The 60,948-nt window shown below is 38.5% G+C and overlaps 3 protein-coding genes and 1 long non-coding RNA gene across 5 annotated transcripts; 1 reads left to right on the top strand and 3 right to left on the bottom strand.

Moving 5' to 3' along the window:
- Positions 1–13,965: 13,965 nt before the first annotated feature.
- LOC107819271 (reticulon-like protein B17) lies at positions 13,966–16,285 on the bottom strand. Of its 2 annotated transcripts, none has more exons than XM_016645371.2 (8): positions 15,643–16,285; positions 15,394–15,550; positions 15,227–15,301; positions 14,995–15,136; positions 14,806–14,875; positions 14,635–14,700; positions 14,411–14,533; positions 13,966–14,260 (listed from the first exon to the last, which is right to left on the bottom strand). In XM_016645371.2, exons 1-8 carry the CDS (start codon positions 16,145–16,147, stop codon positions 14,106–14,108), a joined length of 1,293 nt encoding a protein of 430 aa, XP_016500857.1. In that variant the 5' UTR covers positions 16,148–16,285; the 3' UTR covers positions 13,966–14,105. The 2 variants fall into 2 exon arrangements, with proteins under 2 accessions (XP_016500857.1, XP_016500856.1); XM_016645370.2 differs by having other exon boundaries at positions 15,394–15,556.
- A 1,275-nt stretch (positions 16,286–17,560) lies between these two features.
- Positions 17,561–21,584, bottom strand: LOC107819272 (tyrosine aminotransferase). The gene is made up of 7 exons (XM_016645372.2): positions 21,185–21,584; positions 19,915–20,254; positions 19,601–19,819; positions 19,228–19,287; positions 18,454–18,606; positions 18,265–18,358; positions 17,561–18,168 (listed from the first exon to the last, which is right to left on the bottom strand). The coding sequence occupies exons 1-7, from the start codon at positions 21,454–21,456 to the stop codon at positions 18,050–18,052; spliced, it is 1,257 nt and encodes a 418-aa protein (XP_016500858.1). The 5' UTR covers positions 21,457–21,584; the 3' UTR covers positions 17,561–18,049.
- Positions 21,585–21,992: 408 nt separating this feature from the next.
- Positions 21,993–22,824, top strand: LOC107819273 (uncharacterized). Its single transcript, XR_001655681.2, has 2 exons — positions 21,993–22,127; positions 22,681–22,824. It is a non-coding gene; the product is annotated as an uncharacterized LOC107819273 (long non-coding RNA).
- Positions 22,825–31,982: 9,158 nt separating this feature from the next.
- LOC107819268 (tyrosine aminotransferase-like) lies at positions 31,983–60,431 on the bottom strand. The gene is made up of 7 exons (XM_075237019.1): positions 59,844–60,431; positions 34,327–34,666; positions 34,025–34,243; positions 33,424–33,483; positions 32,957–33,112; positions 32,779–32,872; positions 31,983–32,458 (listed from the first exon to the last, which is right to left on the bottom strand). Exons 1-7 carry the CDS (start codon positions 60,116–60,118, stop codon positions 32,340–32,342), a joined length of 1,263 nt encoding a protein of 420 aa, XP_075093120.1. The 5' UTR covers positions 60,119–60,431; the 3' UTR covers positions 31,983–32,339.
- Between the last annotated feature and the right edge of the window lie 517 nt (positions 60,432–60,948).

A 60,948-nucleotide genomic window follows, 5' to 3' on the forward strand; every position in this document is an offset into this window, starting at 1 on the left:
TGCATCTATATGGCACAACCAGTTGGTTTCATTAAAAGTGGCAATGAGCACATGTTGTGTAAATTAAATAAATCCATTTATGGATTGAAACAAGCTTCTAGAGCATGGAATACTTATTTTGACACATCGATTAAAACCTTCGGTTTTGATCAATGTGAAAATGAGTCTTGTGTCTATTGTAATGACCCGACCGGTCATTTTGAGCTTTAGCATGCCGTTCAGCAGTTTGAGGCCATGAGCAACTTCACTTCAAGTATTATGACTTGTACGCGTGGTCGGAGTTGAAATTTCGGAAGTTCAGAGTTGATTTGAAAAGAGAATTCTCATTTCGGAAGCTTTAAGTTAGAAGAATTGATTAAGGTTGGATTTTTGAGTAAACGATCTCGGAATTGGGATTTAAAGGTTCCAACAGGTCCATATGATGAATTCGAACTTGGGCGTATGTCCGGATCGGGTTTCGGATGACCCAAGAGCATTTCGGCGCCTATTGTGGAAGTTGGCATTTTGGAAGAATTTCATAAATTTGGGTTGAAGTGCATTTCAATGTTATAAATGTCCGTTTGGAATTCTGAGTCTGGGAATAGCTCCGTATAGTGATTCCGGTATTGGGAGCGCGCCCGGAAGTGAATTCGAAGGTCCGTAGGTCATTTTGGGGCTAGCTGGCGTAAGTTAGAAATTTGAAGGTTTTTAAAAAGTTTGACCGGAAGTGGACTTTTTGATATCGGGTTCGGAATCCAATTCTGGAATTTGGAGTAGGTCCTTAATGTCAAATGTGACTTATGTGCAAATTTTGAGGTCAATCGGACGTAATTTGATAGGTTTCGGCATCAATTATAGTAGTTGAAGTTTCAAAGTTCATTAAGTTTGAATTGAGGTACGATTCATTATTTCGATGTTGTTTGATGTGATTTGCAAGCTCGAGCAAGTTTGTAATGTGTTATGGGACTGGTTGGTATGATTGGTTGGGGTCCCGAGGGCCCCGGGTGGATTTCGGATGGTTAACGGATTGAAATTCGACTTGGGAGATTTGCTAAAGTTGCTGTCATGGCTGTTGCTGGTTTCCTTATACGCGATCACGTAGAGTTGTTTAGGGCGTCTGGTGTTGTGCATCGCGATCGCGGGTGGATGTACGTGATCGCGAAGAAGGAATTTATGGACCATGGATTTTTGCCTTATGCGAACAAGAAAGGTGAGACGCGAACGCGGTGAAGAACTTGAGGAACCTACGCGAACGCGAGGTTGGGTATGCGAACGCGAAGCAGTGAGGGCAGAAAGCTTCGTGAATGCGTCGTGAGGAACGCTAACGCGAAGCAGTGAGGGCGTAAAGCTTCGCGAACGCGTCGTGAGGAACGCGAACGTGAAGAGTAAATTTGGGGGGCAGTGTGTCTTTGGCCTTCGCGATCGTGATGATATTTTCGCGATCGCGAAGAAAAGCGAACCTCGGCAGTGAAGTTTTATATACGGGATTTGGCCATTTTCCTCCACATTTCATTTTGGTTGGGCAATTTTTGGAGCTTATGAAGAGGAGATTTCATCATCTATTATGGGGTAAGTAATTCGAATACACGGTATATATATAGATTTAGTTATGGAAATTTGTAAAAATTGTGGGATTTTGGTAGGAAAACCAAGAAATTTTTATTCTTGGATTTGATCACGTAATTGGGCATGAAATGGAGAATAAATTATATATTTGAGTTCGTGGGGTTATGAGTAAAGTTTATCTTCGAAAATTTTCGGAATTCGGGCACGTGGATGATTTTATCAACTTTTCGAACAGAGTTGGAAATTTTTATAAAATGATTAATTATGAGTATTAGAGTATATTTTGATTCGGTTGCGTCATATTTGACTAGTTTTGGAGCGACGGGCATCCGTTTGAATTGTCGGAGCGGCCTTGGAGCCGGCAATGGAATTTCGGATCAAGGTAAGTCTTCTTTCTAACCTTGTAAGGGGGAATTAACCCCATAGGTGAACTAAATTATTGTGTGCTCCTATTTGTGGGGGCTACGTACTCACGAGGTGACGAGAGCTCGTATGTTGCTACTAGCTATGCCTATGTCCGGGTAGTTTTAGGCTCACATTATGACTTGTTGATATTGTTATTAATTTATGTTTAGTGTTTGCTTTGAGAGGGAGCGAGATTGAGTCTGCTTATTAAATATTTTTGAAAGGAGTTAAAATTGAAGAACTTAAGATTTAAAAGGTTTCAATTGAACTTCGTAATTTCGAAAAGAATTGAGTAATGCTATAATAGCTTAAGAAATCTATGTGTAACCGCGTCGCATGTATGTTTCGTTAGCGGGGTAATTTCCTTAAAAAGATACAAGCTGAATTTCCCTTATTTTGAAAAGAATCAAGAAAGAGATATGATTTTAATGTTAAATTTATATTTGACCACGTCGCAAGTATGATCCGCGAGCGGGGAGATTCCTTAAATTTATATTTGACTGCGTTGCATGTATGATTCGCGAGTGGGGTATTTCCTTCTACCACTCTTATGGGATCGGGCCGTTCGCCTCGGCAGGAGTTATGTACCACACTCTCATGGGAGCGAGCCGTTCGCCTCTACAGGTTAATAGATGCATCTATGGTTCGCGCCGTTTCACTCTCATGGGAGGGTTAATAGATGCATCTATGGTTCGCGCCGTTCGACCCTCGGCAGTGCACAGTTTACTTTTATATTGGATCGGGCCGTACGCCTCGGCATTTCCTATATATATATCATCCTCATGGAATCGTGCGTAACGTTTGGCAAGAAGCCAGTGTATCTGAGGGGTTTTCCCTGATTTGGATTATGACAACCTCTTTGATGAAATCCACTATATCTATACATATGCTCCGGTTACAGAGGAAACTTGCTAGTTGAGAGCTTGAGTAAATTGTAAAGAGGAAAATGGTACTACGTATTTTATACCTGTTTGTTTCATATATTTACTTTGTCTCATATTCATTCACTTTACTGTACATGATATTATTGGACCACTAGTAAGTGTCGGAGTCGACCCCTCGTCACTACTTCTTCGGGGGCGGGATACTTACTAGGTATGCGTTGATTTACGTACTCATGCTATACTTGCTGCACATTTTTGTGCAGGTACATATATATTTAGCGGCTTTGTGGGCGCAGAGGCGCGATTATGGCGGGGACTTAGGTGGGCTGCATTCTATACGACGCACCGCAGCTAGCAGAGTCTCCTTCAGAGTATTGTATTTTTCTTTCATGTCCAAGTTGTATTCCGGATAGTTATTGTATTTTATTTTAAATTTCTAGAAAAGGCTCAAGCACTTGTGACACCGGGTTCTGGGATGATTATGGGATGTTCACTGTTGGAAATGGAAAACAAGGTTATTTATTCTGTAAATTCATCTTTTACTAGATAAATTGAAGTAAATTTACGATTTCAAAAATATTAAAATGAGGTTTTAATTAAGTATTTATTGTTGGCTTGCCTGACAGTGGAGTCCGGCACCATCACGATCTTTATGAATTTTGGGTCGTGACAACATGGTATCAGAGCACTAGGTTCACTTAGGTTTCACGAGTCATGAGCGAGTCTAGTAGAGTCTTGCGGATTGGTACAGAGACATCTGTACTTATCTTCGAGAGTCTATAGGGCTATTAGGAGCACTTCCTTTCTTGATTTCTCCTCATGTGATTTGATTTCTTTGAGGCTTATGCCTTCATTTCCTTCCCATTCAATCTTATGCAACGTGAAATGCTTGCTATCGATCGGGAATTGAGGAATTATAATGGTATTACAAATGTGGTGCGGGATGTTCCTCCCTGCGTAGTTGATTGAGCTATTGTCGTCGCTTTGTGGAAGGATATTCTATCATTTTAGCTCAGTAGCTGTCCTTCTGGGAGCTTTGGGACTATGCACAGGTTGCTATGATGCTCATGAGTTATAATCGCATGATATTAATGTGATGGTAGGATGCTTGCCTATGTGTCGGGGTAGTGAATGACTTGGAAGGAGGTTTACTCAGTGCATGGTTTCGAGATTTAAAATCTCATTTCCTGCGGAGGAAAAGCAATTGGCCTATGAATGTCCAGATTTGGGTTGATGGAGTAACGAGGCTTGGTATTTTCGAGCGTAGTAGAGTTCTCAAACTGTGAAATGGTGCTTGAGATGCAGTTGTCAGAGATGACGGAGTGTAGCGGTTTCGGAATCGAATTGGTACTTCTAGTATTGATGGCTCAAGGAAGATGATCTTCGAAAAGGTTAAAGTCGGTAGCGATCGATGGGTTCAAGTGCTACAGAGGTAAATTTTGATGTAAGGCAACAACTGGGCAGCGAAGGATGAGTAAGAACGTGTGGGAAGTGTTTTGTCGTGGTTAAGTTTCTAGAAGGCCAAGTGTGAGAAGCAAAAATCGGGTAGTTGCTTAAAGGAGAGGGTTTGACCAAAGTGGGAGAGTGGCAGAGTAGCATATGGGTTACTGATTTCGTAGTAATTGTACCTAGTGCAGTGACATTGGATGATGTCGGCATGGAGTTTCCACAGGCGGGTTATCTCTTGTGAGCAGGTTTGCGATCGCGTGGTGTTGACGAAGCTCCTACGGAGAATTTCTACTGACTATCCAGGAAGAGGTCGAATATGTGCATGTGGCTAGTGATTCAGAGTGTTCGTGAAGTGTTTAACAGAAAGGTTTCGAGGAATTTGGCGGGTTGGTTGTGCAAGATTAGGTCAACGATGGATAAAGAATCTTGGTGGGTCCCAGAGTTATGTAATAGGTGACTTTAAGCTAAGTGGGAGAGTCCCACCGCCTACGGTTAGATTGCATGGTCATCCATTTGTGAGATTTCTGGTGATCGACATATTGGTGGGTTATTACAACTAAGGGAAGAGAATATCAGTGGTAATCTGAGCAAAGGACTTGAGAAATGTGTGTTATATTTGGGCCTTATCGATTCATCTTCAGTTTTGGTAAGACTCGGAGTTTCTGCTTCTGGTGGGGGTAATGTACAAGGGAAAAGAATTCAGTCAGGTGCTTTTCGGATAGGGTGTTCATGTGCTAGCAGAGGTACTAGAGTTTGGCTTATATTTGGGGCCAAGTCAGAGTGGGTGACTCTCAACAGTGGTCCTAGTGGGTTCAAGAGTTTGAGTGCAGTGCCTAAGGACTTGGAACTAAGGACTTGGAATGTTCTATGTTATCATTGGGTATGCGACGCAGTATTGGAGGAAGGGAAGAAGTAGCTTCGGATCCATCAAGGAATTTCCAGAATGGGTGTACCAGTTGAAGATGTGAATATGCACACAAAAAAGGTATGGGATGGTTTGTAGGTTTGGGACAGCGTGGTCTCGTGAAATAAGGTCACTCGGGATGAGTGCGGATTTAGGTTCATGCTGTAGTGAATAGAGCTATTATTATTTCTAAGGCAAGTTAAGTATAAATTGGGAAACGACGGGTCGTCTAACAATGGTTGAATTGGCATGATGGTGGCAACGATCAGTTCCTTCAGCGCATTGAGTTATGCATGTGATTTGTGGCGGTACGTGCGAGGTTTGACGGCCGCCATAATTGATTTTATTCGGAGGAATTCAAGTAGTATGGCATGTTATGTGTAGATGGATCCCGAAAGAGTTATGGTGGTTTAGACCACTACTTGAGATTAGTATTTTCTGCGGATATGAGAATTCAGTCACGTGTTGCAATGGATCTCCTGAAACGAGTTAAGTGAAAGGTTTCTACGTAATGAAGTGTTTACCCTATTAGTACTTCGTAATTTAAGATGAAATTCTTGTACTCTTGCGCATTGGCATAACTAAGTGCAGTGATCGGCATGAGATTCGGAAGTTGAGGATCAAGGTTGCGGTTTGGTGTTGACAAGAATGTCAAGAGCTTGGATGAGCGGGAAAGGATTCATATGGTTAGAGTAAGCTGGTATTGTCTTTAGCGTCACCTGAGATCGGTGTCTTGTGTAAGAGGCTTTGAGTAGTGAATTCGGATTTTTGATTTGCTTTACAGCATTTGTGCGGCCGGTGGTATGGATGTGCAAACTTGTTATCTGGTGCGGAAGGTCATGGGAGCACGTCCCACAGGGTATAAGTGTGACATAAAGTCACTTGATTGATCGAAGCTTGGAGCCAAGTATGGGGGTTTCGGTACTATTGTTCATGTGAGAATTTATGCCTGGAGGGCGCTCAGTTCATTTGGTTGTGGACTGTGAAAGTTTGTTTCGGTTACGATGGTTGTTCTCGTGTGTTATGGGAAAAAAAGTTATTATGGATCTTTTAAAGGTTATTAGGCTAGTACGATGCGATCAGGATCGACTTGAGGTCTGTGGATGGATCTAAATATGAATGTGAGCTCTATGTCAGGCCGGATGTGTTCATTTCAGCATAGCGCTCCTTATGGAGGAGTATTCGGACGTTGGATGTTATTTCGTCATCAGCTCTTTCATGTAATACTATATTGTGCCGTGTGAGTTGTGAAACGGCTTGATAAATTTCCTATGTGTTGAGGTTCCGCGTAGCGATGGTGTTATGTGAGCGGGATGACTCTAGAGATTCAGATCATATATCGCACCTTAGTTATGCTTGAGTTTTGTAGCGTATGGCGCTGTTTGTCCTCCAAGGGATGGTATTATGCACTTAGCGTGCTTGTGGCCGATATTCGGGTATTTTGTAGTAATGAGCATTCTAGCTCGGTAAGTATTTCCAACAGTGTGATGTTGAGTACAGTCCCTTATATTCTATTTTGCATGTTTTGTGTCCCATTTTCTGAGGAAAGTTCATGACACCTTTTCGGTTGTCTAATTAGTTATGTGGGTTAAATAATCCCTTCCAGAGTTCATTTTTCTTATGTATCACGTTCGAGTTGGTAGCTTGTCGGCACATTGTGGCATCACATGAGACTTTTGATCGTGTCTGAGGTGGCTTATTGCTTGAGTAGCTTGTACTGAGTGAGACGAGATTTTGGATCTAGGATCAGTGTGATCGGATTATATGAAGCATATTAAAGAGCAAATACCATTATTTGGTTCATAATGAGGTGATGATTCTAGTCAAGAGGAAAGGTTCAATGGTTTGTTGATTCGGCAGTTGGTTATGAATTTCTACACCTCTTCCGTCGTGGCGGTATTACTAGAGTTGAAACAGGACTTATATATGTCATGAGGTGTATTGTGAGCATCGGATTCGTGAGATTTCGGCTATTATGATCAGAGAATGTTATTATGGTCATGTGAATGTTGCGGTGCATAATGTGAATTCAGCAAAGGTATGCAGTCATGTTCTGGTACATCGTGTGGTGATTGATACGGTGTTCGTATGTGGAAAGCCGACCTGGCAGAGAATTCCGGATATTGGAACTGGGCTCTAAGGCTTATTTGCCTAAATAAAAGAGAATATCTTCAGATTTGATCGAGCTAATGTGCTCAATCGTGTTGTGGTAGCATGGGTAGGTGCACGAGGTGTTAAAACCGTAATTTCGGACAACTCCAGCGCAGTTCTTAGCACGTTCGAGGAAGAACGTATGTTTAAGTGAGAGAGAATGTAATGACCTGACCGGTCGTTTTGATCTCTAGCGCGTCATTCAGCAGTTTGAGGCCATGAGCAACTTTCACTTCAGGTATTATGACTTGTACGCACGGTCGGAATTGAAATTTCGGAAGTTCAGAGTTGATTTGAAAAGAAAATTCTAATTTCGGAAGCTTTAAGTTGGAAGAATTGACTAAGGTTGGAATTTTGGGTAAACGATCTCGGAATCAGGATTTGAAGGTTCCAACAGGTCCGTATGATGAATTTGGACTTGGGCGTATGCCCGGATCGGGTTTTGGATGACCTAGGAGTGTTTCGGCGCCTATTGTGGCAGTTGGCATTTTGGAAGAATTTCATAAATTTGGATTGAAGTGCATTTCAATGTTATCATTGTCCGTTTGGGATTCCGAGTTTGGGAATAGCTCCGTATAGTGATTCTGGTATTGGGAGCGCGTCCGGAAGTGAATTCGGAGGTCCGTAGGTCATTTTGGGGCCAGTTGGCGAAAGTTAGAAATTTGAAGGTTTTTGAGAAGTTTGACCAGAAGTAGACTTTTTTATATCGGGGTCGGAATCCGATTCCGGAAGTAGGAGTAGGTCCGTAATATCAAATGTGACTTGTGTGCAAATTTTGAGATTAATCGGACGTAATTTGATAGGTTTTGGCCTCGATTGTAGAAGTTGAAGTTTCAAAGTTCATTAAGTTTGAATTGAGGTGCGATTCATTATTTCGATGTTGTTTGACGTGATTTGAAGGCTCGAGCAAGTTTATAATGTGCTATGGGACTGGTTGGTATGATTGGTTGGGGTCCCGAGGGTCCCGAGTGGATTTCGGATGGTTAACGGATTGAAATTCGACTTGGGGGATCTGCTGAAGTTGCTGTCATGGCTATTGTTGGTTTCCTTATACGCGATCGCGATAGGAAGGCCGCGATCACGTAGAGTTGTTTGGGGCGTCTGGTATTGTGCATCACGATCGCTGGTGGATGTACGCGATCGTGAAGAAGGAATTTATGGACCATGGATTTTTGCCTTATGCGAACGCGAAAGGTGAGACGCGAACGCAGTGAAGAACTTGAGGAACCTACACGAACGCGAGTGGGGAGTCGCGAATGCGTAGAAGAAAATGAGGATTGGACCTGAGGATGTTTGGCCTACGTGAACGCGAGGCTGGGTATGCGAACGCGAAGCAGTGAGGGCGGAAAGCTTCGCAAACGTGTCGTGAGAAACGCGAATGCGAAGAGAAAATTTGGGGGGGGAGTGTGTCTTTGGCCTTCGCGATCGCGATGGTCTTTCCGCGTTCGCGAAGAAGGGCGGACCTGGGCAGTGAAGTTTTATATACGGGATTTGGCCATTTTCCTCCACATTTCATTTTGGTTGGGCGATTTTTGGAGCTTTTGAAGAGGAGATTTCATCATCTATTATGGGGTAAGTAATTCCCGCACATTGTGAGTTAAATACACAGTATATATATAGATTTAGACATGAAAATTTGTAAAAATTGTGGGGTTTTGGTAGGAAAACCTAGAAATTTATATTCTTGGATTTGATCACGAAATTGGGCATGATATGGAGAATAAATTTTATATTTGAGTTCGTGGGGTTATGGGTAAAGTTTATCTTCGAAATTTTTCGAAATCTGGGCACGTGGACCCGAGGGTGATTTTATCAACTTTTCGAACGGAGTTGGAAATTGTTATAAAATGATTAATTATGAGTATTAAAGTATATTTTGATTCGGTTGCGTCATATTTGACTAGTTTTGGAGCGACGGGCATCAGTTTGAATTGTCGGAGCGGCCTTGGAGCCGGTTATGGAATTTCGAAGTAAGGTAAGTCTCCTTTCTAACCTTGTAAGGGGGGAATTAACCCCATATGTGAACTAAATTATTGTGTGCTCCTATTTGTTGGGGCTACGTACTCGCGAAGTGACGAGAGCCCGTACGTAGCTACTAGCTATGCTTATGTCCGGGTAGTTTTAGGCTCACATCATGACTTGTTGATATTATTATTGATTTATGTTTATTGTTTGCCTTGGGAGGGAGCGAGATTGAGTCTGCTTATTAAATGTTTTTGAAAGGAGTTGAAATTGAAGAACTTAAGATTTAAAAGGTTTCAATTGAACTTCGTAATTTCAAAAAAAATTTGATTAATGCTATAATAGCTTAAGAAATCTATGTGTAACCGCGTCGCATGTATGTTTCGCGAGCGGGGTAATTTCCTTAAAAAAGCTACAAGCTGAATTTCCCTTATTTTGAAAAGAATCAAGAAAGAGATATGATTTTAATGTTAAATTTATATTTGACCGCGTCGCAAGTATGATCCGCGAGCGACGAGATTCCTTAAATTTATATTTGACCGCGTCGCACGCATGATTCGCGAGCGGGGTATTTCCTTCTACCACTCTTATAGGATCGGGCCGTTCGCCTCGACAGGATTTATGTACCACACTCTCATGGGAGCGGGCCGTTCGCCTCGGCAGGTTAATAGATGCATCTATGGTTCGAGTCGTTCGACCTTCGGCAGTGCACATTTTACTTTTATGTTGGATTGGGCCGTACACCTCGGCATTTCCTATATATATATATATATTATCCTCATGGAATCGTGCGTAACGTTTGGCAAGAAGTCAGTGTATCTGAGGGGTTTTCCCTGATTTGGATTATGACAACCTCTTTGATGAAATCCACTATATCTATACATATGCTCTGGTTACGGAGGAAACTTGCTAATTGAGAGCTTGAGTAAATTGTAAATTGGAAAATGGTACTACGTATTTTATACCTGTTTGTTTCATATATTTACTTTGTCTCATATTCATTCACTTTACTGTACATAATATTATTGGACCACTAGTAAGTGTCGAAGTCGACCCCTCGTCACTACTTCTTCGGGGGCGGGATACTTACTAGGTACGCGTTGATTTACGTATTCATGCTACACTTGCTGTACATTTTTGTGCAGGTACATATATGTTTAGCGGCCTTGTGGGCGCAGAGGCGCGATTATGGCGGGGACTTAGGTAGGCTGCATTCTATACGACGCACCGCAGCCAGCAGAGTCTCCTTCAGAGTATTGTATTTTTCTTTCATGTCCAAGTTGTATTCCGGATAGTTATTGTATTTTATTTTAAATTTCTAGAAAAGGCTCATGCACTTGTGACTCCGGGTTCTGGAATGATTATGGGATGTTCACTGTTGGAAATGGAAAACAAGGTTATTTATTCTGTAAATTCATCTTTTACTAGATAAATTGAAGTAAATTTATGATTTTAAAAATATTAAAATGAGGATTTAATTAAGTATTTATTATTGATTTGCCTGACAGTGGAGTCCGACACCGTCACGACCTTTATGGATTTTGGTTCGTGACATCTATAAGAACTCAGATGGAGATAAAGTTATATTTTTGGTTTTGTACGTAGACAATATTTTGCTCATAGGAAATAATGTGAGCATGTTGAATTCAGTAAAGGAATGGTTGTCCTCGCGTTTTGATATGAAAGACTTGGGACAAGCGGTACATATCCTTGGGATCAAGCTTATGCGAGATCGCAAGAGAAGGATATTAGGCTTATCCCAAGCACTTTATATTGATACTATTCTCACCAGGTTTAGCATGCAAGATTCCAAGAAAGGTTTTCTCCCTTTTAGGCATGGAATCTCCCTGTCAAAAGATCAGTCCCCAAAAATAACTGATGAGATAGAAAAGATGAAGGCGGTCTCTTATACTTCTGCTGTAGGGAGTCTTATGTATGCTATGCTGTGTACTAGACATGATATCTGCTTTGTTGTTGGCATGGTTAGTAGATTTCAGTCTAATCCTGGATGAGAACACTGGACTGCCATTAAACATATAATCAAATACCTGAAAAGGACTAAGGATTATATGTTGGCTTATCACTCAGGTGATCTTGTACCCATTGGTTATACTGATTCAGATTTTCAGTCAGATAGAGATTCTAAAAAATCTACCTCAGGATATGTTTTTACTTTAGGAGGTGGAGCCATAAGTTGGAGGAGTATCAAGCAATCATGTGTTGCTGATTCCACCATGGAAGCCGAATATATGGCTGCATCTGAGGCAGCTAAAGAGGCTGTTTGGCTCAGGAACTTTCTAAAAGAGCTTAATGTAGTTCCTTCGGTTCAAGCACCGATTGTACTTTATTGTGACAATAGTGGTGCAGTTGCAAACTCGAAGGAACCAAGAAGCCATAAAAGGAGTAAGCATATTGAGCGTAAATATCATTTAATTAGGAGTAAGCATATTGAGTATAAATATCATTTAATTCGGGACATAACTCATAGAGGTGATGCAAGAGTGTTGAAGATTGCGTCAGAGGACAATTTGGCAGACCCGTTTACAAAGAGCTTGCCACAGAAGATTTTTGACAAGAATGTAGAAGGAATGAGTGTTAGAGTTGTAGACGCATGGTTATGAGTCTAAGTGGGAGATTGTTGGGATATACTACTAACCATGCAGTTTAGACATAGTATTGTATTTTATTCTTTATGGAATAATTATTTATTTAATTTATTCAATTCATTAAAGTACTATTTTAAATAGATCATTTGTTATATGTGTGTCCTTTAGTTATGTAGTAGACAATTTAGTATATGGAGTCTTAGCTCATGCACAAAAGATTAAATTGTCGGTTCTCATAATTAATAAACTATGTTCACAATTGAAGATATTATTGGGCAAAATATCTTAATGATTGTAGCACAAAATTATAGTATAATTTGTCTTGATTATGAGAGTGGTTTTACTCTGACTTCTTGTGCTAGTATACTTAGTGTATATTGAAAGGACCAAGTAGAGAAAAGAAGTTTTTGTACTGAATATATGTTAAATATTTTTTCTAATTCATTAAATGAGCTTATACTCCTAATCTTGATATAATTATTATGATCAATGTGAGTTATTTATTTTTTTGATTTATCAAAAGGTACAACTTTATTCAGTGTTAGTGTATGCCTAATAGATTGGACAATAACGAATATTATTTGTGAAATAATAATTAGTTGATAGAATCCATGACTCGATTTTGAGTTTGATGATACTCATTTATGTAAGCTTATAAGTTTTCATGTGAAAACCCGACCGATGAATTTTGTATCCATCACATGAAATAGTTTAAGCGAAATTATAGAGGATTTAATTAGTTGATTAAATTAAATTTTCAGTGATTCAATTTAATTAATTAGTATTTGTGATCTTAACATGGGGAGTTAAAATAAGTGTTAGTGAATTTTCGAAATTCATATTGAGTAGTTCAATTGCAGTTTATTACTGCAATTAATTATAGTAGGAATTAATTTATCCAAAATTTTGAATTATGCTATAATTGGTAGCCTCTTACTATTTTTGTGGTCCATGCTATACCTAGTAAAAATCCGGACTGACTTGGGTAAAAGAAGAGTCTTGGGAGAAAAGTCATCATGTAGAGTTAGAGTAGGATTCTGCTTGCACAAACAGAATCTTACACGTTTTTGGAGCCCTCTTTGGCTAAAAAACGAGTCTACGTAAGGAAGACATTTTTCACCCAATGACTTACTTTTCACAGTTGTATTGTTCTTGCCCACTCAAAGTAAATTCGTCCAAGGTCTTACTAGGAATATAGCAGAAGACTGCAACCTTGGATTATTGCTCGGAGGATTTGTGCAATGTTTTCAAGAGGTTAGTGGTTCATAATCTCGTAATTATATCATTGTCTAGTTTACATGTATGTGATGTCTGAATTGAATGCTTGCTTCCGCTGCGCATGTTCTAACATGTGTCCCCATCCTCGTTCAAGAGACTATGGAAGTAAGTCTGCCATATAAAAATCAATACAATAAGGATTTGAAAATAAGAAACATCTCTAGATTACAAATAGTAAGTAGAGTTGCACAAAATGACGGCTTCGAGTTCAGTTTCTGGTATCAAATCAAAGACACTAAATATAGGTTGTTCAGGCTTTTATTTATTATTAGTAGTTAGTGCTATAATAGTAGATACGAAAATGTCTCTCTGTTGGAATTGAGTTTATTTTCGTATAATTTACTTCCACCAACTTCTGCTACCATTACTCTTCAATGTAATTTGTTTGCATTTGTATTTCAACACAACAATTCGATAAGAAAAAGTTCTACTATAGAGTTTCAATGCAAAGTTCTACAAGAGAGTTTCACTGAGTACTGAATACAATAGTTTTGCAAGTTGTATTATGGCTAACAGTTTTTTTGTTTTCCGTTTTCCTTGTTTGACAGGGAGCAAAGAGGGGATGAGAAGACTACAGTCACAACACAATGGAATAATCTCACCTATTCTTTTGTTCTTTCAGCTATTTAAAGCGAGAGTGCATCCAAAAACCCGAGAAAAGTGCTCAACCAATCTCATTAGGGTACTTTCTCCAATGTGCGCAGTTTTTTTTATGCAGAAGTCTAGCTTGCTTAGCTTTTTGGAGTCATCTAAGATGCCCACAAAAAATAGATAAGTGAAATAGTGGAAAAGTAAAGATCACATTTCATTATTTCTAGAAGAGCAGTAGAGCTCTTCATCTTTGCATTTTTGATTGAATATACAAAATACAAGGTCAAACAAGGTATTTCTTCTTCCTAAGATAAGATTTTGCAACAGAAACTATGCCCCTTTTTTGACAGGTTGTTCTAACACAACCAATGCTTGCTGCTGCTGCTCTTCTTCTTCTTCTTCTTCTTCCACTCCGACCTCTTCTTCTTCAACCTTTGCCTCTACATGTTGTCTACAATATCTGAATATTACTAGACATATAAATGCTGCAAAAGGACCAAAAAACAAACTTTTTAGTTCAGTTTGAAAGTTCAATCCTAGGTAAATTGCCATTTGTTGGAAGATACCATAAATGGCTTATTAGAGAAAAGATCAACTACATCCAACAATAAAGAATGAATTGATTAGCGAATTACCTGTGAAGATTCGTGTTCTGACAGTGGTCAGGTTCCAAAATGCAGTCAATACTGATGCAGCTATCATTTTCTTGTGAGAGCAAGCTCCCCATGTCTCCATCATCCAACATTTCATATAGTTGGCTGTCTCAACAAAATATGCACTTTTAATTCAATTAGACACAATAAGTTGAAGCAACCATCAATAAGAAATAATCTTTGATCAGAATGAAGCAATTATTTACCTTTATTAGATATCTGAGAAGAATAACAAGAATATAGTTTTGGGGCAGTAAAACTGATGAAAAAACCTGTCAAGATTGAACACCAGCAAGTATTTAGTGTTTATTATTCTGAAATTTTATTCTAGAATGTAATACTAATGATGTGTGTTTAGGATAATTGAGTGATCTTACCAAGGGCACAGAGCCTCCATACAGTTATCAAATGGCCATATTCAGCTCCAATTAGCAGGACTGGCACTAACTAAAACCATAGGTACATTTCCAATCAATTACAAGTACCTAGGCATGAAAAATTAACTACAGAACTAGTGCTAAAATGGAAGTTTATAAAGTTGAGAGTAGGAGAATAAGATAACATACTTTGAGGGTCATAGCAGGCTCTCCTGAAAAAAGCTCTCTTGTTTTAGAAAGTGCAAGATTTGCAGCTGGAAGTATCAGTCTTCCCATTCTCAAAATGTCATCTTCAGTCAGCTGAAATTCACTCTTTACTTCTGAACCATCTCTGGATTTTAGTATTTTAATGATCCATTCAGAACAATAGTGCATTATTCAGAAGCATAACTTACTAGTTGTAAGTAATTTAAATGTTTACCTTTGGCGAATGGAACGTGAGAAGAATGAAACAACTAAAAACAGTAATCCCAATTGAGAAATAATTGAGAAAATGCTGCAATCAAGAATAAACAAAATATGTCAAATGGAAAACTCTTATCAATAAAAAGAAAAAGTGGGATATAGGAGAAGGAGAAGAAAATATACCTAAAAGTAACTCCTTTCGCAAAACAAGAAGATAAGAAACAGAGAGACCCTAAACCAAACCAGAGGCTTGACCTTGCCACATCCCTCCACATCACCAAATCACTTAATAGAAGCTCAATTCTGTTTATTAAATCACACCCTTCTCCTCCCTTTGCTTCTATTGCTTAAAAAAAGAAAAGAAAAAAAAAGTAAGCACAAGATATAATATATGATGTTAAAAAGTAAAGATTACAATAATCTGAGACATACTTGTTGTATTTGAAAGAACCAAGCTTAGCTTATCTTTCTTGGATTTACCACTATTCCTCTTCTTTTTTGGTTTAAGCACTTCCTCAGCTAACCCCAGCTCTCTATCTTCTCTCATTTCTTGCTCTAACCTTCTTCTTGATCTTCGATTATTACGTGGCGAAGCACCAACTACAGAATTTCTACTCCTTCGCCTCCTACGAACACCATTAGGCTCAACCCCGTCATCAACCAATTCAAGCTTATCAGCTAGACGAGTCCTGGATTTTCGAAGAGGAGATGGCGAAAGAAGAAGAAGCTCGTGAAGTGGGAGATTGTTACTATAAGGAGGCTTATTAGGTGACATAGTTGGAGAATCTAGTAATCTTGGTGAAGGGACTATTTCAAGAGAGACTCTTGGAGTAAGGGATTCATTCTCTTCGTCATATCGGCGGAGTCTTGAGAGTCTTGATGCTGATTTTGTTCGGCTTCGTGGCTCAGATCGATGAGATGGAGGAGTTGTATCCATTGTTGAAGCTTGAGAATTTTCAAAGAATACAAAATTTTGCAGTGTTTTTGTTGGTTCTTGATTGTTAAGGGGAGGAGGGTATGGACAAGATTCTGGTGCGATTTGAATAAGATGAAAGGAGGAAAGAGCCGTTGGAGGAGATTTATCTTTTTTCAACAATTGATTATTTTAGCGGCGAAATTTGGGGCCATTGGGCTTTTGATTCGAATTCCCAACGGTAGGAAATGGGAGGCAAGTCCGTTTGTTAGCTTTTGACCTTTGTGGGCTTTTGGTGCACTTGGCCTCCAGCTGCAGTGTTTGGTTCTATTTGTTTCTTTTATTTTTCTCAGATTATTTTGACATTGTTTAGGCGTTCAGTTCCAAAATCTGCTTATGGGATCATTGTATATTTGTATTCTACTTCTAGTTAGTCTCCAATTGATCAATCAATTTGAATTTTCATAAAGCACTATATATAGTCTAATTAACATAAGTAATTATAGTTTGTCTAATTACTATTTGTAGCTATTGTTCAATTGTTATCAGTTTGTATCAGTCGTATTTAGATGTGCAACGAATACAACCAGTGTCAATTGTATTTGTTCGTGCAATTATATTCATTACGCAAACGAATACGACATGTATCAACTGTATTCGTTCATGTAATGAATACAATGAAGGTGAAATACAAGGATTTATACAATATGTATCGACTGTATTCCTACACAGAAATACAGAGTCAAACTCAAGACCTTCGCTTACTAAGCGGGCGATCTAACCAACTAAGCTGTGAGAGCTTATTGCTCTCTTGTTTCAGTTCAAAACAATTGATCTCTTATTTCAGTACTATATGTGGATTTGCTATAAAATTCAAATATAACTACGAATAATAATATTCTGAAAGTATAGCTACAAATTGTAAATACACTGTATATGTTTGTTGTCTCCGCGTAATTTGCTTCCGAGTTCCCACTAGTTAGTATAGCTTATCTAAATTATTTGCTTCAATTTAGCTAATTTCGTATTCATTCCTAGAAATCTGTGTCCAACTTGGTTCATCTTCCAATCTCCAAGCTATCAAAATGGGCATTTGTCTTCGTACTTTTTTTCCCTTCAAAATATTTATATATTATCTTTGCCAACTTGAGAGTTGCACAGTTTTTGTAATCTCAAAGCAATAAAATAGTAAATCAGAGAAAATTTCAACTCTGAAAAAGAATTCGTTGCATAGTGGCTCTAGTCTATTTTAACGCTCTTTGCTTGCTTAAAAAAAATGTTTCACAAAAACCAGCAATTGACAACATAATTTCTAGCTTCTAGTATGTCTCAACAGAAAGCTTTTGTCCTTTCAACTCCATCTTCAAGATTAAACAGATCGCAGGCAAAAGGCAACCACAGCCAATTCATCAGTCCCAAGACCACTCCTGCAATATATTTCTACAATACTTTCATCATTCATTGATTCATAATTTCCCAAGCAAACAAATAAATCAGGTTCCTTTATCCATTCTTTCTGGGATAGTGAAACATTTATACAGTTTACAAGCACTTATTCTACTTCAAGGCGGTCTTACAAGAGGTAACAGAGCATATACCAGCCATAAAGTTGGGGATACAGCCCATCTTGATATTGTACTATTATCTACTATATCACATTTCCTTCAATGATTGACCGTGAGGTTCAACGAGCAGCTTCAGATCACCACATTTCACTCGCTCATCAGATGAAATCTGCTTGCTTTTTCTCAATTACATGCCTTTGGCAGAATGCTTTTATCCCGTGAAGACCATCATCGACCTATGATGGCTTAACTGCAACAGCTAGTAGGAGCCAATTATCAAGTCCCATAGCAACATCTGCAACTATTATTATATGGTTTTGGGCAGATTTGGAACAATTTGTCAATGTGACAAAGAAAAGGCTTATTGTTGTTTGGCATTTCTGGAACAAAAGGCTTTGATCCTGCCAAGGCCTTCCTCAAGAGCTGAAATTTCCACAGCAAAAGTTACTCTTACCCAATTCTTCAATCCAAGTGCCTCCCCTGCAATACGTTAATATTTATGAACATGCAAAAATACTCCTGCCTGAAGTTCTACATCTTTAATGTTGTCAACAGAGATGCAACGGAACAACTTACCAGGTAGAACAATTACAGATTCCTCTCTGGCAAGTTTGGTGCAGAATTCCGTATCATTGTCGATGCCTTCCAGAAGTGACATGTTTAGTTTTGCCTAATAGAGATGAGCAAAAATAAACTATTCAGAATCTTTATCCAACTAAATACTGAAAAATATGTATATCTGGACTAGGGTGTTTATAGCGATACCATAAGAAACATGGATCCTTGTGGCTTGTATGGAGTAAAGCATGGAATCTCCGTTAGACCACCATAGCAAATGTCTGCTGCTTTTCTAAGTAGGTTTATGGTATTAGAGTAGAAATCTTCAGGTGTTTCATCCAGAATACGAGTAATAGCACCCTCAAGAATGACAAGGAACAAGGTTAGATACTTGAATTTAGTTTCATTTGTTCGAAAGATAATCTAAATCGCACAAAAATACTTTATGAAAGATAATGTGCAGGATCCCCATTTCATTCCAATTCAGATTGAATGAATTTCTACTTTTAAATACACAAAGACAGTTCTACTAAAGATTTTAATGGAATCACAAGGAACACTACGCATGATAACTCGGAAATATGGAAAACAGTATATGTCCAGGAAAAGAGCTAAGCATGTTATAATTTGGACAATGATGCAATAATCAATCATCATTTACTGATCATCCCAAGTAGCCGACACTATGCATTCCTATTCAATACAAAAACTTTAGGCCAGGTATCATCATGACAAGCATGTTTCGACAAACTTGAATAAAGGATGCTTTTATCACATTTGTAGATCATGCATCTTGTTATCAACTTATCAAAAAAAATGTAACCAGACTAGTTTGCAGCTCCGAGTAGAACTTTAACAGCATAAAAATGCAACCAGACTAGTTTTCCATGCTTTTAAGGCGAAAACATTTTGCTTGGTCTAACATTTCACATAGTTGCACACTATATCAAACCTTTCGAAATAAATCCCAGTATAATATACCATAGTGAGTGTAGAAGGGTCAGCAGAGATTTCAAGGCAGCTTTTGATGGACTCCACAACCTGAGATCAGAAGAAGAAACTTAAGATTCTTATTTCTGCATATAGATTTTTGCATGTGTGGAGTGTAAATATAACACCCTTACGAGCAAGTAGAATCGCTACTAATGGGGCCAACTGTAAGTTGATTTATCATTTATGCAAGCCTTTATGTGGTTTAGGGCGTAAACGACATGTATGACTGGAAAACCAATCTTTGTTATTTTGTCCCTTATTCATATTTTTCCCTTAACAAAAGAAAGAAAAATGTAAAACTTATTTTTTCCCATCAGAATTTCCTGGTGTTTTTCGCTTTACAGAGAGAGAGAGAGAGAACCCCATGTTTTTGAAGGATGCCATTGCGATCACACATCACGATCCAACCAACTCGCCAACCAGGAACCATCCATCTCTTTGATATGGAGCCAATGGTCAGAATAGGTACAATTTCTCCAAAGACTCCCATCGGCACAAATGAATTACTACCAAAAACTAGATGACCATAGGTTTCATCTGATATTACTAGCATTCCAAGCCTTTTTGCAGCTTCTGCAATCTGTTACTCCCATTTAAGAAACCAACAATTAATGAGCAAACCTCAATCAATGCTTTAAACAAAATAGGCACAATCTAATGCAACAAAGAAATGACCTTTTTTAAATGTTCACGCTTGTACACATTCCCACACGGATTACCGGGGTTTATAACAACCATGGCAACAGTACGATCATCGGCTAGAGCCTCAAGCCCATTGGTGTCAACCTCCCAATCCTGATCAGAGAGAAGATCATAGTACCGCACTTCGAGACGGCTAAATGTGGAAAGAGCTTCATATGTTGGATACCTTGGTCTAGGAAGCAAAATGTTAGCACCAGGTACGGCAAGAGCTGTAATTAGGACTTCTATTGCTTGCTTAGCCCCAGCTGTGACATGAACATCATACGGTGACAATTCGTACGGATAATCACGAGACAGAAATTCTGCAATTGACCTGGTAAATATTTGAAGCATCAACATTACTAAGACTAGTTCTTGTCCTTCTGCAGTACAATTACATTTTGAAAAAGAATTTAAGTACTATCTATTGACGTGGGGAATCTTAGTAACTCAGTTGCTTTGATACCTGAACTTTCACCTTGTTGGTGAGGGCTCAATTTCGCATCTTGTATTATTCCTTTTCCCAATTTCCCACCCCTACCCCCAATGTAATTAAAAAAAAAATCTACTAATGTCGTAACAAAATCAGGCCATCTGTAAGATAATTATAAGTAAATCTCTGTGATCGGATATAGATGGTTTTCCGCGAAATCTATTTCAGTAGAGCGTATGATATCGATGGTCCGAGGTAGAGCACTTAATGGACTAGGGTGGCCTCATTTCGCCTTACCAACCCAGGAAAACTCTGAATATAGGCCTAGATCGTTTGTACAGACAAACTTTTGGGTGCTAAGATCCAAAGGCGTCAGAGGCTGTTACCCCGTGGCCAACTCGAAGGAGCTGAAGTTCGACGCAGAACTTTTTGGTTGTTAAGTTATAGCAAGACTAAGCAACATCCAACAGCGTAAGTCCTTCTGGGGTAAAAATGATAACTATGATGCTATAAGGGGTAAAAAAGATCTTTAGACAGTATGTTTAAAAGGGTAGCCAGGTGCACTAAGCTCTCGCTATGCGTGGGGTTTGGGCCGAACCACAAGGTCTATTCTACGCAGTCTTGTATTTCTGTAAGAGGCTATTTTTACGGTTCGAACCTGTAACCTCCCGGTCACATGGCAACAACTTTACGTTACATTGTCTGTTTATATAACTTAAATCTATCCCAAGGTCAGAACTTTAATTAAAATGAACCCCCAAAAAGAAGAACTATTGAAGATAAAGTTAGGAGAAAGAAAAGGGAGAAATCTGAGGAGAGTTTTAAAGTTACCTCCTGGCTTGAAGAATAGTAGAATTTGGGGCATAGCCATTGCATTTACCAGATTGGAGTGCATCAACAAGAGCGTCCTCTGATACCTTAGTTGTTCGAAAACTTGGAAAACCGCTGGGATCGCCATGGCTAAGAGGGATTACAGTTCTTGTATCACTTTTATTAATGTTTTCATTTAAAGTGTTGAGATAACTTCTAATAGTGCAAGCTGATGCTTTCTTTGCATCTTCTTTTCCTTGAAAATTCCACCTCGAGTTTGAGAGAAGTTCCATTTCCACTTACTACTTTGTAATATCTCTTTGGTTTTGAGTAAGATTATTCAACTTTGAGATATAGCCTGAAGATATATTTGTGACCAAAGTCAACGCAATCGTTCGTTAACTCCTAACTACTGAACTGAACTGTGAGTCAGTGTTACTCACTGATTAGGTAAGCGCGTGTCCTTCACTTTGACAACCCAAATGACCACAAACTCACATTTCTCTTCTATTACTCCTTCCGTTTGTAATTTAGACGACTTAATTTTAGTCGACAGGAAATTTAAGAAAAAGATTGACTCGGTATAAAATTTAAGAAAAAAAAGATTTTTTATGGTATTTGTGTGATTATAAAAGTTTATCATTAAGGATAAAATAGAGAATTTAAAGTTAAATTATTTTTAAATTTAAAAATATTTCATTTATCCAAGTTGATCGACCAAGGCTAAAAGAGTAATTTCATATTTCTATTAAAATTGCTACTTCTATCGGTGATGCCTATGAGAAATGGTGTGTTAGTGGTGTATAGAAACAGGCTACCACAACAGACTCTAGAAGCACCCTTCAATCTTTCTCATTCCGCGAAAAAACAGACGCGAGATGACTCTTTTATTCTAACTATCTTCATTAGTTTATGCTACCCTTTCACTTCTCTTCATCTTCTCAATTGGGTCTAACTAACTTTGGTATGTTTTTCTTTTAATTTTTGCCCAAATCTTCTTTCGTTCTCTATAGATTTTTTAATTTTATGGCTGAAATTCTGCCTAGCCTTCTTCAACTTTCTCCGGCCTTCATTTTCTTTCGAAGTTTGTAATTTGTTTAATCTGTCATCAGCTAAAAAAGGTCTTGATTTTTGCACAATTCAGACACTAGATATTTTCGTTTTTATGCATGTTAATGTGTCAAGAGAGAAACTTTAATGGATTTTCTTTTCGGAATTTCGAGTATAATTATTCTTTGGCTACTTGATATCATCTTACGGCTCTAATTTTTTCAGTTGATGTTTCTTATTGGAAAATTTATGCTCCTTCTCTATTCTTTGTGCACAAATTTATTCATCTTGCAATAAACTTTGTGGAAGTATTGACACTTAATTTGGATTTGCATTTGGACAAACTAGCCCCTTTTTGTAGAAGTACAACAAATTGTGTCATTGCCATGTCTGCATGTTGTTCTTTTCTCTTGCATTTGCTTTGTTTATTGCTAATATAAAGGATTTGTTCGTTTTATTCATTTCAGGTCGTCTTAATCATAATCAGACGCACTATCAATTCATTTTAGGTTTTCTCTCAAAGTTTGATTATGTAATTATGAAGTATATTGTGTGTTCACATAAGTTGTTTTGTTTGTGATATATGCCAATGAAATTTATTTTATATTTTACATATTGTATATCCATATTAATCAATGTTAAACATGTAGTTAAAATTTGAGTTTAGCATTTTTTTTTCAAGCCTCGATCTTTAGAAAAATATTCAGGGCTTGAAGCAGCTAATAGGGCTTTTTTTACTCTATTTTGTTGCAAAAAATGGTCGCTTAATTGAATTTATTTTTATAATGTACAAGTTCAATTATATATATTGAATGATGCTAACTTATCTGGCAGTACTTCTTTCTGCGTACTTATTATTTTTTTAAGGTCTTTTGTTTCTACCCAATTCTACTACCTTAAAGGATCAGTACTAAAGGGTGCATGATCTATTCTGAATCCTTTAGAAATCAGCCCCTCTCTATGCTAATTTAGACCTAACTGAATCTAGAAACTTTTGGGTTCTTTTGATGTGGTGATTGCTTATACAGCTCCATCTAAAGTATAATGGAAATTCTCCACAAGTTAAAATTTCAGAAGCTGTTATAAAGATGGAAATATTTATAGAAATTCAACGTAAGTCAAACTTAGGACTCCAGCGGCTATTAGTAAATGCTATGCCCATAAACAGAACACCCCAAAATCAGAAGTTGCAGCATGTTAGCCAAATGAAAGTTAGCACAAGGTGATAGCACTCTGAAAATCCACCAAAACCTAAAAGCATTGTCTTAAAATTTTGAAATATACCCATCCTATGATAAAATAGATGAATACTTGGACAAAAATTCTCTCTATATGCTTTGATAAATAATCTTGCTGGTTTAGAGCTTTCTTTCTAAAATCGAGAAAATAAGGTCACATCAAACTGATTTGTTTCCAGTTTACTAATGTATATAATACTCCTTAATGAGCACTGCAATTGTTTTGGAGGAGAGGGAAGAGTTAGAGTTTTAAAATTCTCTTTTTGGTTTGTGTACATAAATTTTATTTCAGGGATCATGTAATATTTTAATTTTGACAGTTCTAGTCATATCAGTAATATCCTTGTGTGTTGTTAAGTCTGTTTGGCAGCTATTTTAGCTGAATAGAAGTTTTTTTTATGTTAAATGTGTACAAGGAAAAAGACGGTCTTAAGTTAGCATCTATGGTTATGTCTTAAATAAAAGTTGGACAAGAACAACAAAGGTGACTGTGCAGCTAGGGACTAGGATTCAACAGCTCATGGATGACAGATCAAGAAGTCATGTATTCCGATGATATCTGCATTTGAAACAAGTATAAGAGTTTCACTATTTTATGATTCACGCCACCATAATACTCAGGTTGAATATCTCGACTGGATCTTTAATTTAAAGTGGGGAGTCTTAACGGAAGCTAAAGCACAAGAGTCAGGGGTCAAGCTGGTGACTATGGGGGCTTGGAGGAGTAGTGGGGACGCAAGCGTTGCGCAGTGCATTAGGTAAGCCGCGAGAGAGGTATTAGGGGTTTCAAAGGATTACTCTGGTGGGCACAAGGGAGACTGGTGGTGGAATGGAGAGGTGCAAGGAAAAGTGAATACCAAGAAAGCAGCATATCTGAAGCTAGTGGAAAGTGTAGACGAGGAGGAGAAGAGAGAGAATAGGGAGCATTATAAGTTGGCTAAGAAAGAGGCTAAACTAGCAGTTACGACGGCCAAGATTGCAGCTTTTAGTCATTTGTATAAGGAACTCGAGGGCCGAGGAGGGGATAAAAGGTTGTTCAGGTTAGCCAATGCGCCAGAAAGGAAGACGCGTGACTTGAACCAAGTGAAGTGCATCAAGGACGAAGAAGGTAGAGTTTTGTTGGATGAGAGGCTTATCCGTCGGAGATGGCAGACCTACTTCCATAGTCTCTTGAATGAGGAAGGGACAAGAGCATTGTACTAGGTGATTTGAAACTCTCCGGGAGTCGTTGTGACTTTGAGTATTGTAGGCGGATTAGAGTTGACGAAGTTGAGGGAGCTATGCGTAAGATGAATAGGGGCAAAGAGACCTGGCCGAATAAAATCCCGGTGGAGTTTTGGAAGAGAGTGGGCAAAGCAGGCTTGGAGTGGCTCACTAGGTTATTTAATGTTATTTTTAGAACGAACAAGATGCCCGAAGAGTGGAGGTGGAGCACGATGGTTCCTGTATACAAGAACGAGGGTGATATCCAAAATTGTAATAACTATCGGAGTATCAAGCTGCTTAGCCATACTATGAAAGTCTGAGAGAGAGTGGTAGAGGTAAGGGTGAGAAGGAGTGTGACTATTTTCGAGAACCAATTTGGGTTTGTGCCGGGACGTTCGACTACATAAGCCATCCACCTTGTTAGGATATTGATGGAGCAGTATAGGGAGAGAAAGAAAGACTTGCATATGGTATTCATCGACTTAGAAAAGGCGTACGATAAAGTTTCGAGGGAGGTTTTGTGGAGATGTTTGGAGGCTAGAGGTGTACATGTTGCCTACGTAGGTTGATTAAGGACATGTATGGGTGTACATGTTGCCTATATTAGGTTGATTAAGGACATGTATGATGGAGTAAAGACCCGAGTGAGGACGGTGGGTGGGGACTCGGACCATTTTCTGGTTATGATGGGGTTGCATTAGGGCTCGGCACTCAGCCCGTTTTTGTTTGCTCTGGTGATGGACGTACTGACGCGCCACATCCAAGGGTAGGTGCCGTGGTTCATGCTATTTGCAGATGATATTGTATTGATTGACGAGACGCGAGACGTTGTGAACGCGCAATTAGAGGTATTGAGGCAGACCCTGGAATCAAAAGATTTCAAGTTGAGCAGGACCAAGACAGAATACTTGGAGTGTAAGTTTAGTAGTGAGACTCTAGGAGGGGAAGGAGAGGTGAGGCCGGACTCGCAGGTCATCCCTAGGAGATGGAGTTTTAAGTACCTCAGGTCTATTATTCAGGGGGTGGGGAGATTGATGAAGATGTCGCACATCGTATTGGGGCGGGGTGGATGAAATAGAGACTCGCTTCCGGTGTTTTGTGTGACAAGAAGGTGCCACCGAAACTTAAGGGTAAGTTCTACAAAGTGGTGGTCAGACCAATGATGTTGTATGGGACTGTGTGTTGGCCAGTCAAGATTTCTCATGTTCAGAAGATGAAAGTAGCGGAGATGAGGATGTTGAGATGGATGTGTAGGCACACCAGGTTAGATAGGATCAGAAATAAGGTTATTCGCGATAAGGTGGGTGTGGCCTCTATTGAGGACAAGACGAGGGAAGCGCGGCTTAGGTAGTTTGGTCATGTGAGGAGGAGGAGCACAGACGCCCCGGTGAGGAGGTGTGAGAGGTTGACATTGGAGGACTTACGGATAGGTAGAGGTAGGCCAAAGAAGAGGTGGGGAGAGGTGATTAGGCAAGCCATGGCACAACTTCAACTGACCAAGGACATGACCCTTGATAGGAAGGTATGGAGGTCGAGGATTAGGATAGTAGAGTAAGTAGTGTAGAGTGTTCATAACAGTAGTATTGGCACGCAGTCTCGCTTTCTGTTGGTAGTAGGTTTTTATGACTAACCTTTGTTTTCTTTCATTGTTGATCACCTTACTGTCTTGTTGTTTTATTCTGCTTTTATATGGCTTTTGAGTACTGTCCCTTCTTGCCTATATTTTTATTAATGTGGTACTTATACTATCCTGAGCCGGGGGTCTATTGAAAACAACATCTCTATCCTCACAAGGTAGGGGTAAGGTGTGCGTACACGCTACCCTTCCCAGACCCCACGGTGTGGGATAATACTGGGTATGTTGTTGTTGTTGTTGTATCTTTAATTTATCTACATTGTTCAAAATGCGCTATAGATTATAGAAGTAACTATATTGAAGTTACTCATTTTTAATAGAGTATTTTTGCTATAACTGCAAAAATATTTATTTACTTTATGATCATATACTTGGTTATAAAAGCACCAAATAGGTGTTCGGCACTCACTTTTTATTGTTTCCCTTGTCTACTTTTCGCCCCTTGCCCCAAACTTTAGTCTTAGTATCCTTTGGTCTTCAATTACTTACATTGTGTCAAGGTTAATTTTTCTTGATTTTAACGGTGGTTGACTCGGAGAGAATAAGGTACAAGGTAGAGAGGGTTTTTCTTTCCTTCCTTTCTTCAAACGGAACGAAAAGAGATAGAATCAGGCCGATTCCCGAAATGCCTTTCTGGATATTCCTCAATGTCCCGGCTATTCACGGAACGTCCACTCCCTTTGGCAGCATCCACTAATTCGGAACTTAATTTGAAAGCCATATTTCGACCCGGACGTTTTCGGGATGCCGCTAATAACCAACGAATGGCAAGCGTATTTTTTCTATAAAAAATAGAAGAATTGGTGTGAATCGATTCTACATTGAAGAAAGAATCGAATATTCATTGATCAAATCATTCACTCCATAGTCTGATAGATCTTTTGAAGAACTGATTAATCGGACGAGAATAATGATTTGATGTTTTGGCCAGAATGCCAAATGTTTAATCGTGTGCGTGACACATCAACGCTTTATACTAAATGGTGAGCGATTAAACTCTTCATAAAGTGACTTTTTTTATAGTTGAAGTAAACGAATTTTGTATTACTATTTTTATTAATTATTTAACTATTGAAATTTTATTAATCAATTTATTCATTGAGTCATGTACTAATTTTGTGAGTATTAATTATAAGTAAAAATATATCAATGTATAATCTTTGAATGAATAATTTCAGAGAACAATGAATTCCCTTTATCCGCTTTGAAGCTGCTTGATGAGGATTTTCTTGTCCAGGGTCCCTCCCATCTTTCTTTCTTTTCTGTCCCGAAAGAAATTATGCCAAACTGATATTGTAATTTTTACTGGATCCTACACACTAATCCAGATGATCACTTGGGCATCTTATTTACTAGATATATCTGCTTTTGGCTTCTTTTAGGTATGCTTCAAAACATGCAATTTCTTAACTGATCAAAGAAAACATATATAACTTATTAAGATGTCGTATTCTAAGCTGTCGTTGTCCAGACTAAGGCTGCAAGGGCGGATACTTGAATCTATTTTATATAAATGTAATGTACATTAACTTATTATTTATCTTTTATCTTTCATTTATTTTTCTGATCTTTATTTAACCGGCAAAAGACGCACGTCACTGGTAAGTTATTTGTCTAGCTTTTGACATGCTTTTAACTTGACATTTCATTTTCATTTCTTAACTTTTACAAATTCCGACTTACATGGCAATATACTGCATAACACGTTACTTTTTTCTTTTCTACTTTACCAAATTCTATATTGGTGGTTTGCTGCAAGTTCTCCACTCTGGCTACATTATGTGACAAGAATTGAGTTGGGCTAATGCGAAGAAAGAATTTCTACAGGTGCCAATAGTATTGTCATAGCCTGCAAAAATGGAAACTAATTGCAGCATTATAGTTGTATTACAATCTGTCAATATGCAAATAGTACATACCTAAACAGATTCGTGTAAGGGATGTAAAGAATGTGCCATTTTGCACGTTGTTTTGCAACCATTGTGGTGGATATTTTGCAACAATGTGCCATTGTCCCTAAATGCGTGTAAATAATATGAAACAGTTAGTAACCTAAAATGAAGTTGCAGCCAAGAATTATGAAAACGAAAGAATGTGAAGTGATTTCATGTAATCATCTATAGCTTGTAGTATAAAGTTATAGGGTTGAATTAGAGCCAGATTATTACTCACACTAAGGCACCTCTTCTCTCCAATCAATCAAACTCTTTACATATCAATGTACGTTGAATGATTAGTACAACTTGATTTCTACTTTTGATTGCAACTCTAAATACTTTCTGATTTTGTTTGATTGGTAAGTCTCTGTGACATTTGTTAGTATTCTTCCATTATGTGATTTCATTATTTTCATCTTTATAGTTCTCAAAAATTTATTTTCTATCTTTATAATTCTCAAAAATTTATTTTCCATCTTTATATTCTCAATTTATTCTCAACCATTTTTCAATTAAATATGGATTCAGTTTTTTCCATCTGCGTTTTTTTATATGTTGGACTCTTCCACTAAGATAGTTTCCAGGGAAAAGGCAAAAGGTCTATATTTTAGATATAATATTCGTGTTTTTTTTGTGTAAGAAAGTTTAGGAATTTTCTGGAGATCATAGCTATCCAGCAGGTGAAGTTTTGTGTTAATTTTAATTGGTATGATTTATGTTGTCTTTGATTCACTATATAATAATCTGAGTACCAAGAACTTAGTGGGCGTTTGGACATAAGAGTAATAAAATTCCAAAAAAAAAGTGAAAAAAAATTTCAAGTGAAAATAGTATTTGAAAATTAGAGTTGTGTTTGGACATGAATATAATTTTGGGTTGTTTTTGAAGTTTTGTGAGTGATCTGAGTGAAAATTTTGAAAACTAGTTTTTTGGAGTTTTTCAAATTTTCGAAAAAATCCAAAATATCTTCAAGTGAAAATTAAAAATTTTATGGCCAAACGCTGATTTTAAAAAAAAGAAAAAAAAATTGTACGTCCAAACGGGCTCTTAGTATGGGTCTGTGTTTAAATATATGGTAACTGCATTATATAGAGTGCAGTAATCAAATAGCTCTTATAGGTAATCCATTTCTGTTTTGATTGTTATAATAAGAGATTGTGTGTGCGTTCCTAGTATTCTACTTTGGATTGTGTGTGGATATGAATCTTAGGCTACAGTATGGTTTGTAATTCATTTGCTACTTCTAAGAAGTTTTCTGGAGAAAATAGAGAATAAAGAAAAGTTACAGGTATCATTGATGATGGAAATAATGCCTAATTAGCAACATTGGAATACTTGTACTTCTTGAAAGCATATAGGTGCGCAAATAATACTTACATCTGCAATGAGATGTGACAAAAAATTGAAATGAAATTTATTAGCTTCAAGAAATAAAATTTTATGCAACAGATGAAGATGGACCACATAATACTTGAAGAATGGCTGAATATATAAATTAAACAAGCATATAAATGCTTAAAGTTTTCAAGCATGCTTAGCCAAGGAAAATTTATTATTTAAGAAATATTAACAATTTCTATGCTCTTTTTAAATGTTTTGCAGGGAAATGGACAGAGGGCGAGGCTAACTGATGCCAATTCTGGAGCATGTGTTGCATATGGTTTTGTGTTATGCTAGTTAAATTGAACTTAACAGGGTGTAATACTTTGGGTGCTTCCTCTCTTTACCAATGCACGTTTCCTCGAGGAAATCTCATGTTTTTTACATTCCTATATTACTTTTACGTGTTCTTGTATTACTTTATCATATCTGAATTTACATGGATTTTTTACCTTTTTATTAAGTAAAAAGTATAACGTATCAATATATTTCATATTTCATGAACCAATATATCGGGCCCGGGGTTAGCCCGGGCAACACACATCTAGTTATTATTAAATTAGAAACACAATTTCACCAACTTTTTCGAGGCTAATATTTGATAAAAATTTAGTCGCACGGGATATTTATAAAATGGACAATATATGTCACTTAATCAAAAATTAAATGAAAAGTATGTATAGCAAAAAACATATACTCCATCCGTTTTAATTCATATGACACATTTTACTTATTCATCCGTTGCAAAAATAATGATTCATTTTTATATTTAGAAACAATCTAACTTTAAATTTTTCATTCTACTCGATTTATCCTTAACGAGAAATTTTCATACCATACAAATATCATGGCCCCACTAAGCTTTTGCTCCTTCAGCTTTAGCACCACATGTTTAAGGAGTTTTTTTTTTCCTTAAACTTTGTGTCAAGTCAAACTATATCATCTAAATTGAAACAGAGGAAGTTGTGCTGATTTTGCAATTGATTTAATATACACATTAAATATGAGTAGTTTCTGTTCCGTTTCAATAGATTACACCGGGACAAATCTAGCAGGCTTCAAGCTCAGCTCTTAACTAGAATCAGGAATCAAGCTGGCTCGAACTCAGCAGTCTTCTAACTCGAGCTCGGATCTACTTATTTTTGAGTCTGTGACAGAGTCAAGTCCAACCAGACTTACATTCAATATAGTATGTTAAGACGTTAAAATTAAACATTAGCGGAAAGAATAAACTAGAAAAGAATTTATCTAGATGTCTTGTTGTATAATCGCATTAACAATTCAATTATTTGGAAATATATATGACAATAAACTGAATTTTAAAATTGTACTAGGACGGAGCAACAAACAACAACAACAACAACAACATACCCAGTATAATCTCACGGGGGGTCTGGGGAGGGTATTGAGTACGCAGACTTTACCCCTACCTGGAGAGATAGAGAGGTTGTTTCCGACAGACCCTCGGCTCAAGAAAAGGTGGAAAGGAAGAGTAGGGGAGAAAAGAGGAGGGAAGAGGGGGGGGAGCAAAAAATATATATAAAAAATAACTAAATTGTCATCTGAAAAAATAAGTATCTACTATCTGACTTTCTGCAAATTCTAAACTGTAAACAGGTTGCCTTCCCCAGTTCCCTAGCAAAGGAGAAAAAGGAAGGGATTAGAGGGGAAGGGTGTAATATATTCATTAGCTTTAGTTCTTCTTTTTGGGCTATAAAATTATAAGTCGATCCTTGTTATAATATAAGCCTGAACCAAAATCTATATTTTTATGAAAAAAGAAACTAAAAGCCAGTTAGTTAGGTTCAATTCAATATGTTCAGCTGGTTTTAAGATTTCTTTTCAACATAGAAGAATATTGGGGAATGCAGGACACTAAGTGTTCGCAACTACGCCATACTATGAGACCCCATATGTTTGGCATATTCTTAAGTAAGTAGATATTTGCACATAAAAAATGTGAGATTTAAAAAAAAATTAAAGTTAAGTTAAAAAAAATATTTGAAAATTCAACTTGTGTTTGGATATACATTTTACTTGAAAAATATTATCGTTTTATAAGAGAAAAATATTGTTACTTGAAAAAGAGGTAAAAACCATTTTTTCAAATTTGAAACTCATCTTTAAAAATTCAGCTAAATGTATAACCAAACACTGATTTAAAAATACTTTTTGGAAAAGAGGAAAAGAAAAATATTATGTCCAAACGGCTCCTAAATCTGGTGTACTAGTCTATCGGATACAGAATCTTCTGTTTATTATAAAGATGTACTAGATAGAAAGAGTTAAGCACAGACAATGACTACTAAAGGAAAGCACGGACAGCAGATTAGCAGTAGTTGGCAATGCGAGTACGTTAATATTTCGATTAACAGTAAAGTGCATAATATATTTTTTGTCTCATATGTCTAACAAAATTTCAAAGACACTTGTTCTAGCTTAGCTAGTTAAAGGTAAACAAATGCTGTAAAGGAACATGAGGGGTATTCTGAAGCTGGAGTTTGGAGATCCTCCTCATAATGATATTGTCTATAGTACTTACTATCAGATACCATTCCGAATAGCATATTACATTCCTCTGATGATTCAAGGAAATTGTTGAAAATCTAAACTTATTTATGAGCTATCTTACACCATACAAGATCCAACTCAAGTAGTTGAAGATCACATTACCGATTCTTGGACTGAACCCTTAATACAGAGATATCAAGATTCCCTCTAAGAGTAGCTTATTGTTTTTTGGCATGCCTTTGATAGAAAGCATTTAGTCTCTTCAGGCCATCTTCCAGAGATGAAGGCTCACATACAAAGGTTATCCTGAGCCAATTCTTGAGTCCCACAGCAATACCTGCACCACATCTTATTATCAGATGTCTATACGACATAGCATCCCGCCAATTTGAGTGCAGGCGGCGAATTCATGCAGCTTTTGTCACATTCATATAATATATATGGTGATTTCGGTTCGTATTGCAGGAAATTTCTAAATTGGACCAAATTAAAGGCTTGTTTGGTAAAACAAAAAAATCAAATGACATTACTACCTATGAATACGAAAGCTCTAACGACTAAAAGCGTATGAGAAACCAAGAAAGAGGCATTTTATAAAACATGCTACTGTCTTTGACAGAGTTTGGTGCTTTATAAGAGAGTTGCTTGTTCTTTTACCTGGTAGAATTATCAAAGACTCCTCCTTAGCTAGCTTGAGACAGAAGTCCAAATCATCTTCAATGTCTGCTAGAAGGTTCAAATGAAGTTTGACCTACGGCGAAAAGACCTTCATTAGATATTGATTATATCTTCTAATCCCAAACTAACAGGTAATTAAGCTTCCATTTTCTCTTACCATCACAAACATAGATCCTTGAGGTTTACTTGGGCAAGTGATGCAAGGTATATCCTTGATTCTGTCGTAACAGATGTCTGCAGTTTCTCTTAGCATATTTGCTATTTTAGAGAAGAAATCATCTTTTGTATTCTGAATGATCTGAGGAATTGCTCCCTGTCAAAATAGGAACTATTAGGGGTGGGAATGGGTGGAGAAGAACAAAAGAAACCAGATACCTCAATAAGAAAAGTGGAAAATACATCTATACTAATAAGTTCTTAAATATCTATTCCATTTGCTTATAAACATAAAAACGTGAAATATGTAAAATAATACAAAGAGCTGTTAGACCAAAACAAACTTCATTCCTTTAGAACCTCCATTTCATATTTCAGGTGGAAAATACAGCAAGTGTGTGGCTAAAAGGAATAACAGACATTTGATTTTCAAAAGAAGGCAAGCAGAAGAGAGTATATAATGAAAACCTGAATAAAGGTTGCGGGGTCAGAAGATATATTGAGAAACCCCGTGATGGAATCTATGACCTGCAAATAAGAAAAGACAGAGTGACAACATGCAGACATTTTCCAAGATAAAACAATCTTATCCTCTCAATCAAAGAGATTATAAGATACGTGGAATAGAGCCCCCTAATCCCTATAACATACTTCTACATTTCTTTATACCCTAACCTACTTTTGATGGCACCAAGAACCTAACACAGATTACACCTTTTCTCATTTCTTTTATCACTAGCTCCATCGATTTTGATGCTAAAAGAATCTTCTTAGTTTTCCCTCATAGTTCCTTCCTCTTCCTCCTACAAGGGAATCCCGCTACCCCAACTCCCGACCCATAACAGATATCATTCACTCAAACACAGTCCTTTAACAAAAGCACAATAGAATCAAGTATAGGTCTTGGAACAGTCACCAGTAAAGTGACTTGCATCAACCTTTACGTTTGATTAATGTGTTTCTCGCTATAAAGCAAATTCTATGTCATTCTGTTTGAATTTTAGCATCAGAGAATCAAGTGTTGGTCTGATTAGTACAGGATGACCATCTTTCAAAGGAGAGTAAGTACCCCATGTTTTTTTAGTATGCCATTTGGATCATTTGTAACAAGCCAACCAAGTCGCCAACCAGGGACAATCCACCTCTTTGATATGGATCCAAGTGTAATAACAGGCGCAATCGATCCAAAGATTCCCATAGGCACAAATGGTTTGCTTCCAAAAGTGAGATGATCATAAACTTCATCAGCAATAACTAAAATTCCAAGCTTCCTTGCCATCTCTGCCACCTGAAGAAATTAAACCACTTTGTTACAATCATAATGACCCAAAGTATCAATATATTACTAGAGAAAACAATATGCATACATACCCCCTTCAAGTGGTGGTATGTGTAGACATTGCCGCACGGATTCCCAGGATTAATAATGACAATAGCCACAGTATTTTCATCTGCCAAAGACTCAACTGCATTAAGGTCCACCTCCCACTCACTTTCTGGGAGAAGATCAAAGTGACGCATTTCAAGATTGCAAAAAACAGCCCGTGCTTCATAATAAGGGAAACCAGGCCTCGGAAGTAGAATATTTGCATTTGGGCGTGCAAGAACATTCAAAATTACTTCAATTGCTTGAGTACATCCAATTGTCAGGTAAACATCATCAGGGGACAGCTTGTTTGGAAGATCTTGAGATAAGTATTCTGCTACAGCCCTTTTCAGAGAAAAAAAAATTTAATGAATTTTTCTGAATTTGAAGAAAATCAATGATGTTTCCGTGAATCAGTCAGTCATGCTCCTTTGGTTTGTTCAAAGAATGCTGATAGTTTTCTTGCTTAGGGGTAAATGTTTAAGTGTAGTAGCTGTATACTTGCGGTTGGGATTTTAAACTTGTATAGCTTAAAGAGGATGAATGAGAAATGGAGGGAAAATGAAATATTTGAGTTTTTCTTGGGAAATGGACATTGTTCCATATCGGAGGAAGAAAAAGCTTTTGATGGGTATATATATAATTGCTCTTCTTCTAACTCTTAAAGAGTTAAAGAAAAAGGCAAGCTTCGCGCCGTCGTCGCTCGCTCGGATTTGGATTTGGATTGATTAATTTTTTTGGACAAAATTCTTTTCAATTATTTAATTAATTAATTAAATAATTAGCGAAAAATTCAATCCGGAATAACCCATGACCCGCGACCCGGTTCGGTCAGGCCCGTTTTCTTTTTCGGATTATTTTAAATACATTTTTCCCGCAATATTTCAAACACCCCTTTTCCAACAGCCATGACTGTTTCTTAAAGGTTGCAAACCTTTTCAGAAACAATGCCAGCAACTCTATAAATAGAGTTTGAATCCCAGAATCTTTCCTTACAAAATTTTCTAAGCTTCTTCTTCTTCTTCTTCTTCTTCTGCACAAAAATTCCAGTGTGTTTTACAGCCTTCGAGTGGCTCGCTGTTCACCGGTGAGTTAAATCGTTCTATCCTGGGAGGATATATTTCAGCACCTCAGATACTTTAGGGGAATAATTTCCTTAAGGACACACTGTGTATTTAGTGGGCTCGATTTATTCCTATACTGTTTTTCTAGAATTTATTTCGTTAAACAAGTATTACTAACTTTCTGTTTTGTTTTTCCAGAAAGTTTAATTGTTTATTACAACAATACAGAATTATAACATTCTTAAGGAAATTAATTTTTTTATATTCTGTATTTTGTTTGTGGAGATTAAAACCTGTGTGGTTTTCTACTCCTTCTGAATTTTACTATTCTGATTTGAAGATATAAAAACTTGATCAAAGTATTGAAATTCGTAAAACGATTTGAAGAACATAAAAACTTCATCGTTTTTCTATGAAACAGTATATAAAAACTTTGGTTTTATTTAATATACATACTGTTTTTGTTAATAACAGTATTGTTTACTGTTCTGATTTTGCCATTAATTGAACTCTTCTGTTGTTTACAGTGAGAAATGGCAATTGATAACGGAAATTCTTCTGCGACTATTACGGCAACGACGATAGCCTCGTCAAGCCGGACTGCTGTTCCACCGGCAGAGAAACCGGGGAAATTTTTCGGAGCCAACTTCAAAGGATGGCAGCAAAGGGTGTTCTTCTGGCTTACCACACTTGGTATGCAGAAATTCACTAGTTAAGAACCTCCAGTGCCTGCTGCGGGCATGCCGGACAACGAGAAATTCATGATTGTTGAAGCGTGGAAGCAAGCAGATTTTCTTTGCAAAGGCTATATCTTAAGCGCTTTAGAGGATGACTTGTACAATGTGTACAGTGCGATGAATACTTCGAAAGAATTATGGGACGCACTTGAGAAGAAGTACAAGACTGAAGATGCATGCTTGAAGAAGTTCGTGGTTGCCAAGTTTCTAGGCTATAAAATGATAGACAGTAAAACTGTTGGAACCCAAGTTCAGGAGCTTCAACTTATTTTTCATGACCTTATTGCTGAAGGTATGGTCGTGAATGAAGCATTTCAAGTGGCTGCAATGATTGAAAAATTGCCTCCTTCGTGGAGAGATTTCAAGAACTATCTTAAGTACAAGCGCAAAGAAATGAAGTTGGAAGATCTTGTGATTCGTCTCAAGATTGAGGAAGACAACAAAACAGCCGAGAAGAAGTCTCGTGGAAATTCAACAATCATGGGAGCTAATATCGTTGAGGAGACTGCTCCAAAAAGTAAGAAGATAAAGAGGTCTTCTGGACAGACTAAGGAGCATAACAAAAAGAAATTCAAGGGCAGCTGCTACAATTGTGGAAAAATCGGTCACAAAGCCCCTGATTGTCATCTCCCGAAAAAGTATAAGAAGAAGGGACAGGCCAACATAGTGGAGAAAAATGATGACATTGATGATCTGTGTGCAATGCTTTCGGAATGCAACCTAGTTGGAAATCCGAAGGAGTGGTGGATTGACTCTGGAGCCACTCGACATGTTTGTGCTATCAAGGAAGCATTTGCTACTTACTCTACTGCTGGTCCCGAAGAAGAGCTTTCCATGGGAAATACTGCAACAGCCAAGATTGAAGGTTATGGGAAGATATTTCTGAAGATGACTTCCGGCAAGGTGTTAACGCTCAACAACGTTCTTCATGTTCCTACTATTAGGAAGAATTTAATTTCTACTTCTTTGCTTGTTAAGAATGGATTCAAATGTGTATTTGTTTCTGATAAATTTATTGTAAGCAAGAATGAAATGTATGTTGGAAAGGGCTACCTCACAGAGGGCCTCTTCAAACTAAATGTAATGGTTGTTGACAGTATGAATAAAATTGCAGCTTCTTCTTATTTATTGGAGTCAAATGATTTATGGCATATTCGTTTAGGACATGTCAATTACAAAATCTTGCGGAAATTAATTAATTTAGAAGTGTTGCCTAAATTCGAGTGTAATAAATCAAAATATCAAATATGTGTTGAGTCTAAGTTTGTAAAACATCCTTATAAGTCTATTGAAAGGAATTCAAATCCTTTAGACTTAATTCATACTGACATTTGTGATATGAAGTCGACACCATCTCGAGGTGGGAAAAAATATTTTATTACTTTTATTGACGACTGCACTCGATATTGTTATGTTTATTTGCTTAATAGTAAGGATGAAGCAATTAAAGCATTTAAGCAATACAAGAATGAAGTGGAGAATCAATTGAATAAAACGATCAAAATGATTAGAAGTGATAGGGGTGGAGAATATGAATTTCCATTTGCAGAAATATGTTCGGAATATGGAATTATCCATCAAACTACTGCACCTTACACACCTCAATCAAATGGAATTGCAGAAAGGAAAAATCAGACATTAAAGGAAATGATGAATTCTTTATTAATAAGTTCCGGATTACTACAGAGTTTGTGGGGCGAAGCTGTCCTTACAGCTAACCGAATACTCAACAGAGTACCCCCACAGCAAAACGCAATCTATTCCATATGAAAAATGGAAAGGAAGAAAACCCAACTTGAAATATTTCAAAGTGTGGGGGTGTCTGGCAAAGGTACAAGTTCCTTTACCTAAAAGGGTTAAAATCGGACCAAAAACTGTTGATTGCATTTTCATTGGATATGCTACAAACAGTAAAGCATGTCGGTTTTTGGTTCATAAATCCGATAATCCCGAAATTCACGTTAATACGGTAATAGAATCAGATAATGCTGAATTCTTTGAAAGCATCTATCCGTATAAAACTGAATGTGAGTCGTTAAGTGAAAGACTTAAACGACCTCGGGAAGAACCAAAGAAAAATACTCCAAGTATAGAAGATCCAAGGCGTAGCAAACGTCAAAGAACATCTACTTCCTTTGGACCAGATTTTGTGACATTCTTGCTTGAAAATGAGCCTCAAACTTTTAAAGCAGCTATGTCATCTTCTGATTCAGTATTTTGGAAAGAGGCAGTCAATAGTGAGATTCAATCAATTTTGGATAACCATACATGGGAATTGGTAGATCTTTCTCCGGGAAATAAGCCTTTAGGTTCGAAATGGATCTTTAAACGGAAAGTGAAAGCTGAATGCACTATTGACAAATATAAGGCAAGACTTGTTGTCAAATGTTATAGACAAAAGGAATGCCTTGATTACTTTGACACTTATTCGCCAGTAACGAGGATAACATCTATTAGGGTGTTAGTGGCACTAGCGGTCGTGTATGGTCTTTAAATCCATCAAATGGATGTTAAAACAGCTTTCTTAAATGGAGAATTAGAGGAAGAGATTTACATGGAACAACCTGAGGGTTTTGTGGTAACTGGTAAAGAAAAGAAAGTGTGCAAACTTGTTAAGTCGCTTTATGGACTTAAACAAGCACCCAAACAATGGCATGCCAAATTTGACCAAACAATGTTGGCACGTGGGTTTAAAATCAACGAGTGCGACAAATGTGTTTACATTAAAAACACTCCAGGTCATGAAGTCATTGTTTGTTTATATGTTGATGACATGTTGATAATGAGCAAAAACATGGCAGATATAAATGCTAATAAGTGCATGTTGGCTAGAAAATTCGATATGAAAGACTTAGGAGTTGCTGATGTGATCTTAGGAATCAGAATTCACAAAACTCCACAAGGTCTAGCATTATCACAGTCTCACTACATTGAAAAGGTACTTGACAAGTTCAAGTATTTGGATTTCAAAATTGCCAAGACTCCAATTGACGTGAGTTATGCACTTCAAAAGAATGAAGGTGAAAGTGACTCACAACTAGATTATGCAAGAGTATTGGGAAGTTTGATGTATATCATGAATTGTACACGACCAGATATAGCATGTGCTATTAGTAAACTGAGTCGGTTTACAAGTAATCCCAATCACATACATTGGATGGCAATGAAACGAGTTTTGGGGTATCTCAAACATACCCAAAATTATGCTTTGCATTATAACAAATATCCCTCCGTGATCGAGGGATATAGTGATGCAAATTGGATCACTGGATCATCTGAAGTTAAATCCACGAGTGGATATGTTTTCATAATTGGGGGTGGAGCAGTGTCTTGGAAATCATCCAAACAAACATGCATCGCCCGTTCTACAATGGAATCTGAATTCATAGCTTTAGGTAAGGCCGGTGAAGAAGCTGAATGGCTCCGGAATTTCTTGGAAGATATTCCATTTTGGACCAAACCTTTGGCACCTATTTGTATACATTGTGATAGTCAAGCGGCAATAGGCAGGGCAGGGAGCGTTATGTATAACGGAAAATCTCGTCATATACGACGGAGACACAATACCGTTAGACAACTACTCTCTAGTGGTGTTATCACAATTGACTACATAAAGTCAAGAGATAACGTGTCGGATCCACTTACAAAAGGCCTATCTAGAGAGGCAGTTGAAAGATCATCAAAGGAAATGGGGTTAAGGTCTAGGACAAGTCATCATGACAGTAACTCTACCTAGAAGACTGGAGATCCCACGAGCTAGGTTCAAAGAGATCAAACAAAGTTATGAATGACGGTTCAACATTGTCAAATAACTCAACCCATTCTCGTGATGAAGACAATGTTTAGAAATCGAGGTAAAGTATTAAGGCTTTTTGATGAGTCAACAAAGATTAAAGGTTTTTTAATGATTTGCTAAGTCTGGCAGGATATGACCAGATAGTGTGTCTATAGGATTACACGTTTAAAAATCACCTATGTGAGTGTGAAGTGTAAGCTGCTTCAAAGGGAATGAAAGTAAAGGCACATTCTCTAAGCACTCATGAAACCAGGCTGTGTTCATGGCTGAAACGAACACAACCGTGAGAACCATAGATGGTTAAGGATTGATTGTGTGACTTATGTTGTCTAGGTATACAAAAAATCTCGACGGTTCAAAGATATCAAATCTACCGATTGACCGAGTATATCCGATATAAGTTCACTACGGAAAGTTCAAAGGGAAACCTACTTATCCAGATGCAATTAATTCTTGCATGTAAAACACACATGCGTCCGTGCATTCCTTTATTTTATAGCCATTCCCCATTCATGTGGGGGATTGTTGGGATTTTAAGCTTGTGTAGCTTAAAGAGGGTGAATGAGAAATGGAGAAAAAATAAAATATTTGAGTTTCCCTTGGGAAAGGGACATTGTCCCATATCGGAGGAAGAAAAGGCTTTTGATGGGTATACATATAATTGCTCTTCTTCTAGCTCTTAAAGAGTTAAGAAAAAGGCAAGCCTCGCGCCGTTGTCGTTGTCGTAGTCGCTCGCTCGGCTCGGCTTCAGCTTTGGATTTGGATTTGGATTTGGTCAAAGATCGATTGATTGATTAATCTTTTTGGAGAAAATTCCTTTCAATTATTTAATTAATTAATTAAATAATTAAAGAAAAATTCAATCCGAAATAACCCATGACTCGTGACCCGGTTCGGTCAGGCCCGTTTTCTTTCCCGGATTATTTTAAATACATTTTTTTCGTAATATTTTAAACACTCCTTTTTCAACAGCCATGGCTGTTTCTGAAAGGTTGCAAACCTTTTCAAAAACAATGCCACCAACTCTATAAATAGAGTTTGAATCCCAGAATTATTCCTTACAAAATTTTCTGAGCTTCTTCTTCTTCTGCACAAAAATTTCAGTGTGTTTTACAGCCTTCGAGTGGCTCGATGTTCACCGGCATTTTGGTACCAACACTCCGGTGAGTTAAATCGTTCTATCCTGGGAGGATATAATCCAGCACCTCGGGTACTTGAGGGGAATAATTTTCTTAAGGACATACTGTGTACTCAGTGGGCTCGATTTATTCCTATACTATTTTTCTAGAATTTATTTCGTTAAACAAGTATTACTAACTTTCTGTTTTGTTTTTCCAGAAATTTTAATTGTTTATTACAGCAATACAGAATTATAACACTTGCTTCATAGTCTTGTATGCCGACAATGTAGATAGAACGTAGTAAGACTAATGTCTACAACCAATACATAGAGTTGCACGAGTGCAAGAACTATATGACAAAGGTGGAAGGCTCTCTGTCGAAAAAGACGGTGGACCATCCCAGGACGGATCTAGTAAGAGGGAAGGGGGTTCAATTGAATCCCCTTTGTCGAAAAATTGTACTGCACAAATCGGGTAAAAATGATTTTTTTTTTTTGGTTATACATAAACTGTTGAATTCCTTTTACATAGAATGAAACTTCTAATATAGCGGTAGAGGAGGTTTAGAAGTTGCTGTAAGTCACTAATTCAAATCTCAACTACGATATTCTAGTATTTTTTTTAAATCCCCTTATATAAATTACTGGCTTCGCCACTAGGACTAGCAAAAAAAAAAATGAAAGGAAATGTCATATAATGGGCCACTTACATTCTATTGAAGATTTGAGAGAAGCTCAGTGAAGATGAAGAAGAAAGGAATGAATGGGAAGGTTCTAGAGGGTGTTCTCCATTTGAGAGTAATCTGAGCTATGTTATTGCAAATCTTAAGAGTACAATGAGCTAATCCATATATATATACGCTCTACAATTAGTAACTAATCTAGAGCTGTATCTACACTTTACACTAGCCAATCCGATAATTAGTTATAACTAACTAACAGCCTACTTAACAAATTTAATCTCCTCTCGCGTGACTGGCACATGCTCGTTCCTTTCTTCAACACTCCCCCTCAAGCTAGATGGTACAAATAGGTTGAGCACCCCTAGCTTTCTCATTAGATATTCATGTTGTGATCTTCCCAGAGCCTGTGTAAGCAAGTATGCTTCCTGATCTTTTGACATCACATATCTTGTTTTAACAACTCCTTGCCGAATTCTTTCTCTGATGAAGTGCAAGTCTATTTCTATATGTTTTGTTTGTTTATGGAATATGGAATTTGCAACAATTTGGATTGCTGCTTTGCTATCATAGTGTAGCTCCACTGGTAATTCAACCTATGCACCCATTTCTTTACACAACCCTGTTAACCTTAGAATTTCTGAGACTACAGCAGCCATGCTCATGTACTCAGCTTTTGCTGAGCTTCTAGACATTGTGCACCGCTTCTTTGATTTCCAAGACACCAAGAAGTTTCCCCGCTTTATCACATATCCTGTCACGGACCTTCTGGACACTGGACATGATGCCTACTCAACATCACAAAAGGATGTGAGTCTTGGGGACTGCTTTGAGATCATTGGCAAACCCAGGCCTGGAGCCTCTTTTATGTAGCTCACAAGTCTTATTGCAGCCTCCATGTGTGACTTCTTTGGGTAATGCATGAACTGACTCAGCACATGAAATGCATAACAAATGTCTGGCCTTATCATGGTGAGGTACAACAGCTTCCCAACTAGTCTCTGGTATGGTCCTGCATCTCGAAGCTTCTCATCTTCTTTCAAATTCAAGTATTGATCATGTTTCATAGTGGTGAATCTCTGACTTTGATCCTACCAGTCCAAGGTCAGTGATCAATTCCATTGCAAAATTTCTTTGATTCATCAGTATCCCTTCTCTTGATCTTGTTATTTCAATTCCAAGAAAGAATTCCAGCTCCCCTAAGTCTTTGATCTTGAAGTTGCACTGCAATATAAACTTTGCCTCTGAAATTAGGCAATGATCATTCCCAGTTATGAGGAGATCATCCACATATACCAGGATGATTACTAGACTGGTCCCTTGTTTCTTTGTAATAAAGAATAATCAAAATGACTCTGCACAAACCCTGAGTTGATCAAAGCTTCAGTCAATTTCAAATTCCAGTGTCTTGAAGCTTGCTTCAATTCATAAAGGGATTTATACCGCCTACATACTTTCTCCCCCTGGCTGTGAAATCCGAAATCCCTGAGGCAGGCACATGTACACTTCTTCAGTGAGGTCACCTTGAAGAAATGTATTGTATACATCCATCTTATGCAAATTCCAGTTGTGTGATGTTGCTAAGGATAGGACCACTCTGACTGTTACCATTTTGATGACAGGAGAGATGGTCTCCTGGTAGTCAAGTCCTTCAATCTGATTGTATCCTTTTGTAACTAATCGAGCCTTGTATCTCTCAACCTCCCCATTGGCTCTATATTTTATTTTGAATACCCACTTGCAGCCAATAGGCACCTTTCCTGTTGGCAAATCTACTAAGGACCAGGTTTTATTTTCTTTGAGCCAGTCAACTCTTAGTTCAGGGCTTCAACCCACTTAGGGTCTGCTGATGGTTCCTCATAGCTCATAGGCTCCTTCAGGATGGTGATTTTGGAAAGATAAGATCTGCACTTGGTGGAAACACCATCATGGCTCAAGTAGTCATGCATTGGATACTTTCAAGAAGGTCTGGAAGTTGAGCTTGTCAATGACCCATTGCACACATAGTCCTGCATCCAGACAGGTTCCTTCACAGTCCTGCTTGACTTCCTGAGTTGATCTTTTGTATAGGAAGGGATGACTGCTTTTGAAGGTATTTCTCCTTGCTACTGTGCATCTTCAAAGGCTGGTAAAGGCATTTCTCCTTGCTATTGTGCATCTTCAAGGGCTTATGAAGATAATGGAGATGGTGTTTCTACAGTAGGTGAGGGATGCCTCATGAGAGAATGCATCTTTAGATGGAGGAGTTTGTGTAGGTGGATTATCAGTAATGTCAATAGGCATACCATGATTGATGGTGTCTGGTTCTATCACTCCATTGGGAAAAACCTACAACGTTTCTTCCTTTAAGAGTTGAAAAGGAAATATGTTCTCCATGAACTTCACATCCCTGCTCACAAAAAAAGTGTTAGTCAAGATATTATATAGCCTGTAGCCTTTCTGGGATGAAGAATATCCCATCAGAACAACTCAGATGGCCCTTGCTGTAAATTTATCTCCTCCTACCAGAAGTTTAGCAAAACAAAGACATCCTATGGTCCTCATATGCTGTAAGGATGGTGCTCTCCCATATATCATCTCAAAGGAGGACTTTCCTGAGAGCACTAATAAAGGAAGTGTATTAATTACATAAACTACTGCTTGCACACACTCTCCCTAGAACTTGAGAGGTAAATGACCTTGCATTCTAATTGCCCTAGCCACTTCTAGTATATATCGGTGTTTCCACCCCATTTTGTTGTGGGGAGTGTACACAGGAACTTTGGTGAATCATTCCATACGCTTGAGTCTTAACAAGTAAATCTATATCATCCTACTGTAATCATCTACTATAGTAAGGAAAGATTTGTATCCATTGTAAGTTACCACTGTATATGGACCCCATACATCTACATGAATCATCTCAAATGGTTTATTTGATCTACTTGTACTCTTTGGGAAGGGCAATCTTCCTTGTCTAGCTAGAGGACAGATTGTGCAATTCCTTGTTCTATCATTATTGGTCTTGAACTTCATGTTTGGAATTTTTTTCACCACTTTGTCTAGAGCATGCCCAAGTCTCCTATGCCACATTCCTAGATCCTCATATTTTATGGAATCACTATGTACTTGCACATTTGTATGCTTGACTTCATTCTTCTGATGTTGTAGAATGTATAAGCCATCAAGTTCCTTATCAATACCCTTCACTTTCCCATTGTGAAGGTCCTGCATGATCCAAAAGTCAGGATACAAAGACAGGAAGCATTGTAAGTCCCTTGTAAGTTTAGAGACAGACAATAAGTTGTATTTAAAATCTGGAATGTGGAGCACATTCCTAATGACACCACCTTCACCAATTTTACTTTCTCCAGTACAAGCAATAGCTAATGTAGTACCATCAGGTAGATAAACTTTAGATTCAAACTTTAGACTATCAGTGTTTATCTTGTCAAGTAATTTTCTGGTGTGAACCATGTGATTGGTTGCACCATAGTCTACTATCCAGTTTTCATTCTTTGTTTTGTCAGGTGTTGTAGTGGTCTTAGTTGTACCTGCAAAATGCTTTGAATTATCACGAACAACTTTACAACTTGATCATACTACTCCTGAGCGAACATGATTGGTTGAGCCAGTACTGCATTTGCTGCTGCTTTGCCCATGGGTTGTTGTGCTTTATGTGATGTGGCATTGACCATTGGTCGTTGAGGGAAATTGTTGATTTTCTTCCTTATTTTGAAGTCAGCTGGATAACCATGTATCTTAAAACATGTTTCTCTTGTGTGACCTTTGTAGTAACAAAAATCACAAAAGAGATTGTTCTTTCTATGTTTATAATTGTTACATATGGTCATACCTCTTTTATTAGTAAACAATGTTGTATTGTCTCCCATATTTAATGCTTGTGTAAACTTTCCCAAGGTTCTTTGGCTTTCTTCAGAAATTACCATGGAATATGCCTTGTTGACAGAAGGCACTAGACTCATCATCAAAATTTGACTCATAGGCTATGCATACGTCTCATTTAGACCCATTAGGAACTGTAATAACCTCTGATATTCAAAATGCTCTGAATAGCTTTTAGATTCCGGACAATCACATCCAGGACAGGATATCAAAGCATCATATTCTTCCCGTAGGTCTGTTAACTTTGGAAAATAGGCAGATACAATAGAAATTCCTTGCGACAGAGTTGCTATTTCTTTATACAGAAAAAAATTCGAGATCCATCCACTTTATCATATTTGTCCTTCAAATCCGTCCAAACCTTATGTGCACTTGATTTGTACACAATTCCACTAGGCAATTCCTTGCTCACAACATTTATAATCCAAGGTAAAACTATTGCATTACATTTCTCCCAAAGTTCATGCAATGACTGATCAAATTTATCATTGGTATATCGTCCATCAACAAACCCTAGTTTACTCTTACCAATCAATCTTATTTTCATATTGTTTACCCGAAAAATCAGATAACGTTAAATTTAGGTATGGTTCTAAGGATACACAAATTCCTATGATACAAAAATAACAATACAAGTATTTTTGCTATAAAGTGGGAATAATGAACAGGAAGGCTGAATGAGCACCATGTAATCTCAATGTATGTTGGGGGAGATGGGTCTATTGCAGTCTATGTCCCTTTTTATAATAGAGGGTCACTACTTATCTATAACAACATAATAAAATAATGCATATAGTGGATGACCCATGATGGTTTGTCTCTTCCTCGATTCCTGCCAAGATTCTCTCCCTTGGTGCGGTTGTAACGACTTTTGTCTGCGAGCTTGGCACTGGCTCGAGCTCGGTGTTAGATCGAACCCCCGATCTTGGTTCGAGCTAGATTCTGCCTTAGGACATCGATATTCGGGGCCTGTGTCGGTCGGTGTTGCCTCGTAGTTTGATTCGGATAGGGCTCGATAATGATACCGAGTTTTTCCGTCGATCGGTCTTATAGCTCAAAACTCGACGCCCCTACTCCGGAATACGTCCGAGCTTGTCATGTGGATACCCTTCGATCGAGACGTCATCGTCTCGACCAGTCTTTATGATGGAGAATTGGTTTTGACCGTACACAGATAGTCCCCTTGTTTGTCGAAAAGGATGTGGCGAGAAACGATATGATTTCTCTACGGCTCGATCAAATTTATGTCGACGTTTCTATCGACCCCGATCATGACGTATGTGATAACTGTCCCATCGGCTCGGTTTTACCGAGGCTTTTAATAAGTGTCAAACGGTGGTCGGCCACCGCTAATACCGAATTGTCATGCCTTAGCCTATAAATAGTCTTTCCATACAACCTTTACCACTTTTGCGCCTTCTCTTCTTCTAAATTCTCTTATTTATCCTCTCTATTTCACTGCTTCAGGGCCGCCCATACCAGAGTTTTGGTGTTGTCCATTATTTCACCTTCCTTTGCACTCTTTCCTCTCATATCAATGGCGAAAACTTCCAAAATCGAACCTCAGAAGGAGAAAGCTTCTTCCTCACGGTCGTTTGATGATAAGGCGCCGGTGGAGTCGTCTGTTCTTGACTATGTTCCTGGCCCATGCATTTTGAAGACCGATTTTAAGGTGGAGAATCCTTCATCCGTTCCGGGTCGATGTGAGCATGTATCGATGTATACATGCTCTATAACGGAGGATCACCTCAAGGCCGTCAGAAAAGACTGCAACTGGGACTCGAGGTTGTGTTGCAAATTTCATCCTCCGATGAGAGCGTCACCACTTATGTGGAGGAATTTTTAAGTGTTTATACTTATCCCTTCACATTGGGACCCGTCGATCCGGTGATTATTGATTTCTGCAAAAGATATCAGCTCACCCTTGGCCAAATTCATCATTCTTTATGGCGTATAGTGATCTTGCTGCTCTTCTTCTCTATCAAAGTCGGGGGGTTGGATTTTTCTCTGAACCACCTCATACGACTGTACCGGCCTTAATTTTTCGAGGACTAATTAGACTTCATCGTCGAGCATCGAAGGCTTTGATGTCGAGCATCGATGAAGACAAGAATCGGGATTGGATGGGTCATTATATTCGAGTGAGGACCCGTGATCTTATTCCGGAGGAGAAGATGTCGTTCCCTGAAGAATGGAATTTTGACCGTAAATGATTCTTGTTTACCTTTCATGTCCTTTTCCAATTTTTTCTGATGTCCTTTCCTGATGTTCAGCTGCCTCTTGGATGCCACAACCGGTGCCTAACCTCAAGGACCGGGTTCGGAAGTTAGCCTCGACCTCCTCTTATGCTGAGCGTGCTTGGTGTGATTTGGCAAAAGACAGATGGGAGGCCAAGAACCATGGTGAGGTTTGCTTCTTGGTTTCTTCGAAGTATTCTTTGCATTCTATTTGTTACCGATTTCCTTTTGTGCAGGCGTAACCAGGGATGCCGCTTTGAGGCCTTCGAGCGGTGAAGAAGGAAACAAGTCCCTGGTCCCCAAACAGGGGAAAGATAAAAAGCGAAGAGCTTCCTCTCGGTCAGAGGACCCCAAGCCCAAAACTCAAAGAGTGAGGAGAAAAGTAATTGCCCTTTCGATTGACTCGGTCCAACGACTGAGAGAAGAAGAAGAAGCTAGCTCCTCGGCTTTGGTAATCCGATCTACGGAGGCCATCGAGGTTGCTAGAGCTCCCGAGCCGATGGTGGATGTGCCTGTCGGGGTTGGTTCCGAAGACCTGAGTCTCGACCGGAGTACTCCGAGTGATTTGCTCAGGGCTATGACAATGGGTCATTCGCCTTCTCTTCCATCATTTTTCTGAGGAGGCGTTGAAAGAAGCTCGAGAGTTGAAGACTCCCGATATCGGCGCAGGCTCTGGTGCAGGGGATCCTTTTAGGGATTGTTTTACTGGTGTCGACGATGGTTCCGATATCGGTTACGCTTCTCTTTTATTAGAGGAGGCTCAACATTTTATTACTCGGGTAATGATTCTTCCACAGTTGGTTTCTTTTTTCTTTTCCATACTTGACTCATGTTTCTTACTGTGCAGGCCATTAGTAGGTTTCGAGTCGATCTTAGCCAGTGTAAGGCCGAGCTCCGGAAGGTCTCAGGTGAGAGAGATGCCCTGCGGCTTCTTTGCAGCCAAAATGACGAGGCTATAAAGGATCTACAAGCAGATTTGGCTAAGGTCCGTGAAGAAGAGGTCGAGCTCGATAAGCAGGTGGGCCTCCTTCTGTTATAGTATGGGTCTGACTAAACTGTGGAAGTTAATCCTTCGTTGTCTCAGTTGCAGCAAAAGATCGAAAAGATCGGGTTACTTCGAGAAAAAGTCGATCAAATCCGCGCTGAATGCAATCGGTGGAAGGAGACCATCGATCGCCTGGCAGCGGAAAAAGAAACCATCTCAACAAAATTATTATCAGCCAACGTTCAACTTCGAAGTGTCAAGCAAAAGGGGTCGGTTCAAGCTAAGTAGATCGATGAGCTTGAAACACGACTTGCTGAGGCTAAGGCGGAGGTTGAGTCGTCGAAAGTCTTGGCGGATAAGTCCATTGCTATATATCGGGCTGACGCTAGGCCTGCTCAGATGGAGGACCGGGAAGCGGCAAAGACCGCCGATGCTCGAGCTCATTAGGTTGCCGAACTTGCTAAGTGTAGGTCTCGGAGGGAGACCCTCGAGGAGATACACGCTTGAGGTTTCAACCTTATCGATGAGGTAAAAAAGGCAAAAGAGCTCGAAGCAGAAGCTGAAGCCTTGGCTTCTGATGATGATGATGATGGTAGCAAAAGCGGATCCGAGGACGGGGAAGAGCTCGACCAGGAAGCTTAGTTTCTAATTCTTCATGTTTGTAAATTAATCACGTAGGCAATTTTTGTATATATATGTATAACGAGGTCGACTTATTTTTATTTTGTGAAGACTTTTAATTGAATGTTGACCTTGTAGTCTCTCTGATCGATCAGATAATTTTGACCTCGTAGTCTCTCAGATCGATCAGATTTGTTGCCCCTAGGTTTGCTTGTTGAGTCGATGATTCAAACTCTGAAGGAACATAATCCATAGGTGTAATGTAACGGTTGAGTTAATGTAAACTCAGAATTAAAGTAGCTTATTAGCCGTCGAGTGAATGTTTTGAACTCGAGGTAATGTAGCTCGTAGGCGTAGTGGTCGAGTGAGTGTTTGTTCGAACTCGGAATAAACGTAGCCCGTAGGCTTTATAGTCGAGTGAATGTTTCAAACTTAAAATATTGTAGCTCTAGGCGTAATGATCGAGTGAGTGATTGCTCGAACTCGGAATAACAGTAGCCCGTAGGCTTAATATTCGAGTGATTTTTTCAAACTCGAGATAAAGGTAGCCCGTAGGCTTAATAGTCGAGTGAATGTTTCGAACTCGAGATAATGTGGCCCGTAGGCTTAATAGTCGAGTGATTATTTCGAACTCGAGATAAAGGTACCCCGTAGGCTTAATAGTCGAGTGAATGTATCGAACTCGAGATAATATGGCCCGTAGGCTTAATAGTCGAGTGAATGTATCGAACTCGAGATAATGTGGCCCGTAGGCTTAACAGTCGAGTGAATGTTTCGAACTCGAGATAAAGGTAGCCCGTAGGCTTAATAGTAGAGTGAATATATCAAACTCGAGATATTGTAGCCCGTAGGCATAATAGTCGAGTGAGTGCTTGCTCGAACTCGGAATAAACGCAGCCCATAGGCTTAATAGTCGAGTGAATGTATCGAACTTGAGATAATGTGTCCCATAGGCTTAATAGTCGAGTGAATGTATCGAACTCGAGATAATGTGGCCCGTAGGCTTAACAGTCGAGTGAATGTTTCGAACTCGAGATAAAGGTAGCCCGTAGGCTTAATAGTCGAGTGAATATATCGAACTCGAGATATTGTAGCCCATAGGCGTAATGGTCGAGTGAGTGCTTGCTCGAAATCGGAATAAACGTAGCCCGTAGGCTTAGTAGTTGAGTGAATCTTAATTCTGGCTGAACAATAAATCTCAAGTCATTGTACATGTGTTCATGTTTTGCGCTTATGTTCGGGCCAATCTACATGAGCATGGTTCGTTTTGACCATTTGTCTCTTACAATATTTCCTCTTGGAACCCTATTGTTGTGAAATGACTTTCATGTATCTGCACTTGATGTATTTGAGGCCCTGATGCCCCCCCGGTATTCGAGGTCGATTGGAAAGAGGCCTCGGATACTGTTAAAAGTGCAGCACGATCGATGGTTGACTCATTAAAAACCTTGCCGAAAAATTCATTTGGGATAAAATCGGTCTAAGGGAAAAAGAGTGCAACACGTGCTTTTAAGCGAAAGATCCACCTCAGCTCTTGTCCGGACTTTCTGCAGGGGTCAGTTAAATGAATATGGAAAGGACGTACCTTAGCAGTAGTACCATTTTAGATGTGATACATTCCAACTGCTTGATAGCTATTTGCCATTTATGATGCCGAGCCTATATGATCCTTTTCCGACGTCCTCGAGCACCTGATATGGTCCCTCCCAATTTGGTCCTAATTTTCCTTCGTTTGGATTCCGGGTATTGACGGTGACTTTTCTTAACACTAAGTCCCCGGGTTTGAAATGGCGAAGCTTAGTTCTTCGATTATAATACCATTCGATTTGTTGTTTTTGGGCGGCCAATCGGATGAAGGCGGCTTCTCGTCCTTCGTCCGATAATTCAAGGCTGGTGTTCATAGCTTCGTTATTTGATTTTTCCGTCATGAATCGAAATTTGGGACTAGGTTCACCGACTTCGACCGGTATCAATTCTTCGGAACCATATACTAAGGAGAATGGGGTCGTCCCCGTACTGGATTTTGACGTTGTCTGGTATGCCCAAAGGACTTCGGGCAGGATTTCTCTCCATTTTCCCTTGGCGTCGTTCAACCTCTTCTTCAGGTTTTGAAGAATAGTCATGTTTGTTGATTCGGCCTGTCCGTTCCCACTGGGGTAGTATGGCGTTGATAGTATCCTTCTTATTTTGGGATCTTCGAAGAATTTTGTGACTTTGCTGCCAACGAATTGCTTCCCATTGTCGCACACTATTTCGGCGGGTATCCCGAATCGGCATATGATATGATCCCAAATAAAGTCTATAACTTCCTTCTCTCTTATTTTCTCGAACGCCTGCGCTTCAACCCATTTAGAAAAATAGTCAGTCATAAATAAAATGAATTTGGCTTTACCTGGGGTCGATGGCACAGGGCCGACGATGTCCATTCCCCATTTCATGAACAACCATGGGGATAGGACCGAGTGAAGTTTCTCTCCGGGTTGATGGATCATTGGTGCAAACCTTTGACATTTATCATATTTACGAACAAATTCTTTCGCATCTTTGCTCATATCGATCCAATAGTACCCCGCTTTGATCACTTTTCGAACTAATGTGTCGGCACCGGAGTGATTCCCACAAGTGCCCTCGTGCACTTCCCGGAGGATGTAATTGGTATCTCCCGGACCTAAGCATACTGCCATCGGTCCATCGTAGGTCCTTCGATATAGTGTTCCGTCAGTGGCCAATGTAAATCGAGCGGCTTTAGTCCGTAGGGTCCTGGAATCTTTATGGTATGATGGGAGCTTTCCGTTTTTTAAGTATTCAATATACTTGTTTCTCCAATCCCAGGTTAAGCTAGTAGAATTTATCTCGGTGTACCCATCTTCGATTACCGATCTTGAAAGTTGAACGACAGTCCTCGAGCTCAAATCATCTACCTCGACCGACGATCCCAAATTCGCAAGAGTATCGGCCTCATTATTCCGTTCTCGTGGGTCATGCCGTAGAGTCCATTGTTTGAAATGGTGCAAAGTGATAAGCAGTCTGTCCAAATACCTTTGCATCCTACCTTCTCGGACTTTGAAGGTTTTGTTTACTTGACTCACCACCAGCAAAGAGTCACAATGCGCCTCAATGACTTCTGCTCCCAAGTTTCTAGCTAGTTCGAGACCTGCAATAATGGCTTCATACTCGGCCTCATTGTTAGTTAACCTGGTAGTTTTAATAGCTTGCCTAATAATGTTACCCGTGGGGGGTTTCAAAACTATGCCTAGCCCGGACCCCTTTACATTCGAATCCCCGTCCGTAAAAAAGGTCCATACCCCTGACGATATACCTGATTTCAAAAGGAGTTCTTTTTTGATTTCGGGTATGAGGGTTGGCGTGAAGTCGTCCACGAAGTCTGCTAAAATTTGAGACTTGATGGCCGTACGGGGTTGATATTCGATATCGTACCCACTGAGTTCGATGGCCCATTTGGCCAATCGGCCTGATAGTTCGGGCCTATGTAAAATATTACGGAGTGGGCATGTGGTTAATACGCTTATGGGGTGACATTGAAAGTATGGCCTTAACTTTCTGGAGGCGCTTACTAGCGCAAGTGCCAATATTTCTAAGTGCGGATACCTATTTTCCGCTCCTCCTAAGGTGCGACTTACATAATAAACGGAAAATTACGTACCTTGCTCCTTTCGAACTAGGACACTGCTTACGACGACTTCCGATACCGCCAAGTACAAGTACAATTTTTCGCCAGTTTTTAGAGTGTGAAGCAGTGGTGAGCTCGATAGATATCGTTTCAATTCCTGTAACGCTTGTTGGCATTCTGGTGTCCAGGCGAAGTCGTTCTTCTTTTTGAGTAGGGAGAAAAATTTGTGACTTCGATCTGATGATCTTGAAATGAACCGGCCTAAGGCTGCAATTCTTCCCGTTAACCTTTGTACAACTTTCACGCTGTCCACGATGGTAATGTCTTCGATGGCCTTGATTTTGTCGGGGTTAATCTCGATTCCCCGATTTGACACCGTGAAGCCGAGGAACTTGCCCGAACCGACCCCGAAAGTACATTTTTCGGGGTTGAGCTTCATGTTATATTTCCTCAGAATCTCGAACGTTTCCTGCAAATGGGCCAAATGGTCCTCTACGCGCAGGGACTTAACTAGCATGTCATCAATATAGACTTCCATTGATTTACCTATTTATTCTTCGAATATTTGATTTACTAGGCGTTGATAAGTAGCTCCTGTATTTTTTAGCCCGAAGGGCATTACTTTATAACAATATGTTCCATATTGGGTCACAAATAAAGTCTTTTCCCGGTCGTCCGGGTTCATCTGAATTTGATTATACCCGGAATAGGCATCGAGAAAGGTGAGGATCTCATGGTCGGCCGTGGCATCGATCATGCGATCGATGTTGGGCAGTGGAAAGGAATCTTTGGGGCATGCTTTGTTCAAATCTTTATAGTCCACACACATTCTAAGTTTGTTCCCCTTTTTAGGCACTACAACCACATTGGCTAACCATTCGGGGTATTTTACCTCCAGAATGGAAAGTTTGGTTACCTCGTCCTTTATGAATGCGTGCTTTCCCTCGGACTAGGGTCTTCTTTTTTGCTTCACCAGTCTAAACCTAGGGTCCAAGCTTAGCTGGTGCGTCGTTATGTCCGGTGGGATTCCTGTTATATCTAGATATGACCAAGCAAAACAGTCGATGTTATCGATAAGAAATCGAAGGAGTTTCTTCCTGAGTTCGGGGCTCAAACCCGTTCCCAGGTATACCTTTCGTTCGGGCCAGTGTTCGATCAATATAATTTGCTCCAGTTCCTCAATTTTTGATTTGGTGGCATCGGAATCATCGGGGGTTATGAAGGATCGAGGGATCCATCGATCATCATCTTCTTCAATGTTCCGCTTACCTGACTGGGTCGAAGCCGATGTCTGTGATTGCTATTTGGCGCTCTTCTCTTTGATTGTGTCTCCTTCTGAACCTGATCCTTTTATCAGCGAAGACGAGGATATTGATTTTTCTTCTTCGACAGAGAACATTTCCTTTGCGGCCGGTTGTTCTCCGTACACAATTTTGACACCTCTCGATGTTGGGAATTTGAGGACCTGGTGTAGGGTCGAGGGTACGACTCTCATGTTGTGGATCCACGGCCTTCCAAAAAAGGCATTATATCTCATATCGCCTACGATCACGTGAAACTTTGTTTCCTGGATGGTTCTAGCCATATTTATCGGTAGGGTAATCTCGCCTTTGGTGGTTTCACATGCCATATTGAATCCGTTTAGAACTAGAGTTATGGGTACGACCTGATCTTGCAGGCCGAGCTATTCTATGACTCTCGATCTGATGATATTGGCCGAGCTACCTGGATCAATTAACCCACGCTTAATCTTAGTTTTATTCATGAGTACGGATATTACCAGTGCATCGTTATGGGGTTGGATGATTCCCTCTGTATCTTCATCATTGAAGGACAAATTCCCTATGGGTGTGTAATCTTGAGTTCGAGATCGTTTTTCCCTCACAATCGATATTTTAGTGCGTTTAAGCATCGGTCCCTGAGGGGCATCGGCGCTGCCGATGATCATGTGAATGACGTATTGCGGTTCTTCTAGCTCGTTTTGCTTGCCGAAGTCCTTGTTCTTAAAATAGTTCTTCGCCCTATCACTCAAAAATTCCCGAAGGTATCCTTTGCTAAATAAGCGGGCTACTTCCTCTCTTAATTGCCTGCAATCTTCCGTTTTGTGGCCATGGGTGCCATGATATTCGCACATTTGATTGGGATTCCTTTGGGCAGGATCGGTCTGCATGGGTCGAGGCCACCTGGTGTTTTTGATGTGTCCGATGGCCGATACGATAGCGGATGTATCAATGCTGAAGTTATATTCCGATAATCGAGGAACTTCTATAGGATTGGCATATTTATCAAAGCCGCTCTTGCTCATAAGTCCCCGAGAATTTTGCCCCCGATCAGTCCTTCGGTTGTTCCGAACCGTATCACGTGCTAAACCGTTGTTCATCCGATCTGTGACGTATGGTTGGTATCAGTCTCTGTTCGATCTTTGTTCTCTATTGATTTCCCTCTGATTTTTAGTAGTTGTGCGGTTCTGATGCGCAGGTCCATACGGAGCTCCCAATTGATCATCTTCGACCCTGATTTTTGATTGGTACTGGTTGTGTACATCTACCAGGTTATTGCCGGGTACTCGATCAAATTTTGTTTTAGCCGACGTGATGCTGTCGAACTTAACCCGTTCAACCTTGGGTGAAAGCTTGTACGGCCCAATCGTCTGTGACCGGTGGAAAATCCATACGTTCTATTTGGAATCGGGATACGAATTCCCTCAGCATTTCGTTACCCCTTTGTTTTACTTTGAAGAGGTCCGATTTCCTTGTTGCGACCTTTATGGCACCAGCATGTGCTTTTACGAACGAATCTGCTAACATGGCAAAAGAATCAATGGAATTTGGCGGCAAATTGTGGTACCAGATCATTGCTCCCTTTGCGAGGGTCTCTCCGAACTTTTTCAACAACACGGATTCGATCTCATCGTCCTCCAAATTGTTGCCTTTGATGGCACATGTGTAGGAGGTGGCATGTTCGTTAGGATCGGTTGTACCATTATATTTGGGAATTTCGGGCATACGAAATTTTTTGGGGATTGGTTTTGGGGCCGCGCTCGAGGGAAAAGGCTTTTGTATGAATTTTTTCGAATCAAGCCCTTTTATCATCGGCGGAGCCCCCGGGATTTGATCGACCCTAACATTATATGTTTCTATTTTTTTGTCGTTGGCTTCGACTCGTTTTGTGAGTTCTTCGAGTAATTTAGCAATTTCAGGAGGGGTCCCTGATTCTTGCTCGTTTGATTTCACTACGGCGGGCACCGTTCTGGGGGTGACTTCTCGAAGAAGTGGATTGAAGTTTGGCCTGCTTTGCATATGAGTTTGGCTCTGCAACTGAGCTATCACTGCTTGTTGGGCTTGTAGCATTTCGAAAATCATACGCAAGTTGACCCCGATTTTTCCCGTGTTGTGGATGTCTCGGGCTATGGGTCAAGCACCACCCTGAACGCTTCTTTCCGGTTCAGAACGCTGATTCGCTTCTAGAGCTATTTGTGAATTGATATCTAATGGTACTTCGCCTCGAATTTTGGGTTCTTCGATTCAAGCCTCGTTGCCGTCGTCAGGTAGCCTTTCGGCCCCGGGCGTCAAGTTGTTGGTTTCATCTTGAAGGCCGGCTTCGAGGTCGATAGGTAGAGCCATTGCTGATTTGAGGTTGTAAGCTGGAGTGTACTGTAGATTTATATCAAACAATCACTGTTACCCTTATCCCCACGGTGGGCGCCAAACTGTTTACCCAAAAAATCGGATAACGTTAAATTTAGGTATGGTTCTAAGGATACGCAAATTCCTATGATACAAAAATGACAATACAAGTATTTTTGCTATAAAGTGGGAATAATGAACAGGAAGGCTGAATGAGCACCATGGAATCTCAATGTATGTTGGGGGAGATGGGTCTATTGCAGTCTATATCCCTTTTTATAATAGAGGGTCACTACTTTATCTATAACAACATAATAAAATAATGCATATAGTGAAGGACCCATAATGGTTTGTCTCTTCCTCGATTCCTGCCAAAATTCTCTCCATTGGTGCGGTTGTAACGACTTTTGTCTACTAGCTTGGCACTGGCTCGAGCTCGGTGTTAGATCGAACCCCAAGTCTTGGTTCGAGCTCGATTCTGCCTTGGGACATCGATATTCGAGGCCTGTGTCAGTCGGTGTTGCCTCGTAGTTCGATTCGAATACGGGCTCGATAATGATATCGAGTTTTACCGTCGATCGGTCTTATAGATCGAAACTCGACGCCCCTACTCCGGAATGCGTCCAAGCTTGTCATGTGGATACCCTTCGATCGAGACGTCATCGTCTCGATCAGTCTTTATGACCGAGAATCGGTTTTGACCGTACACACATAGACCTACTCCACAATGCATAGTTCTCAATTCCAATCAGCTGAATTGAAATCAAGGAGCTACCTAGAGTGGAGTGTTGCATGGCTGTAAGAACAGAGGGTGATGATGATCGATAGTTGTTGTAGTTGTTCCTGTGCTGGTTCCAGCTGAAATTTCTTCTCCAATTGCCATAGTTATCAATTCAAGTAACCTAAGTCTTCGATTTCACAATTGACAGAGTCTCCAATCACAAATTGCAGAAATCAGCAAACCCTAGCTTAATCGATTGCGAAAATCACAATCAATCTACAACAAGACTTTGTTGGAAGAAACGAAGAATGATAATTACAGCGAAGATGAATCTATTTCCTCTACTCTGATACCATATTGAAGATTTGAGAGAAGCTCAGTGAAGATGAAGAAGAAAGGAATGAACGAGAAGGTTCTAGAGGGTATTCTCCATTTGAGAGAAATCTGAGCTATGTTATTGCAAATCTTAAGAGTACAATGAGTTAATCCCTGTATATATACACTCTATAATTAGCAACTAATCTACAGCTGTATCTACATTTTACATTAGCCAATCCGATAATTAGTTATAACTAACTAACAGCCTACTTAACACACTTATAACATGTTTGGCCAAGCTGGAGAAATCAGCTTAGCTTTTGAAAAAAGTACTTTCGAAGAGAATCAATTTGTGTTTGGCTAATCACTCAAAAAGCACTTTGGAGCAATTATTTGTGTTTGGCCAAACTTTTCAGAAAGTGCTTTTAAGTATCAAATTACGAATAAGGACATGAATAGATTTACTTAATAGTTAATATTATAAGTAAATAAATAATCTTAAAAATTTGTTATTACAAGAAATAATTAAATCTTTTTATTTTATTTAATTAAAATATGAAAATAAAATTTAAAAGTACTTAATTCTTTTAATATATGTTAAATATATTAAAATCATTCAACAAATATAAAAGCATTCACCCCTAAAGTCATTATATATTAGAAAGTTATTCTAAAAATAATAAGAAATATTTATACATTAATACCCTAAGTATTAGGTTTAACAGTTATTTTGGTATTTATTATATTTTATTAAGGGTATTTTTAGTAAGAAGAATAGTCAAAACTGCTTCTGCTTCTGGAAAGAAGCTATTTTTTTCTGATTCTTCCCAAAATCATTATTTTTTTCCTAAAAGTTTGGCCAAACACCTCGAGTTAGGAAAAAAGTTCTTTTGAGAAAAAAAAATAAAAATAAAATACTTTTGAACTCTTGAGAAACTTAGCCAAACAAGCTATTAATTAGCACATGCTCGTTCCTTTCTTTATCGACCGTACCTAGTGTTAAAACCAAAGCACCTAATAACACAAAATAAAAAATGGCAAAGGGCCAAATATACCCTTGTACTTTCGAAAATGGTCTAAAAATACTCCTTGTTATACTATTGGGCTATATATATTCTTACCGTCATACTTTGGAACAAATATATCCTTATTTTGGATGGAGTGCCACGTGTCAGCACCAGATGAAAACGAGCAATTTCTTTTTTTTACCCGATCCGTTTTAAAAAATCCATCACCCGACTCGTTTTAAAATTTAATTTTTTAAAAGCATATATTTTATAAAAACTGAAAAAGAAAAAAAAATTATAAAATATATATTTTTAAGTCTTTTTAGTTTTTTTAAAGTATGCTTTTTGTAAAAACTGAAAAAAAAATATTTTTTAAAAAAATACTTTAAAAACTGAAAAATATATATTCTGTAAAAACTGAAAAAAAAAAGGAATTTTCAAAATATATATTATTCAGTTTTAAAGTATTCTTTTTGTAAAAACTGAAAAAGAAAAAAAAATTACAAAATATTTTTATTTTTTTAAAACTAATGCATATGTAGTCCACTGCTTTAGGAGAGTCTTCTTTTTTCCAGTTTTTACAAAAATAAATACTTTAAAAAAACTGAAAAGACTTAAAAATATATATTTTGTAAATTCCTTTTTTTCCAGTTTTTACAGAATATATATTTTTCAGTTTTTAAAATATTTTTTAAAAAAAATCAGTTTTTACAAAAAACATATTTTAAAAAAACTGAAAAGACTTAAAAATATATATTTTGCAAATTTCTTTTTTTTTCTTTCAGTTTTTACAAAAAAAAAATCAGTTTTTATAAAATATATGCTTTTAAAAAACTGAATTTTAAAACGGGTCGGGTAACGGGAAGGCTATATATAGCCAATAGTATAACGAGGGGTATTTCTAGACCATTTTGTAAAAAGGTTATATTTGGCCCTTGGCCGAATAAAAAATTACATTCAATTTCTCTGACCATTAGCTAAAAAGAGTAGTACAATTAGCTAGCACATCAAGGTGCAAGAAATGCAAAAATCAACATGCAGAGAAATGATAAAAATGCAAACAGATTATTAATTCAAGTACAGCAAATACTTACTTTCTAGCCGGAAGAATGCCGACGGTGGATGAATAACCGTTGAACTTAGCAGAGCGAACGGAATCAGAGATAGCGTCTTCGGCAACGGGAGTGGTCCGAAAGCAGGGGAAAGCAGAAGGATCGCCGTGACCGAGAGGGATAACGGGTCGGGTATCAGACGGGTCAAGGCTCTGCATTAACTTGTTAAGAACCCCTCTTATGGAAACACCCGACGCAGCCAACAAGTTCTCGTTCTCTTTAAAATTCCATCTTGTTGTTTCACCTTTCACCTCCATGCTTGACGCTCTCCTTTTCTACCTCCTTTCCCCCTCTGAATTATGAATTTTAGCAGATATGAAGAGGAGTGGAAGGAGGAAAGTAAGAGAGAAATGGAGATGGATTTCTACTGCAAGATAGATATAAAGCCAACCTGTAGAACAGAGGTTTTTTGTGAGAAAATGACCAAATATGGTTTCTGCTCTGTCAGTAGCTTGTTTGGATTGTTGTTGCATGTGCTTTAGTAATGTAATGCCAAACTATAGAAAAGAGGTTTTGCGGGGAAATGACCAAATATCTATATTTTTGTGCTATTTTGGTACTCCTTCCCATCCAAGTTAATTGATTTTTTGGTTTTTGTAGTAGTCCACAATATTTAACTTTTCTCAAATAGAAATTAGTTTTTTTTTTTAAATTTGGATATTTGTTGATTCCTAATGAACAAATTAAAGTTAATATAGTCAATTTTATCAACGTGAAAATGATAAAAAAAAAAATCAATTAAAGTAGTAAGATAAGTGTGATCAATTAAAGTTTTAGAGAAAAAAAGAAGACTTTTGAAATATGTGATCCTAAAAGCTTAAGGGTCTTTAACCAAAATTCAGATATGGACTCAATTAATTAGATTTAATAAAAATAGAGTCAATCATAGCCAATAATAATATTTAAAAGATATGTTAACCGATTTTGTAGTAAGATAATATGTATATTATCCTTATGACAATAAATATTGACAACACTAACGATATTCAATGACTCAAAAAGAGGGGATAATATTAAATAACAATAAATAGCAATGGATGATATTTAAGTAAATAAGAATATGTGAGTCGCCCGAAAAGGGATGAGA

The sequence above is a fragment of the Nicotiana tabacum genome, chromosome 2, assembly GCF_000715075.1.
Source record: "Nicotiana tabacum cultivar K326 chromosome 2, ASM71507v2, whole genome shotgun sequence".
Classification (NCBI taxonomy): domain Eukaryota; kingdom Viridiplantae; phylum Streptophyta; class Magnoliopsida; order Solanales; family Solanaceae; genus Nicotiana; species Nicotiana tabacum.

Excerpts from the sequence above, each read along its gene's own strand:
- LOC107819271 (XM_016645370.2), bottom strand. The coding sequence starts at position 16,147 with ATGGATACAACTCCTCCATCTCATCGATCTGAGCCACGAAGCCGAACA. Across the intron at positions 14,701-14,805 it reads ATGGAGGCTCTGTGCCCTTG|GTTTTTTCATCAGTTTTACT; the intron begins GTAAGATCACTC and ends CAATCTTGACAG. Across the intron at positions 14,534-14,634 it reads TTCTCAGATATCTAATAAAG|CCAACTATATGAAATGTTGG; the intron begins GTAAATAATTGC and ends TTGTTGAGACAG.
- LOC107819272 (XM_016645372.2), bottom strand. The coding sequence starts at position 21,456 with ATGGAACTTCTCTCAAACTCGAGGTGGAATTTTCAAGGAAAAGAAGAT. Across the intron at positions 20,255-21,184 it reads ACTATTCTTCAAGCCAGGAG|GTCAATTGCAGAATTTCTGT; the intron begins GTAACTTTAAAA and ends AATATTTACCAG. Across the intron at positions 18,169-18,264 it reads ATCTGTAATTGTTCTACCTG|GGGAGGCACTTGGATTGAAG; the intron begins GTAAGTTGTTCC and ends AACGTATTGCAG.
- LOC107819268 (XM_075237019.1), bottom strand. The coding sequence starts at position 60,118 with ATGGAGGTGAAAGGTGAAACAACAAGATGGAATTTTAAAGAGAACGAG. Across the intron at positions 34,667-59,843 it reads GGCATTCTTCCGGCTAGAAA|GGCTGTAGCAGAATACTTAT; the intron begins GTAAGTATTTGC and ends TTCTCTGAAAAG. Across the intron at positions 33,484-34,024 it reads GCATACTAAAAAAACATGGG|GTCATAGATTCCATCACGGG; the intron begins GTACTTACTCTC and ends TCTTATTTGCAG.